Raw genomic sequence first — 60,948 nt, 5'->3', positions numbered from 1 at the left:
GCTTTAGCAGCAGCATCTTTTTCTAGTTCTTGAACAGCAACACACAGTGCTTTTCATTTGCACTTTTGTATCTCTGGAGAGCCCACCTAAAAACAGCCTCATCCTTTGATTTCAAAATTTATGGTGTAAATTCTCATTGGGTGATTTGTTAAAATGGCAACTTGCTACTAAGATAGCCTAATGTTTCCAACTGATTAGTAGACATTTCTGATATCTACTGGATGCACATGTCAGGATTTAAGGCTTCGTATATAGTAAATAAGAAAAGACATGGATGGAAGGAAAGGTAAAATACAGTTTAATTACAAAGATTGATTCCTATAAAATACATTTTCAGTTTTAGCGCTTCTTCCATGTGAACTTTCTGCGGGCTCCCTCTTGGCCAGGCTTCTTCCGTTCTCTCACACGGGGATCAGAAGTGAGGAGACCAGCTGCAGGGAGATCAGGAAGAAATTGATACAATTTGGCACAGAGAAGGGTGGAGGGACTTAGTCATAAGAACTGAGGGAAGTCAAAGGGAGATGAGAATTTATCTAACATTCAAACCTAGGTTTATAATATTAGAAAGTCCCAGGCATTTGCCTCATTTTAAACAGTTCATTAGAATGCTAAATAGCAAAAACTACAGTTTTTAGAAATAAATAATCAGAACAAGATATTGAATTTTATTATTTAGGACAATTTGATACATTTTTCTCTATGCAATTCTTATTACCTTGCCTCATGAATTCTACTTCATCTTCAGTAATAAAACTACATAAAGCTCTTGCTATGGCTAAGCGAATTGCTCCTGCTTGTCCGCTTCTTCCTCCTCCAGATACAGAGCAGACCACGTCATACTTCTCTAAGTGATCAAGAAATTGGAATGGGAACATCAGCTGTTCTCTGAAAAGTATTATATATGAATAAAAATGTGAAACAATTAAAATCAGTTAAAAGTAATCTAGTAAACCATGATTTTTTTTCTTAGTGACCTCTCCATGGAAATACTTAATTAAGCTAAATCACATGCAGGTAGTCCTCGACTTACGACCACAATTGAATCCAAAATTTCGTATTTTAAGTGAATTTTGGCCCATTTTACAACTTTTCTTGCCAGAGTTGTTAAGTGAATCACTACAGTTGTGTGAATCACTAACAAGACTGTTAAGTGAATCTGGCTTCCCCATTGCTTTGCTTGTCAGAAGGTTGCAAAAGTTGACCTTGGGAAACAGCAATGGTCATAAGAACGAACCAGTTGCGAAGCATCTGAATTTTGATCACATGTTCATGGGACTGCTACAAAGCTTGTAAGTATGAAAAATGGTCATAAATCAGTTTTTTTAGTGCCGTTGTAACTTTGAACCGTCACTAAATGAACTGTTGTAAGTTGAGGACTACCTGTACTCAAGTGCTGCTCAAGAGTTGGTATGCATGTTTCAGAAATGCTCTGAATTTTGAGCGTGCAAAATTTCTAGAATGAACAAAACAGCCACTCTGAACAGAAATCAACTGTTTCAATTACAAGGATCTGAATTCAAAATGTCTCCCACAGTCCTATTTCTTATTTACTGCACAGCATATTTTCTTTATTTAAATATATCCACATCAAAAATGCCCACAACAGTGATAGTCAGTGCACTAGCAAGGGAGATTATATTGTTAATGTTTAAGGTCAAATAAAGCTTCTAAAATAATACTTAAGCAAACTCATTTGCAAGAGAAGCAATGAAAAATAAAGAAAAACACGACTAAAACATAGACAGACTCCCTAAGCCAGATGGGTATTCATTACACTTTTCCCAAGCCAAACAGACTTTACTAGTCTCAAATAATAGTTTACAAATATCCTTTTTCTCTTTGTTTACAATTTCATAGGCTACAATTATGGGCATTTAATAAGCTTCTAATGGCTGACTGTGGCTTAGAATGATACAATGTATCTACACCTGCAATGGAAAATGCACTTGTGCATAGAACTAAAGCATACAGTAAAACTCACCTTTTCAGAGTAATACGCAAATGGATATTGTTGGCTCAATTTGGTACATTTTTTTATGTGAACCTTCAAGAAATCTATTCTCACTATAAATCTATACTCAAGTTTAATTAAATTAGGATCTAATAGTTCATGGAATAATTCATATTCACAGAATTTTGAAGATAGTCAAGGGTGGCAAAATTTTGGGGCCAGATGTTTTATGCAAATTTTCAAGTTCATTCTTCTCCAACTGCCCCCAATAAAGTTCACAGTTCTAAGAATTTAATATTTTTAAGTAGGATTTTTCCAGATTTGCAGATTACAACTCTTGTGATCTTCAGATTGTACTAATATATTGACTGAAGACAATGGGAATTTCAGTCCAAGATATATTGAGATACCAATATTCAGAAGCATTTGAAATTGTTGTTTTACTAACATTTTCACCTGTATATTCAAATTTTCAAATATGAATGTACAGCAGGAAAATACGATACCTTGAAGATTTTTTTAAAACTTAAAAATACATGAAAACATTTTTTTAGAAAAACACCATTAAAAATTGTTTTAGCAAAAAAGTTTCTCTTTTTTTAACACTCACCTGTCCTGCAACACTGGGAAGTAAAGTAAATAATTATCTCCATTTATAGTGAATTTTCCACTTCCATTTGCATGAAGTGTAGCGGTTGCTATTGCTGACTTTCTTCTACCTTAAAAAGGGAAAAAAAAAAAAACACCTCTGTACATTTATTTCATGTTTAGCATTTCAAAATGTTTAGCATTTTTAGCACTAACACATATAGCATTCTAAAATGCTAAACAAAAAAGAAACTATCTTTTGAAAGGGAACATTTAGCAAAAGTGAAAAAATAAGCATTCTTTCAAAAGATTAATTACGAAGAAGTTGTGTGGCATCTTTCCTAACCAGATGCAATACAAGGAGAACTAAGCTTAAATGTCTGTTTTGGGGTGGAACAGTGGTCTAATATATCCAAAATTAATCTAGATTCTAAACTTATGAAGGGTTGGAGAACACTCCAGGGGTACTACCTGATAGCATACAGAAATATTAACGTATTTCCACAATTAAAGGTTTATGCATATCTCTGAAAGCAGTATTGGCAATATTCATTATCAAAAAGACCTCTGTAAAAAGAAGAGAGACTTATGTCACATTGTATACCATGAACGCAACGGACATAGTTTCACAAAACTGCCACTTTTAGATTTCCTTTCTTCTCCCAGCAGAGGGAGGCATACCCTGATAATTCAAAAGGGCAACCGGTATCTAAAAGATATAATTATTTTAATATATAGTTTCTGTTTGATTTAGAGTATACAGTATTTGAACAGAAATGCAAAGTAAATTATTTTTGATCTATGCTACAAATTAGGTGTGTGAGCCAACACACACACATAACAAAAAATACTTTCGAGTCAATTTTTGACTCTTCGCTACTCCTTGAACTAGTCACTGAAGGATTTTTTTCGGAAATGGTTTGCCACTGCCTGTTTCCTCCTAGGGCTGACATTGTAAAACCATACTGTTTGTCAAAAAAGTCTGAATAAAGTAAGCAAGTGAACTAATTTAAGTTGCCTGTTGCCAGACTGGAAAATCTGTATGAAAAGCAATTTATAATAGACAACCTCATGGTGTACGGTAGATGCAATATTATATACCATCTTAAATACATGTGTCAAATAAGTTGGAAACAGAGGATATATTTTTAACTAACTGTTTTTAATTTAATGAAACAAGTATGACCACATAGAACACAGTGCAATATCACTGGACATCTTGGACAGCATCAATTTTTTTTCTTTATACAATAGACATGTACCGGTAGCTAATGTTGAGAAATGTTGCCAAGGACTAAATTTTGATATTTAGGAAAAAGCATACCTTCTGCAGTGCTAAAGGCCACTCCTTGCTCATCGTTTTTCAGGGGTTCAAATGATTGTTTTTTGGATTGTATAGGCAATTGCTTGCGAAATTTAAGTAGATAATCTTCTTCTACATCACAGTATGATAGTGCTACTAATCTTTCCAGCAGCTTAATACACCTTAAATACTATAGACAATAAAAATTCATTAAGGGATGATGGTGTAAGTGTAATTGCATTTGTCAACAACTTCTATTTTTACCTGCTTGATCATTTTAGTTCTGTTCTTACTGATAACTTTTGACAGGATGACACTTCTGCATTTGCATGCTGCTTTCAAAACAACATGCAGATGTATCATTTCCTATGTGAATAAAGATACCTAATTTTTTCCCTGCCCCCAACAAATGAATCCACTGCTCCAAACTTTAAGCAAACTCTTTGTCAAACTAACTTCATCATCATTCATGATTTTCAAAAAAAGATTTAGTGAGCCTCAAAGGAGAACTTTTTGATAGAAAAGTGGTAACAGACAACAGTCCCAATTCATTTAAGGAAACTTGTTTTTTAAACTCTACTTCTTGGATTATTTTATTCAAGTTTATTACTGTAATAAAGATTTGATTTGAGATTATTTTATTTCCTAATGTGTACAGGAAATGTGCATTTTTGCCATTGGTCGTTCAAAAAGGATTTACCTTAGTCTTGATTTTAAAAACAAACAATCAAGGTTTTTAAAAATTCAAGAGATGCTTGACTCAAAGGGCAACCTCTTGAAATAATTATCCTTTGCTACTGTAAGTTTCATTGCTTTCATCTGAGCATGTGATTAAAGTGTCTCACTAGTAGTACAGCGCTTCCCGACCACAGGAAGCTAAGAAGCAGATTCAGGTTTAACACCATTTTATACAGCTTAGGCTAGGAAAAGGAAGGAAATAAAGGAACATTTCCTGAATGGCTCAAAAAGGATAACTTTCTGTATGCTTATTTTTTGCTTGCAGAGAAGCTAAGATAGAAGTTAAAAAAGAAAAGAAAGAAATCCTAAATAGATACAATAGAGATAAAATAATGAAATTACCTTTTCAGTACAAGTAACCCCAGTGGCAGAATCAAGATGTGTTCAATATGATCACTTCCCTTGAGTGAACTGATCATGTGACTAACCAAACCTGCTAGTTCTGATATCTCATTTCCCACCAGCTACTTTATATGGGGTAACATCCAACAACAGAAGTCTGCTGAACACGTGCGGACCTTCTTTACAATTTGACTAAGAACATGAGACAGTTTCCAAACGTGATTGTTCCTGGTCACAATAAAGGAATCAGAAGTATCCAAAGGGACATTAAGGTGATGGCCACAAAGTTAGTATCAAAAGGCCTCCCCCTTTTATGTGCATTGCATCACATAAAGAGGGCAGGGCTTTGATCACGCTACACTGGTCACCACTTTGACTTTCTAAGCCCCCATCAGACCCTGCTGAAAGGAAGGTTGAACAGAAGAGAACATAGTCCTCTTGCTGATGTAACTAGTTATTTAACTGATTGTACATGGGAGTGACAAATTATGTAATAATAATTACATGTTAAAATGGAGTGGCAAATTACATGTTTGAATGTTCTCCCTTGAGATAAATCCCTCACTGGACACTGCAAAGAGAAAGGTCAGAGACAAGGCTTTAGTTATCTTGTCCCCTAAGATACTGTGAGCATTTGAGAGTGGGATGTGGGTTGCTGTTGTATTTTTTGGTGTGTTTACATAGGCATGTTAATATCCATCCAAGTAGAACTACCATCCTGAACAATATGAAGTGGAACAATTCTGCTGAATATATAAGTTACCTCATTATTCGGGGAAACATTCCTGAAATAACATGCATAAAACTACTTTATCTCATAACTATTTAGGGATGTGATTGGTGTACTTATGTGATTTAAACTAAAAACATGAATAATTCCCATGTCCCAGGCAATTTTTCCCCAGAATCCTTACAACCACTAACTGTTCCATTAGGATACAGGGTTCATTAAATAAAAGAGATTAATTACTCACATCTTGATCTGACAGTTTTTCCACTAACATTTCTTCCAATTCCTCTTTAATCAGCCATCTGCTGCCAATCAGGTTCCTGTTTAAAATATCACATATATTCTCTTTTAACTAATCATGCAATTAAAGATAAGATCGCAGCTAGACTATACACTTAATTTGGAAATATACTTTCCTTATGCTTGAGGAAATGCAAGCTAGAGTTGCAAACTAAGCAAGCATATTAATTTGTTAAAAAGTTAATAATTAAAAATCTAGACATCATTTTCAGCAGGATTTTAATACATATATACATACATACTGTATTACGATTCCTACTCCCTAAGAAAGGATGTGAACATTTTTAAGAGGTTTCAATACCATTTCTAAATCTAATCTAGTCTGATGCAGACCAGCCTCTTAGTTCCTCAAATATAGAAAATAATATATATTGAGTACAGTGTAAGATGAGCCTTGACACATTTCTTTTATTTTTTTAAAAAAAGAATAAATATGAAGTTGCAATAGTACAAAGTTATAACAACCAACCTATAGATCCCCCAGGCATTTTTAGAAAATACAAATAGGGCAGTGCAAATCAGTATATAAGTGTTTTTATTTTCTTGAAAATATATCAATTTACTTATAAACACAAATATAGAAACTGAAAAAATTATAATTAGAAGCCAGGGAAAGAGAAGAGGAAAGAACAGGTAGGATGGACTATATCAGTTTGTCAGTAAATGACATTTTGTAGCAGAAAATATGCTCATTGTTACTTTCTGTTAGCACCAATTATATGCTTCCAAAAATACAACTATATCTTCATTCCCAGAATACTTATTTTACTATTATTCCTTTTTGTGTTTTCTTTTCCTCACTCGGTTTATCTCTATTTTGTCCAACTTACTTCAATGTTTTTCCTAACTTCCTAAAGATTCTTCCATCTTCAGAGTTAATAATTTCTTTCCCCTGGAATCACATATATTATTACGGATCTTTTTGAATTAATTATTCATATTATAATCTGGGCCTAACTATTGTCATAGAATTTTTAACTTGAATCACTTTGCTCATGATTGTATTTGGGCTCATTCGATTTCAATTTCTTTCTTCATTTGTAATCCATTATCAATTGTTCATCTGGCTTATCACTTAATAGTAACTTCCCTCCTCAACCAATACTACTTACATTTCTTTTTCAACAACAGGCACAATACTGAAGCCAGAGACTATTAATCCTTCTGAAAATGCCCAATTCTAATTCCATGTGCCAAGAATGTATTTGCCCTAAAACCCTTATATTTTCACAAATGCTGCAAACAAAGATGGTATCACAGCTATCCTTTGAGATAAACACTTTTGTTTAAATTAAGGCGCATGTGTGGGTAGCCCATGAAGACATAACTTTCATAAGTTATTTCTGTTATGAATACAGTATATACTGTGGCTCTTAGTATATTTAAAACTTGAAAAGAGGTTAAGCCAACTAAGTGCTTGATCCATTAGATCAGACATGTCAAACTCGCAACGTCACATGACATCACGCAACATATCGGGATGGTATTGCCATCTCCGGCAATGGGATGGGCGCAGCTTCTGGATGAAGTGTCCTACCCATGGGCCAGCAGTTTGACACCCCTGCATTAGATGATCTCCTTTCCAAGCAAGTATACTCTTTACTACTGAATCTATTACTCACTATCTTTGCTTTTACATTTGAATCTCTCCTAAAATTGTTTCTTCTTTCTTACATTACTTCTATAACTTTATGTAAGCTGTTCAATGGTCTTACAAATAGGGTGAGGTATAAATGTTAATAAATCAGTAAATTCGTAAAGATATGATGAAACATCATAGAAATGTAGGTGTATCAAAACTAATCTGATCTTCCTCAATTAAAGCTGTTAAAAGACATAACTAAAGTATTTATGTAATTTACTTAATTAATTAAATTTAGGCACCGCTCAGCTCTAAGATGTCTCTGAGTGGCTCATAACATCAAACAAATAACAAAACAGAAATAGCATCTGACCATTCAATATATAATATGTACAAAGATTCATCCAACAAAGGGGTCCAACAATCAACCTAGGCAGAAGCTATGAGAGACAGATAATCTCTCAAATAACTTGGTTCTATGGCATATAGAGTTTATAGGTGATAACCAGTACCTTGAACTGTATCCAGTCATATTGTGGCAACCAGTGCAGCTTGCAAAGCTGCAACATGTGGGCATACCAAGGAATGCCCATCGCTGCCTGTACCCTGCATTCTGTACAAACTAAAGACTCTGAGTGATCCTCAAGGGCTCTTAAAGAGCGTATTAACCATTTAGACCAGTGGTTCTTAACCTGGGCGATATTGCCCCCCAGGGGGCGATTTCATTTTTCAGGGGGGCGATGGAACGAAAAGGGGGGACACGGGAGCAAAGGAACGAAAAGGGAGCGATATGGGGGCGATGGATCGAGAAGTTTTGGGGACACTTTTGAGACTTTTTCGTACAGTGAATGGCTGTATATCTGTCATACAAAAACATCAGATCGCTCGCTATTAGTGGATTGAATTGTGTTTTCAAATGTTCCTCCAGCTAGCTTCAGTACAGAACGCTGTACATACAGTATGTGAATACGCATCTTCATGCACGTTGCACAGCAGCCTCTACCCATACAGTGGTGCGCTATTGGCCAGAATATGGGAGATATGGGGAAAAGACTGGAAATAAATTATTTGCATCGATATGCCCTGATGACAATTTTAAAGAAAACAACAAAAGTGTTTGCATAAATTGAAGAATTATTTCCTATGTTGTGATTGAGAGGTTACATTGGGGGAGGGGGCGATGATAACTTCCTCATTGGCTCAAGGGGGCGATTCGTTCAAAAAGGTTAAGAACCACTGATTTAGACCATACTGCAATAGTCAAGCCACAAGGTGACTAAGAAATGAGTGAGTGCCTGAAAGGTCTTTCAACTCAGGAAGGAGCAAAATTTGTGCAAAAGCTGAAGCTGTACAAATGTCTTCTTGGCCGCAGCTACCATGTTTTGTTTTGTTTTTTTATCAGGATCTAGGAGCCTAAGAAAATCATCAGATTGTGTATCACTCTTGAATAGGGAAGTGCAGCCCGGCTTAAAAGAAAAAGTAAAACATCTTCAGATATGAGCCCCTAATATCCACAACGACTCAGTCTTGCTAGGATAAGTCAAAATTGGTTTTTATACCTCCAGATTTGTATAGTCTTGAGATATTGGGACTGAATCCCAACATCATCACTTGTTGAAAGATATAATTGGATATTATCAGCATACTGTAACGTTAAACCTGAACTTTCAGAGGGCCTCATCCACCAGTTTCATATAGGTATTACATGAAAGGAAGGACTGAAGAGACATTTTTTTCCCCTGTCAACACTGACTGGAAGAAGGAAGGAAGGAAGATCACTTTAAAATTATGCTCCCAATATCCAACACCTAGAGCTCACCCCCCCCCCAGCATACCATGATTGATGGTATACAAAGCTGCTGTCAGATCAAAGAGCACAAGGACAGATGCATCACTTCCATTCACCACCCAAAAATCATCAACAAACACAACAATGGTATCTTTATACTAAATCCTTGCCTGAATCCTGACTAAAACAGATCCAGATAATCCACTTTCTTAGAACTCTGCTAATGCAACCTAACCACCTTCTCTGAAAAGGGAAGGTTGAAGACAGGAAAATTGTCCAGGATATAAGAATGACGCTTGAGGAGAAAATGCACTATTGTCTCCTCCAAGGTCAAAAGCACCATCCCCTTTGTAAAAGAAGCCAACACCATGACACAGACTCAATTGTTGAATCTAATTAAATTGTTGAATCTAATAGATAGTCAGACTGACTGCTTGGAGAATCTTTTCCACTTCCTTCAAGAACCCCAATTCACATTCAACCCAGATCATACTACAAGATGAAGCCTCAGGCATTTCAACATAATCTGCCTAGTCAGCTCCAAGCTGATCTGAGGGACTGCTTACCAAATAGTTAGGACACTATGTTTTTCACAGCAGCTCCACAGATGGTCCTGGGATCCATCCTTTTGAAGCAGAAACCAGGTCACTCTAAACAAGGCCAACTGATAATCATCAGTAGATGCAATAAGGATGAATAAATATTTTCATTTTGTCACCCTTATCACTAGAAGGTAACCTCAAATATGGGTTCCCACCCATAGTTAATCAGGCTCTCTCCAACACTTTCTCCAATGTTGTTCTAGGTCTCTTTTCTTAATTTCATTTCCCAAAGATCAAATATGTGAAAAGGGACACACCACACAAGGATGATATGATCCAAAATCTCAGCCAAACCACATATCAACTTTTGGATCCATCAGAAGGATAATCAAATATTATCATTACAGAATGATAGAAATTTTACATAGAAATTAATATATAGAAATGCATCTAGACCTATCTTCCATGTTCATTATAAACTCAGAGACAACTTACATAGATGCTTTATTCTCAGAAAGCAATTCTTGAGCATACAGTTGATCTTGGTAATTTTGAATGTGTAGTAACTTACTGTACATCTCCTAAAATACAGAAAATATATATAAATGAGTTCAAGTTGAAAAATTTCCACAGAAAGATTAATTTGGTAAGATATAAGATGAAAGCTAAACTTCAAGAAAATATAATATTTTTCCCACTTGCAGACATATCAGGCAATGACTTTTCTATATTTCCATACAGTGTAAGTGTATTAATCAGGTTTCCATAAATATTAACTAATGAAAAACACAAATAGATGAGTATTACTGCACTCAAGACCCAATAGTGAATTTAAATGGTTGAGGAATTTGCAAACAGAATGCTGAAGTAGTTTTGTTCTAATCCAGAATATTTCTTATTTAAAGCAAACTCTTATTTTTATAAGTTCTAAATATAGTTTGGTATCCTTGCTAAATTGTCTCTTAATTTTCATATTTATTTACTGCATTCATATCCAATCTTTTCACCAAAAACTCTGGATAATATACAGGCTAGGTAACATCTTCAGTGGAGTTTAGGGAATGTCAGTGTCAGTGTTCTTTTGTTTATAAAGGCTTCAGGTGAGGGTCTTGTGATGGGTCAGGTGTGAGTGATCAGTGAGAGGCTTGTGATGGGAAGGTTACATCAGATCAGGGTCATTGGGAGGTGAACTTCTGGTGAGGGGGCTTGCATGGGTTGGTTGAGGGTCGGTGATGCCTCTGGTTGGCTGTGTGGTTGATTTGGATTCTGAGGGGTTCGTAGGCTGGTTGTAGATCAATATGTCTGTTGATGGAATTGTGGAGCGCCAGGCATCGATGAACTCACAAGTGTGGCGGGAAGTAGCGTGGCTGATTTTTTTGTTGCTCCAATTGAACTGGTACTATTTGGAGTCGGTATGTAGAGATTAAAGATTTGGGATCATGGCATTTGACTGCAAGCCGGCATTCATGGATCCTGGTTTTTAATTGACATGATGTTTGTCCCACATAGAATTTGTTGCAATAGTTAGTTGATTTTGTAGATTACATTGTTTCTTTCATCCTTTTATATCTTGTCTTTGGTTCTGGATAATTCCTGGTGGAGTGTGGTTGGGGGTTTGTGGGCTATTGCTATTTCTAAGGGTTGGAGAATTCCGGTTGTCATTTCCAACACCCCCTTTTTTGAGGATTAGTTTTTGCGTGGTGGTTGGCTGTATGATATGTTACAGTTTGGGTGGTGTGTGTTGGAATACAAAATTTTTTGGATAGCTGTTTCGGAGAAAGACATCAAGCAGCCGTTTCTCTTCTGCTTTTCTTATTGTTGTGGTGCTGCAGCGTGTCCTGTCCTTTCTGAAGAGGGTCTAGACACAACTTATTTTGTGTGTGGTGGAGTAGTTTCTTGTGAAACTGAGGATCTGTTCTGTGTGGGGGGGTTTGTGGTAGATGCGGGTTTCCAATTCTCCATTGCCTAGTTTCCTTATGTCGATGTCAAGGAATTGGAATCTGTTGTCTGTTTCCTCTTCGCATGTGAATTTGACCTCTGGTAATATGTTATTAGGTATGTGTTGAGGCATAGATCCAGAGGTTTCATGATGGTTTCTATCGACATGGAGTGTTCTGTAGTGGCATCCTACACCCTCATCCTACACATGAGCTACAGATATTTGCCACTATTGCAAACTTACATGGGCATGCAATGCTTAAACTTGCCTGCTACTGGGTGACTTTTGCTGTAAGACAATCATCAACCTGCAAACAGCTACATTTCCTCCATGAATGCCTCCACAAATAAACAACCCCCAAAAGGTTGGGGTAACATACTCTGCCAACCACTGATTAAACCCTGCAAGCATGGAAACTGGCCTTCCAAAATGGGCACAAAATGCTTCGATTTATGATCACTGATACCCACAACTACCTGGAAAAATACCAACACATCATTAACAAACAAAAAACCAAATGCCTCAACTCCATCATGACAGACACTTTAGAATGCACAAAATACTAACCCAAAAACACAAGTCACTACAAGAGAAACTCAATACCATCATCCCAAAATTACAAGATGAGGGGCGTTGTCTTACCTGAACGCCTTTTCTCAGCATGGTTGGATGGAGAATCCACTAGTGGGTTATCTTAATCTTCCTGCTCCAATAAGACTAAGTCTGGAAAGTTGCCACGCTTCTGCTGTGCCAGAGCATCCCAGTTTATCACTTAGTCTCTTGCTCAGCAATGCATGAATTGTGCTCCTTTCCAGGATTAACAGCAGGTTGTATCATCCCTAGTGGATTTTCCTTTCTTTAGACCTTCCACAATGCTAGCTTTGAATCAGGACTCTTCTCAAAGTTCTTAAAATTGGATAGTTCGAATTTAGCCACTTACAGGAGGCTGCATAACTTGGGGCTGAGGGTGGTTCCCTCCCCAGTTTCAAAGATCTCTGTAGGCTCAGCCTGCCAACGATCAGGGACTATGGATCAGAAATCTAACCAGTAAACCTCTCTCTGACAACACACGGCCTCAATTTCAACCACAAAGACACTGAGCCCATTGAATTCCTTGCCAATCTCAAATTCATTCTAAAAATGTACCAACTGGACCAAGAAACATAAGAAGACATCAGACAAAGAATCATCCCCATTGTGTAACGTAACAAACAAAATGAAACACTTAGTCAAAAGGAGAAGAGAGCATTAAAGACATTGAAACAAGACAAAAAAGCATTGTTATTCTACCGGCAGACAAAGGCAGACTGACGGTAGTAATGGACAAAACTTACTACATCAGCAAAGCCAAAAACCTCAATGACATCAATACCTACCAAATAATCCACAATGATCTAAAAAAACAGCTAACACCACTAGAGAGAAAGCACATGCAACCAGAAGACCCCTCCACACCCAGTTTCTACAGACTCCTCAAAATATACAAGAATGGGATCCTCTTATGCCCAATTGTGTCTCTACCTGGAACACCAATGTACAAAGTAGCAAAAACCCTGTAGAGGAAACTGTACACTTGATCCACTCAATATACCACCCAGAACATTTTCTCCAATGTATCAAACACACCAGGATCAACAAGGAAGAAATTATGGTCTCCTTCAACGTCACCACTCTCTTCACCTCGATTGACATCAACCTGGCTAAACACCTACACACTAAACACCATACCCACAAAAATGATGCCACTACAGAACACTCCATGTCCACAAAAACTATCATAAAACTCCTGGATCTATGCTTCAACACATACTTCAAGTTCAATAGGAAAATCTACAAGCAAGTGCAAGGTACCCCGATGGGATCACCTATATCAGGTCTAACAGCAGAAGTAGTCATGCAACAACTTGAATCCATAGCATTACCCACCATCCAACTAAATTTCTGAACACACTACGTCAATGACACCTTTGTCATCATCAAACATTCCCAAATTGAAGAAACACACATAAACCTAAACTACAGATATTCGCCACTATTGCAAATAAAATGTTTTATTGTTTAAAACTGCTGTAAACATCTTGAAAAACAATAAATAAACCAAGCTACTCAACATGTATTTCCGAACATCCATGGTAATGAATTCCCCAGGCTGTATTATACTATTATGTGCATTTGGCTATGAAATAAAGGTATTCAAACTGTAGGTTAAAAACAGTCCTTGGCATCTAGGAGAGAGTTCATAGTATCACTTTCATGATGTACAGTACCTTATTGTTAAATAAACAATGAACAAAAATTACAGATAAAGATTTTTTTATATCTTAAGAAAGTACATTTGAATACAGAAAATGTTACTTGTGTTGTAATTTTATATCTGATTTCCAAGTTTTCTAAAAAAAGAATTGTTCCTAATATATTAATAAGCATCACTGTAAAAAAGGCAAGTTAATATCATTCACAAGCAAATAGAACAGGCAACATAATGATACATGTTATCTGAAAAAGTTTAACAAAATATACAAATCTGAGAAAAATTAACATGTGGGAAACATTCACATCTGAAACAGATGAAGAATGTATCTTAACTTCTTCAAAATGGATATGCAAAGATTTTACTAACAGATATTCCTATCTCTTTAAAAATATGTTGTAAACTAGCACTTGGTAAGTAGTATGAGGGCCTTGGAAAATATATTCAAATGCAATATTTCTATATCCACAAAGATGAGAATTGTGCAAGCCATGCTGTTTCTTCTGACACTTTATGGAAACTAAAGCTGGACTTTGAAGAAGCAGGAGATGAAGAGTATTGACAGTTTTGACCTTAGGCGTTGGAGAAGACGCCTGAGAATACAGAGGACTGTCAAAAAACAAACAAATGGATCATCAAGCAAATCAACCTGTAGTTCTCACTAGAGGCACAAATGGATAGACTCAAATAACCTATTTTCCACACATTATGCAAAGACCTAACTCACTGGAAAAGGATCTAATACTGGAAAAGGTGAAAAGAGAAGACGACAACCAGCAGCAAGGTGAATGGATTCAGTTAAAGCAGTGATGAGTGCACCCCTGGAATACCTGAAAGACTAGCCTATCATGGAGAATATCTATGTGGTGACCAGGAGTCAAAAATGACTTGATGGTACACAATCAACCAATCAGTCAATGCCTCTATGACATACACAACAAACATTTTGTAATATATTTTATGAAAGATTTATGTGCCATATATGTATCTTTTCATGACACAGGAGAATAGCATTTCTAAGCTTGTTACTTAATAAAATGGGTAGTATAAACAATGTTGTATTTTTGAAAAATAAACATAATATGATAGTTGAGGTAAGTGTTTATTCCATCTAATGATCCACCAATCCATTTTCTTCCTGGAGGGAGGGAAGGGAGTAGGACTTTAGATATCCCACTCTTTCCCAAAGAAGACATCAAGAACATATTCTTTACTTCAGATGACAAGAGTTGCAATATCATGAGATGGAAATGAGGACAGAAGAAATTGGGATATAGTTTAATGGATTATAGTTGATGTAAAAAAACCAAAACCTTCCACTGCTTGTAATAGACACTACTTGATTACAATTCAGGGAACAAAGGAACAGCAACTGCTTTTTCTTAACCAGATTAAAAGGTTCCAAATTCTTCAATGCTACAAGTCTACTTCACTGAAATAATTGTTCTGTATAGAAAGTTAGAAAAAAGATCTGTTAACTTCATACATAGCAGATATTGCATTATGTCTGGATTAGTATTTAAGTAAAACATGACTGTACAGTATTTGAAAGTTAATATGAGTCTTTTAAATTTTTGGTATATGCAAAATGATTAAAGAATTTCTATATAACTGAATCATATAAAAAGTGTTCTGTATAAGTAAACAAGTATTTGTGGCCTGCTGTAACCAGTGTTCAACAAGCAGAAGCTTGTTGAAAGTATGCAGACGTTATGAGCTCAAACATATAAGTTACATAAGAGATAGAACAAAGATGGTGGATGGTGTAGGCCAACTTCTTCCACCTAATGCATCCTAGACCTACACAGACTATACGCCAAATGTTGGGTCAAAGTTCTCCAGATTGTATTTCATAACAATTTAAATGAGGACTAAGTTGATAAAGGTTAATACTGATTTTCCCAAAAAAGTCTAGTATTATTATCTTACAAATTTTTCTGCATAAATACCTAAAACATTCATTTGGAGGTATTATTATGCTCATATGCTATATTTAGGAAAATTACCATATGTCAGAAATTATAATCAATATGTTATACATGATAAAAGATTGTCTAAACAACACACAGCAAATTAAAAATTATCTTTTATTTTAAAGTGAAAGTTTTGAACTTAAATATGCTTCTGGTATCTCTTAGCTTAAGATTGATATGTACTTCATACTTTGTGTAAGGATGCATGACAAATCATGCTTAATAAAAGTATGGATCCTTTTCTTACAGGAAATATTTCTAAACGCACTGATACTATTTAAGCAACTACATAAATATCCTACCATAATTACACTTTGTTTGTTGAAAGAATTTCAAATGAAGAAACATTTAATCAAATGGGGAGCCTGGCCACTTGAAAAGACTGTGCATCTGGAAAATCACCAACACTATTTTTTCAAAGGCAAGAGCTACGAATGTTAAGAAGTTGTACTCCCTGTAATTTTTCTATAATTTCTTCATTATGATGGAATGCAACAAAACATCTTGCCCTTGGCTTGCTCTGTTTCAGCCAAAACAAATGCAAATGGCCTGTCAGATGACAGCTGCTTGATAAGGCCCTTCTACAAGACCTGCATGCTTTACTTTTTTCCGTGAAACTTGGGATGAAAGGCAGAAGGCAGGAAGAGAATTAATGTAGCATACAGTCTAAAGGCAATGCTACAACCGTGATTAAGTAGAAAAGCTAAAAGGCACAGATTTTCCACAGCCTCTCTGCGTGCAACCCATCCGTGTAACAAGTTGACAGGCATAGTGCGTCAGCTCCATCATCCTCTCCGACAGCTAAAACGCAGCGCTGCATCCCTTTTCAGAGAAAATTTGCGTCTGCACCATGAAGCGTTGTACATTATTTCTTAGCACTGCAGGGGGGCTCAAGTCCATATGGAACCTTCACAAATATTACCACAGATCAAACCAGCAGCGTTTCAAGGCAGATTTGACATACCTATTTAAATGAACAGTAGGGGTCCTCAGGCTGCCTCAGGCTGTGCAGGAGAAAACTCTCTGGAAAGCCTAGGCTGCAGCTCCATTACTCAGCAAAGACACCCTCTACATTTATCATTCATTTCATTTCCGCCAGGGCAAGAAGCTCATTTGCCCAAGGTCAACCAAAAGAAAAAATAATTCCTCTCTTCTCTTTCTAAAGAAATAAATGTACCTGACAAGTGGGGATTTTGTCCTTTGGGTGCAAAGAGTACAAACGAAGATAATTCTAAAAAACACAGGAAAACAATCCTCTTCATAGAGAAAGTCCTCTAAATGCTATTGCACCTTTAGTGTTACCGTACTCAATAACAAGAGAAACAGACTTTGACAGCAGCACTGTGCTGAAAAGTATTACTTTATTTTTCAGAAAAATGGGCATTTCATTTTCTGTAACTATCAATACTGATTCAGTTTTCCCAAAGTCAACGGAGTAAGGTTTACAAATGATGCATATATTGTGCAGTTGCAATAAATACTGTACCTTGAGATAAGTAAGTTCAGGAAGCACACTGGAAATCCAGCTAGTAATTGTTCAGTAGTGAGAACAGTGGGGGAAGAGACAGTATAATCCTGAACGTTTTAGATTTAAAAGGAAATTACAACTGAATACAATCAAATGAAATATCGGACTTAAAAAATCAGATTTTAATAAAGTGAGAGCAATGTTAAAAGATTCAAAGGGAAGAAGATGATAGTGGGAACAGAAACCCTGGATGGATGCCACGTATTTTTTTAAGGATATAATAAAAGCAGAACCCTAAGTAATGTCAATGAAGACTTAACAGAAAACAGCAGAAGGAGCTTGTCTTTCTCTATTCTTCGATACTTCTATTAATTAACTGGATCAAGTAATGGAAGGAATGTTCATCACATTTCCAAAGAACAGTTGCAGTAACTGGGCTTGTTTAGCCTTTAGGAAAGATGACTGTGTAGAATAGCATTCTCTAAGAATCTGAAAAGATGTCTCTCTCTCTCTCTTTCTCTCTCTCTCTCTCTCTCTCTCTCACACACACACACACACAAAAACTGGTTCTCTCTCATTCCAAGGCTAAAGACACAGAATTAATTTAATTTACAGGAAAGCAAATTCTAATTGAATGTTTGCTTGTTTCTTTAAAAAGAGGCAATTCTTTCATTTGTTTCCTTATCTTACAGATGAGAAATTTTTGGGAAAAGCTGCAGAAATAATTCTGGTTCTCTCCATACTGAAGGAGCATATCCAGATTTTTTTTTTAATAATTTTCCAAGCCAATAAAAAAAAAATCTCAAATGGAAAATAAAGCCATATGCTAGCTAATAACCTATTAAATGAAAACATATAAAGGAAACAACTGAAATGCAAAATAGAATAAATAGGGATTAATGACCAATCATTGGATTAGAAGATTTCTATCAGTATTTTTGATGGCAGAGCCAGTAGTATATTATCTCTTCAACCAAACAGCCGTAAAGACAGTGCCAGAATGGCGAACTGAAAGGGTGGCATCTGCAAGGTTTTAAAGATAATTCCCCTGCAATTGAAATTTGGGGTGGAATTTTTTTTATCTATTTGCAAGTGCTATATAGTAAGCTTTTAAAGCAACTCCTGGCCATTAGGACTTTGTTTCAGAAGGCTCTAAGAAAAGTAAAGAGCACCATATTGCATGTTCTTCGTTTTCTAAGAGCTCCCTGTCATGTAAGAATGTCTACAGGTAGTCCTCAACTTACAGTGGCAAAATTTCCATTGTTATCCAATGCAGTTGTAAAGCATTGTACCCACTTAAAGCATGATTACTTTAGTAATGGCAAACTCTGCACTCCCATTAGCAATGGTTAACTGAATCCCAGGGTTAGGGTTAGGGTAAGGGTGAAGCATGAGAGATGCTGTGTGGGTTGAGAAGGCTGCAAGGGGGTGCAAGAAGGCATCACACAGATCAGGGAGGATGCACAATGGCTGACATGGTGCAAGCGTAGAGTGGCTGGGGAAGATACACAGGTGTGGGAAACCTACCTGGGAACTTGGGATTTTCTCTGCTAGCCTCTCAATTGACTTTCTGGGAAAGTCAACAGGAAATGTTGCAAATGGAAATCATCTGATTGCAGGGTGCTTAGTAATTGGCCATAAATGAGAATAGGTTGCAGCGCATACAGATTGTGATCATGTGATAGGTGGGATGGCCTGAACTAAAAGATTGATTGTAACCACCATTTTATTCAGCACTGTTGTAACTTACAACAATCACTAACTAAAAGGTTGTAGATTGAGAACAATGAGTAGCACTTTTGCTGTCTTACTTCTTGTTTCCTGATAACTCCTTCAACTTTCTTTCAACCCACTTCTCATATTTTTAGTTTTCACCATGTCATTCTTTGCTAGACATCTTACTTTAAACAGAGCAATCTCAACTATGGTGGAGTCCATACCACTTTTTCTTTATATAGCAGACTGACTGCAAGCCACTACAGAAGTAATAAGCAGATCTGCTGTGTGCCTAAATATCAAGCTGGTACACTAGTATCTGAATTTATGTTTAAATATTCAGTCATTAAAAGAATTTCATAAATATATTTTTATAATGCTTTTAGTTGAAAAATATTATGTATTTTAAATAGAATTATAACCACTGAAGGCTGGCCTATGGCTGGAAATGTATGGCATATTGATGAACAAAGTAAATAAATTATAAAAGGTATAGTTTCATTTATCATATCCTTATATTTTTTTCAATAGCAAGATCTATTTAATACGGATGGAACCAAACCAAAGCTTAACTGAAGGATAAGCTATTAACTCCTTATTTGGTAATTAATTTCTCAAAAGAATATTGCAATTTAAATGTGTACATTATATATATTCAGGAAGGAAAATTAAACCACTTACATGCATTAAAGAATAGTATGACTGCTTGCCAGTATAAAAAAGAAAATTAAATGGACGACCATCTTCATCCCATTGAATAACTGAAGAAATATAAACATAAACAGTAGTAACTATACAACTCTAATAAATATTCCATCCCCCACCCCAAAGAGAATTACACGTAAAACAGAACACTGTTTAGTGTCCTTTGTATCTGAAAAGATTGTTTTCCTTATACAGTACTCTTATCTCAAATAAAACATAACTAGAGACTTTCCAAAGCATCTGATTATGTACTTTGTCAACAGAACAAGAAAAACCAAGAATTTAAGTTGACAGACCAGATATATATTAGTGCTTGGGAACCCACCTTATATACAAAGCACGTGCAAATCTCCACTTACCACTTGTCTTTGGAAACACTTCCTCAGGGTGCTGTTTAAAGCAGAGAAAAAAATAGTTAATTAATATATTTATTACTATACTGAAATAATTCTGTTCTGATTCTGGTAGCACTGAATAATGTTCTTACCTTCATGAAAGGCCTGGCTCTTTTTTCAAATAGACCGGAAGGAAATAAATAGGCAATTGCTTTCTGTAAACAAAGTGAAGTCACACTTTTTAAAGACATGATAATCCTAAATTTCTATTAGAATATTAGCTTTGAATATCATATAATTATTTTTTCAATTAGTAGATAATGGGAATGAAATCCTCCAAGTGATGGTAGATGCAAAAAAAGAAAAAAGGGGTTTGGGATACTGATGCAACTTCAAAATGAAGGATTGAGACCTTTAAAGCAGATATTCTAATGCATATTCACTTCATTCACATTCCAAAATCAAAAGCTAATTTAAGAGTGTTGAAAGAAAAATCATCAGGTCCAGTTCCAAACAGGGAGTAAACAAAATACAGTAGAGGCTAAGATGCTGGAAATAAAATGGAGGCTGCTTGGGAAAAAAGGTTCTTGTTTATTTGATTGCCAGCATGTTTCTGGGCTGGCTGACAAAATGGAATTGGAAGTAGGTGGGTTTTTATACATTCTCGGGCTTTGTATTTGAGGTTGTTCCTATGCAATGTATTTTGACCTGAGCTTGAGTGTGCCCTTTGGGTATTCTAATGTTGGTGGGTTACTCCTATTATGTCCTAAAGGTTATGTTCCTGTCCTTGGAGTCTTTGGTTTTCTAATTTCATCAGCTATGGAGACTGAAGGTGTTTTGCCTAAGAATAGTGTGACCCAAATCTACATTTCTAAAAGCTGGCCTGCTCAGTTTCTGCCTGGGGAAACTTGGGTTGGTTTCTGCCTCCCCTAAGATTTTTTTCTCCATTCTTCCTTCGGGGAAATATAATATTCTGTCTTTTTAATATTCCCCAAAATATTTCCTTGTCTAGGAGGGTGGGTCCTGACTTCCAACAAGTGGAAAAATCGTCGTTCAAGATTAAGAAATCTAACCAATCTAGCATTAACTGCACAATTATCTATCATTGGATGAAATCCAGAATTCTATTTTCAAGTTCTTACATAATTTGCTTGTTAGTTCTAGCTGGTAATACTAAATATCAGACTTAAATCATGTACTGTCCTTCTAATAAAAGAACATATATAATTGAGTCTCCCAGGATGTTCTGGAATGAAGAGAAGCAAATAAACACCCATTTGAAAACCCAGAGGAAATTTGCAGGCTAGCTTATTTTGTTTTGATTGTGCTTTCAGGGAAAATAAACATAGTCATTACCACTGTTAAAGATTTCTGTGAAGTTTCAGGAGTTTCATACAATTTCCATACAACTAAATATATGTAAACTATTCTGATTTTTGCAATCATTCTCTAGATAAGCATACATTCTAGCTCCACTTTTTCTCTGCTAAAATAGTGGCATTATTGATAAAGCTTGATTTTAAAAAATGAAGTTAATGTTAATGCAAGAAAAGAAAGAAAACTGAATCCATTCAAGATAATTTCAAAATCTTTTGACTGATAGCCTCCATTTGTCTATAAAATAGAAGCACTTTAAAATTCTTTGGATTCTGGTCATTTTTCTTTTCTTTTTTTAAAGACAATTTTATTGATTTTCTAGTTTTACATTTAAATATTTGAAAAGCAACGTGGTGGCTGAGCTAATCAATAATTTAATAACATACAAGTATCTTTAGTACAGATCTCAAACTATTACATTAAATATTTCCTCTCTTTTCCCCTTAGTATTTACTGTCTCATATTTAAACTAATACAATTCTTATTATATCGATTAAATAAAAAAATAACTTTCTTACATTTATCAATAATTTTTAATTTATACATATCCTAGTTATTTTAACATTCAATCTTTATAGACAATCAATGTCCTAATTAGTTTTTTCCAATTTTTAGTTTCCCATTAATATTTAAATTTAACATTTAATAATTATAATTTCCAAGTTTTAAATAACCCCCGTTACCTTTATCACAATTCATCCCAAGATCTAATGTTCAGGACAAACGTCTTATCTATTTGAATATATTCGATTTTTCACCATCTTACATTAACTAATTAATAATACAATATAATATTCTTGTTTTCTATTAATTTCCAAATATCTTAAATTTAGTAACCAAAATTTCTTATTTCAACATTTAATACTTCCTTTTTTTCTTGGTATCTACTATCTCATATTTAAGGTATTGTTTTTATTATAACAGCTAAGTAAAAACATATTTATATTCATCAATAGATTTTTAGCTTATATACTGTATATCTTAATTACTTTTACATTTAATCTTTATAAACAAATCAATATTCTAATTTAACTGTTAGTATTTATACTTCCAAGTTTTAAATGACCCAAGTTTTATCTCAGCTCATAACAAAATCTAGTATTCAAAATACACATCTTATCTATTTGAGTATGTTCTATTTTAATTCTTACTAATAAGTCAAAGCCCAAATTTTCTTCAGTCTTATTCTAGCTTTCTTTCTTTGCCAATTCGTCTTCCATGTCCGTGCTTTTAAGTCATCAAATAAATCTCCCTGTGTTGTTATGTATGTTGTTTGAAGTAGAAAAAGCCATCCGGTCGCCATTTTTTTGAAAGGATTAACAAATCGTCTCTATTTTTCCATCTCGACAGTTTTCCTGAACTGTTTATCTTCTCTTCAGTCTGTTCTTCTTCCTGATCCTCAGGTTTCTTCTGGTTTATATAGAAAGTCTTTTCCCTTTTCCATGTTGTCAGTCCCATTAACTGTGTTTGTTGATCAGTTGAATCTTCTGTCATAGTATTTAATTGTTCCACTTCTATTATATTCTGTGTAGTTGATTTTTTAGTTGTGATCAAAGTTTGGGTTCATATATCTAGGCTGACATCTTGTTCTTTTCTGTAACTTCTTATTTTATCAGTAGCTGTAAGAATAGTTTCATAAATTGCTTTCAACATAAAGAGAATCTGTTCCTGATCTTAATCCATGTTCTCTTAGTAGTGTGCTAAATTAAAAGCTTTACACTGCCAGCAGCTTCGACACAGGTGCAAGGAGACTCACCCCGGGATGCCTCCCCACTCAGTGGAAGGCTTCATTCCTGCCCTCAAATCAAGGCCGGCACACATGAGAGTACAGCATACCCGGGCCACAGACGGCATTGGTTCCTGTGCCCGGCCGACTCCAATTCCACTTTGCCCCATAGGCATGCAAATGAAGCAAACATTCCTTCCCCCCTCAGAATGGAAGCTTCCGGGGGGCATGATCTCTTTTGCAGAGAATTTGTGTTTGAACTCATGCAATATTACAGCACCCAGGAGTTTCTATTGTCGGCACGAAAAGCATTTCCAAGCCGACTCTGCTCTCCCTCAAAGGGAAAGAAACTGCAGCAGAGACAGATTTTGCAAGATAAATGAGTCTGGCATGGCAGGAACGGAAGGGGAAGCAGTTGTGGGGAGGGGAGAAATAGCGTGAATGTTGCAGAACCTCTGCGATTGATTGTAAAGGCTAATGACTGCCGTGGTGCTGCAATATTTGTAATTTTGGGATTTGCTCGTAAACACTAGGGGGTGTTAGTCATGGAACTTTGAATGAACGTTAAGTGAATGCTCGTAACTCAGGGATTACCTGTATAGGCAGAAAAATTTAACCCTTCAACAATTATCTGAAGGGATTATAAAGAAATTACTTAAATTGTTTACTCAGGGAGAAAAACTATTTTAAACAGGAATATATAAATTGCTCTGTCTCAATAGGCAATTGAATTGTGATTTTAAAAAAGTTGAAAAGTCTTAGTTTTTCCTAAGATAAAAGAATTTACTCGCCTGAGTTATAAGAAGGCTGATTTAATTTTACTTCAACATTGTACAGTTAATAAAATCTGTTGCTTTGAAAATTCTAATTAGAGGATTCTGATTGTGTAAACTTGTTACCCAAAGTTATTATGTCAGCAGAGATGGGTAACAGGTATGGTGATAAGTAATGGAACCAAATAAGGAAATGGTTCTGAGGCACAACTTTGGGGGGGGGGGCGGAGAGACTTCTTTGGAAAGCACAAAATTTATTAACCAGTTTATCCCACAAATGTTTCAATAACAGACAAATGTTTAGTTGCTCCCAATGATATAATAAATGGCATGGCTACATGCTGTTTGTGAGCATAGTACATGAAAGGCTATGAGGAAGGCTATGTATTTTTAGGATTTTGTATTAAGGAGGAACTAGCATTATGTGCTTGAATGATCATTTGTTATACCTGTTAATTATTTTGAAATGTTTTTATTGCAGTGCCGTGATAACCACATAGTACAGTCATATACAATCATGTATAATTCATTATGAGAATGAATGTTAAACTATTGTGTCACAAAATAGTAATGCAAAAGAAAATTATCCATATGATAAAAAATAGACTCAAGCAAGCAGTTAATATTTTCTTTTCTGAAGAACTGTGTTGCATTGTAATTATATTAACTCAAGGATATTTCTTATTAATAGTATTTTCTATGGACACAGACTGGTTTGTCAGCACTGTCAACCTATTTAATATGTGTAGAGTGTATAAAGATCTCACCTATTACTTTATTAATATCTTATTGGCATTCCACACAGGGATTCTGAGAACTCAGCAGCAAACAAAAAGGATTAGCTTGATTTTATAGAAGGGTATTTTGATTCTCTTAGTGGCTTGATGAATTCCCATTTGTTAGTCAATGGGGATATTGTACATACACAAAATAGGTGAACATCCATTTGTGAACAAATGGGGATTAATTATAATGACAATAGAAAAACCCATAGTGAACCAACGGATATTAAACACCACATAAAGCAACATGTCAAAAGAATATATTATAGAATATTTGGACCAACTGTGTATATATAACTAGTCTCCTCTATATTTGCTTTTGTTTGATGATTCAAATAATCTCAGCTATGAGAGCAAAAAATCCTGACTGCAACATTGCTATAATTAAAGCAGAATAGCTCAATATCTGCATATATGCTAAAGACATAGAAAACAAGCCTAAGGCAATGACCAGTTCAGCATTAATTAAGATTTTTGCAGGTCATGTCACTTTTTACTATAATGTCCATATCAGGGAATGATCACTTTGCTCATCTCCTGAAAATTAAGTTCAATGATTAAAATGGATCTATACTAAGCAAATATCACTTGGCTAAGAGCTTTCAAACATCTGTTAGACTCACAATAGGAAAGTTGGTTGGCAAGCTCTCAATTTAAATCATACTTTTGAGATATTTATTTATTTATAAAATTTATAAGCCACCCCACTCCCGAAGGACTCTGGGCGGCTAACAATAAAAAACACATAAAACATAACAAACAAACAGTACAAAGACAGTCATCCAGGGGTCAGGTTTTATAAACCCCAGGCCTGCCAGAAAAGCCAGGTCTTAAGTAGCTTACGGAAGACCAACAGGGTGGGAGCGGTCCTAATCTCCGGGTGGAGCTGGTTCCAAAGCGTGGGCGCCATCACAGAGAAAGCCCTCTGCGGCCCCGCCAAATGGCACTGTTTGGCCGACGGGGCCTGAAGGAGGCCCAGCCTGTGGGATCTAACCGGACGTAGGGAACTATGAGGTAGTAGGCGGTCTCGCAAATAGCCTGACCCTGAGCCATATAGGGCTTTAAAGGTAATGACCAACACCTTGAATTGGACCCGGAGACCAATAGGCAACCAGTGCAGTTCACGGAGGATAGGTATAACGTGGGTGTATCGAGGAGCACCCACTATCACTCGCGCGGCTGCATTCTGGACCAACTGTAGTCTCCGAATACTTTTCAAGGGTAGCCCCATGTAGAGCATGTTGCAGTAGTCCAGACGTGAGGTGACAAGGGCGTGAGTGACTGTAAGGAGAGCCTTCCGGTCCAGGTAGGGTCGCAACTGGTGCAACAGGCTTACTTGTGCAAAGGTCCTCCCCGCCACAGCCGTCAATTGATGATCCAAATTCAGCTGTGGATCAAGGAGGACACCCAAGTTGTGAACCCGCTCCGAAGGGGGTATATTTTCCCCCGCAAGAGTCAACACTGGACAGTCGACATGATCCTTGGGAGGCAACATTCAAAGCCACTCGGTCTTGTCAGGATTGAGCCTGAGTCTGTTAACCCCCATCCAGACCCTCACGGCTTCGAGGCAACGGCCCATCACATCGGCCACTTCACTGAGAGAGCTCGGGGAGGAGATATATAACTGGGTATCATCAGCATACTTATGAAACCTTACCCCGTGCTGTCTGATATCTCACCCAGCGGCTTCATATAGATGTTAAATAGGAGGGGAGAGAGGACCAACCCGTGGCACGCCGCATTCAAGGGGCCTCAGGGTTGACCTCTGCCCTCCCACCAATACCGATTGTGACCGGCCAGAGAGGTAAGAGAACCACCGTAAAACGGTGCCTCCCACTCCCACCCCTTCGAGTCGTCGCAAAAGGATACCATGATCGATGGTATCAAAAGCCGCTGAGAGGTCGAGTAGCACCAAGACAGAGGAATAACCCCTGTCTCGGGCCCGCCAGAGATCATCCATCAGCGCGACCAAAGCGGTTTCTGTGCTGAAGCCGGGTCTGAAGCCAGATTGAAAAGGGTCTAGATAATCTGCTTCATCCAGAGACCATCAGAGCTGGAGCGCCACCACTCTCTCTACAACCTTCCCCACAAAGGGGAGATTGGAGACTGGACGGAAGTTATTTAAATCAGCCGGGTCCAGGGTAGGCTTCTTGAGCAGGGGCCTCACAACCGCCTCCTTCAGGGATTGCGAGAAAGACCCCTCCCTCAATGAAGCACCTGGAGCCAGCCTCGTGTCACCTCCTTGGCAGCCGAGACCAACCAAGAAGGACACGAGTCCAATAAACAAGTGGAGGCACTCATTGCTCCCACCGCTCTGTCAACATCCTCAGCGGTCACAGACTCAAATTCATCCCATAAAACTGAGCTAAGACCTGCCCCAGTCATCTCAGAAGGCCCTGCCCAATCGGAGTCTAGGTCTGTCCAAATCCAAGCGATTTTGTCTGATAGGAATTGCACAAATTCCTATATTGCATAACAAATGCAAAAGGCTCTTTTTCATATGATCTAATAGCAGTTGAGATCGTTGTATAGAAAATTTACCTGCAGAAAAATGTCTGATTCTGCCAGTCAATTGACCATAAGTGAAGAAATAGTACAATGGCAGTTTAAGAAATCTTATTACAGCCCAGCCAACTTTATCATTGTGCTACTATTATAAGAAAAGTACATTTTGTAATGAAAATTTCTGCTACTTCCTATGCACATATTTAAAATCTTTTAATTTTACTTTACTTGCCATGGAGCGCAAATCATAATTTCTTAAGTAATTCCAATGTTGTCCATTCCCACAGTACTTCATCAACCTTATTACATTAGCTGCCTTCAAACCAATATTCAAACAAAAACTTGAAAAATTAATACTATAACATTCTTAATCCAAATAAAGCGATGGATGCATAGTGGACTTAAAACTACGGAGAGAAAAGGGGATGATCAATTAAGAGTTTATATATACAAAACCAATACTGTATTATATATATCAGTAATGAAATATTTATTCTGACCCACCTATTAAGAAAAATATACACTGAGACCTTAACAGTGTTTTTAAAATAAATTATGCTATAATTTGACCAAAAGGAAAATTAGCATAAGCAGGATCTGTAAGTAATAGCTTCATAGGAGAAGAGTTAAGGTGGGAACTAATGTTGTAGTAATATATTAATCAATATTTAACTAGAGGGGATAATATGTGTATAATGTGTTGTTGTTTTGATGCACCTTTTAAATGTTCTGATTGCTTTGGGTCTTGTATTTTTTCTTTTATCTTCTTGGATTTTTATTTGGTTTTGTATTTTTATTTTAACTTTGTTCTGAATAAAATAACAAATATAGGAAAGTAATAGCTTCATAGGAGGAAAACAGATACTTTATTTCAAAATAATTATACATAATTCCTGTTCAAACTATTCTATATCAGACAATATAGTTTAGATGAGCTTTATAATTTTTATTTTATCAATCATGGTATTTTGATGCCAAAAACCAAATTACCAATCAGTTTTTATTAGAACATTTAAGCATTTGAAATATTATGTTTGTGTTGTCCCAGGAATTATTAAATGCATTATTTTACTTACTATCATAAACAGTCTTGTGAAAATAAAATTCATATTTTCAAAAGATAACAATAAAAATGTTTTTAAAACAACATTTTATATATTTTGAAATCTAGGTATTAAAATTAAGCCACGTGGTATCTCCAATACTCTCAAAATTAACTACAGCAATAAAAATACTGCTTTATCACCATAATACAATGGTATATACTTTTTTAGGACAAGAAAAGACACTTTCAACATAAATGACAATTCCCAAGCTGTATTCCTTTCGGGAAAAAGTTCTCTTGCCATTAAAAAAGAGAAAAATCATACTTTTCTCTACTACTTGAAGAAAGCATTTGTGAATGAACTAGTTTCTTAAAACATTTCTTTTATACTGGTACACTAGACAATGGCTTATCTTTCTCTAACAATCAAGATGTCTGATCTTCCCCTAACCCACTAAGGTCCTTCATAATCTCACAGTAATTCAGTGTCCAAGTGGTGGCAGTATATAGCCAAGCTTGGTTGGTCTTGAAAAGCTACATAAAGTTGGGCCTAGTTAGTCTTTTGATGGGAGACCACCATCAAGAAAGCCCAGGGCCACCGATTAGACTACCAAGATGAAAAAAACATCCTATAATAAGATCACAAACCATTTTTATATTGTTGCCAAGAAAGCTACATGGGCACACCTACAATATCATCAAAAGCAATGCTCAATACTTATGAAATATTGTGAAAAATGATACATCAAATGGAATGGGCAAAGTGAATCAAAATAGTAAGTTGTATCAAATTATACATAGTTCTGCAATATTTAATCAAACATTATTTTCATTAGAACTTATGACTGTTTCAGCTTTCTTTTTATTTGCTTAATGTTAAAGGATTTGACTGTTCAAAAATAAGGCAGATTCTTTATTCCTTATGTTAAAAGTTAAATCACAAAATAAAAAGATTATGTTCTCAAGTCAGGAAAAAGCACTGGGTCAGGACTGCAATATCTATTAATTAGGTATCCCAGCTGGGCAGCAGGTATGCAGCTGTTAACTTGATCAATGACTTACCTAAATGTCATCTCTACTGATTCGCTTATAAATTACCAGCAAGTGAGACTAATGTACAGGTGCTAATTTATTTAAACTGTTCTCTAGATTTCTACATAGCTTTATAAACTGCATCTGGCACCTAATGTTAGCTGTCAGTTGTACTTAGACATGCCTGTCCTAACGACTCTGTTCATTAGAAATGAGCACAAATTATGAAATATTGTGAAAAATGATACATCAAATGGAATGGGCAAAGCGAATCAATTAGAGAAACTTCATACTGCATATTCACACATAGGAGAATAAAACATCCTGATTTCAGAGCACAGTCTATAAAACCAATTAAAAAGCAATTGGTAGGCTTCTGAAAAGTTATATATCAATTTACTGGGCTTTCCCCCCCTAAGACTCATGGTATAATTTATAGCTTAGCTATTTGATTTCTAAAAAATAAAGCCTCTAGTAAAGTACTGTTCTGAGCAAAAATAACCTTTGAAAGCAATGACAATGCTGTCAACATAATTCTTTGTAGGACTTGTTTCAAAACATGTATCCAAAATGCCAGAAAGAAAAGAACCATAGGATGTCTACTTTGGAAATGCACTACATGCACTGATTAACAGTAGACAACAGGAGATGCATAAGTGCTAATCAGAAGGAATTATTGCCATTCCAAGCGTAAACCCTGATAATTCTGCCCACAGTGTTAAGAGGCTTTTATATTTTGTAACAGAAATTTAATTATGTATAGCAGGCACTGTTACACAATCTAAGTATTTACAACACCTGATATTAACCTGAAAACTGAACATTCATTATATACACTATGCTTTGCTAAGTAACAGCACTGTGCAAAAAACAGAAACTATGTTTTGTTCCAGACTTGAAACATACTCTCTTTGGAAGTTTTTGCAAATATTTCTCAGAGTGATATGATTTTGCAGACCCTAATAGGAAAATTTGAGTTCTTTCAGGTTTTGAATAAACAAAATCCAGGAAGGTTATACAGAGAGGGCAAGCCCAGTACAACTCTTCCAATATCAATCTGACCATTAATTTTCCCAGAATCTTCATTTCCCTACATCCCACTGGTTACCAATGCCATTACTGGTGTGCTTAGTTTTTGCTCACTGTCCTCACAGAACATGGATGCTTTGATCTGTCTCCATACATGTTTCAGTCTGGATATGGACTACAAGCTTCTGTTAATGAGCACAAACTGGTGTGCAGTGGTGGCGCAGTGGTTAAAATGCAGTACTGCAGGCTACTTCTGCTGACTGCTGGCTGCCAGCAGTTCGGCAGTTCGATTTTCATTGGCTCAGGGTTGACTCAGCCTTTCATCCTTCTGAGAACGGTAAAATGAGGACCCAGATTGTTGGGGGCAATATGCTGACTTTGTAAACTGCTTAGAGAGGGCTGTAAAGCACTATGAAGCAGTATATAAGTCTAAGTGCTATTGCTAAATAATATCTTATTCTTTCCTGACATCATTTTAAAAGAAAAAAATATATGAGTTCATTTCAAATAAGATGAATAAGATTTTTAGAATATACACCTATTTTCTTGAGGAAACAATAATATCCTAGAACAGCTGAGGTAAATTATACTATGACTAGATTTTACTCCGTCTCCCCAATTCTGGGAGCCATTGGCTTTAGTCTAGATTTGAAATGCTTTTTGATGCTCAAGATGCTGCTTTCTTATCTGTTAAAAATTGTCATATTTTCCTTCATTTCTGCTAAGTCCTAAGAAAAACAGGATACAGATTGTTTGGGAGCAAGCTATGCTATCATATGAGTACTAGTAAGCCAATGTATAAAAAAAGCAGTTGGATGGGAAGGCACTACTTGCAAAGAAAATGTGGGTAATCAAACACGCTTCGTGTTTCCCATACTTCCCCTTCCATTAGATTTTTCTTCATTGACCACATTGAAGACTTTAATTAATCAAGTATGAAAAAAACAGCTGGGAGATGGGTATATATTATCATTGTACTACATAAACAAACATTAACTGTTTTGTTTTTGTTTTGCTTTTAATTTTTTTCTCTCCTTATCAGGTCCCTAAGTTGTGGGCCAAATCGATATTCTTTAACAAAATAGATTAAGAAACTGGTCAAGGTGCCAGACATTTCTTTTCAGCATCTCTACTCAAATGCTATATAAAAAATAAAGATATTAAGGAGATGGACTCAGGTGACATAGAAGCAGAAGTGTTTCTGCAAGACAAACATAAGAATTGGAGGATGGATACTTAAATTCCAATGAACATGATAGATGAGCCAGAAAAACATTTTTAAATTTCATTTTCTCAATATTTTCATTTTATGTTTGATAAAACATTTCAGTCCTTTTGATATTTCTAATTCCAGCAGTCAATTCATTATTTGCAATCACTAGATTATGCTAACAAAACTCCTAAGAATTTTCTTCACACACCGAATAAAGCTTGATTTTTGACTTTTCCCCACTTTCCACAAATCTTGAAATAAATCTGAACAATTGTTCGTGCCTAATGAAGGTCCAGGCTTGTTTTATCCTTCTTCTGAGTAATCACACCTTCCAACTTATTATTCCTTTCTTCTTTGGAAGAATTGTGAAGCTGGAAGCGTAAACTTTTGTGAAAAATAAATAATAAAAATAGGGAATATATTATGTATTTCTGACTGCTATGGTAAATATTGCTTTGATTCAAGAGGAAATTAGAGCTCCTGAAACATTCTAAACATGCCCAAAAAATGATTTTTACCCTTGTAAATTAAACAACATGTATATATTTAAGACTAAATAATTGGCAACTCATTCTGAGGATTTAAATGCTGGAATGGCCCTATAAGCATATGTCTCAGTACAGTCACCTCGAGAACAATGGAATCCTATATAAATATGGCTTTTTTCTGATGTACTTAGCAGAAAGGTCAAAACTTGAACCACACTGCTAACAAACTGTAAAATGATCCTGAGTAAAAAATCCTTTTGTTCAAGTCCTATAAGAGAATTTAGTTTCAGATATTAGAATTGTACACCTTATGTCATTTAAAGAAAGAAAATACGCTAACAGGAGAATTAAAAGACATAATTTTAAAAAATGAAAGTGAAATATAAGAACTGCCTTGCTAAAAAAAAAAAAGAATACCAGCATAGTATTCAGTCTTCAATAGTAATCAGCTAGATCAGTGGTGCAAACCTATGGCACGGGTGCCAGAGGCGGCACTCAGAGCCCTCTCTATGGGCACGCGCACCGTCACCCCAGTCCTAGGCCTTCAGCTGAGTTTTATAAAACCTTTTCGCTTTAGGTCTCTGCCGCCGTGTGCAAAAAAAAAAAAGGTTCAATCAGTCAATTTCAACTTCCCGTGGGGAAAAAAAAAGATCTTGCAAACTTGGAATTGATTGATTGAACTTTTTAGTCCCACCCAGTCTGCTGTTACCACCGCAGCCACGCCCACCCAATAAGCCATGCCCACCCAATGGGCCACACCTACCCGGCACTCGACGATACATAAGTGGGTTTTGGGTTGCAGTTTGGGCACTCAGTCTCTAAAAGGTTTGCCATCACTGAGCTAGATGTTTTCCAGTGCTAAGAAACAAGGTACAATGATAATATTTCTTCCTTGTCCCATCATTTCATCTTTAGAAGTATGTGGAATTTAAATTATCATCAAACCAATCGACCTCTGCCATCGTCTGATACTCAACTATAAAAATCATTTAAAAAGGAATGAGGGAGAATTAGGTTAGAAGATAGGTAGTATTAAATTTGGTAGTTTTATTTAAAATGTCCATAAAATGTTGTAAAACAGATAATCTAGCACAAGTAATACTAAAAATATATTTACAGGCTTTTGGCTCATTAACCAATACTTACTGAAATAAGAAATTAAAGTGAAACAAAAGTCTAGTTTTAGACATGTTTGCTCAGAAATAAATTCCCATGGATCAACCTCTAAAACAGGGTGCAATAGCTGCTGCCCAAAACATTGGTCTTAGGAAAAGGTCACTTGAGTTGCCAGTTGTTATAGTATCATATGTGAACCCCTCAGCATAAATATACCTAGCAGGTCAAATTATAGATAAATGCTTCAAAATGCTATATAAACCCCAATAGTGGTTCTTAACGAACTCAGATCAAGGGGATTATCCATTAGTAGTTTTTAAAAGAACATGCTGTGCTTTAGCAAGATGGAGTATAGAGTTCTACCCTGTGAAGCCTGACCTTGCACAGTAGTAGGGGTAGAATCTCTATTCAAAGCCATCGCTGTAATGTTTTCTATGTACAATAGTATTCTCTGGTATGCTGACAGTTCGATTAAAATTCACAGAGAGCTGAGAGACTCATGCTGAAGCAAAGAGCTTTCAATTCTGAAGCTCTGCAGTAAATTACTTCTCCAACTGCGCAACCATACTTACATCAATATCCTCTTGGGTAAAACTTTCTGGATCTTCTCCCATCATGTTAGCTAAATGTCTCTTTCCTAAGTTGAACTCTTCAATCTGTTTTTTAATAAAAGATTCTGTGTATTGTTTAGGTCCTGGAGGAACATTACTTTTCTTCTGAGATGCTGAAGTGGTAATGCAGATTAGCCTTACCATCTAGAAGAAAAAGCACAACAAAGCTTTTAAAAACAGTAACATTCATTAATATTTGAAGATACATGATACAACAATTCTGCTGAAGTTAAACAAGCCTTGGCTTCATTAGTACCTGCATGAGACTTTATCTGAGTTTTTATATATCACTTTGATTTGATGATGAAACAAAGAATATAATAAATACATTGTGCACACACACATGCATACCGATGCACCTCACATACAGATAAGGGAAACCACAGGCAGACACTGTGGAGATAAAGAATCACAAGTAACATTTTTGGAGGGTTGAGGGACTTTTTTTAAAAAGCTTCATGTCTTTTTTTAAAAAGCTTCATGTCTTTTTTAAACTACATGTTTTGTCTTTTATCTTCTTTTATCTCAAAATCAAATAACTTAGTATTACCATATCTAGATTGCAAAAATATAGTCTACATGGCCTAAAACAACTGTTGCTAATTGCTGCCATTTAATAGTTATTTGGATTTTTGCTACCAAAACAGGGTTATCTTTTTTGTCTCCTGTCATTGTGGACACAGGAATTCCCAACATCCATAAAATAGGGGTTGGAAGCTCTAAGTTGTCCACTCGAGGTCTAGACCAAAGAAATTTTACTTTGAGTTGAGAAGCTTATAAATCAAATAAATAAATACTAAAATCCACAAGTGAGCAATGTTTTTACTATATTAATAACAATCAAAATATCACAAAGTATATGTGGGGCAAAATTCATCTAACCACTGGTTGCTTAACAATGGAAATTTTGTGGTCAATGGTGGTCATAAGTCAAAGTCATGCCAGTTGCAAAGTGCCTGAATTTTGAGTACGTGGCCAGGGGTGGGGAGAAATCACTGTAATGGTCCAGCGGTTTCAATTCACTTTTAGTGTTGAAATCTCAATCACTAAACAAATAGTTGTAAGTCAAGAAATACCCATGTCTCTTATCTTCCCTCACTATCAAACCTCATAAAACAATCTATTCAGAAGAGAATCTATTTGCACCTCCCCCTATAAATGTGTAGATGAGAATGCTAGGTTGGGTGAAAAGTTTTTTTGTTAATAAAAATCAATTACATTGAGTATTGCAAAACCAGCACGCAAATTTAAAAGACATTCCAGTACTAGCTTATTTGGTTTTGCCCATGACAAAAATGATAAACATTTTTTGTCTTCTCCATGCTTGGTTATTCCATATAATAAAGACAAATTAAATCAATACTATTTTGAAATTAATTTAACATCATTCAGAGTCCACTGAAGTTGGGTAGCCAATAAAATTAAACAAACAAATAAGCAAATAAAGGCTTGGGAAGCACATAGGCAAATATATCTGGAAGACTTTAATATATGAGGAAGATCAACATGAACAGCTACTTTGAAAAAAAAATCCTAAAACACACTATGCTGTATAACATGTAGAAGTAAAAATTAGCTTTGTGAAAAGTTCCTTTGCTTGTTATCAGCTTGAAACACTTACTAATAGAGTGTGTCCTATAGGAAATCCTCATTAAGAAATTCATCTGAAGTTTTTTCTGAAGCTAAATTGCACCAATCCGTGTATGATTCAAATCTTCATATAAAATAATCCAATTCATATTGTTCATATGAAAATATGTATTTCAATATTAAATATTAAGTATTTATGAACTTGAAATTATAGGAACCTAGTAGCAGTACTAGTACTACTAGTAGTAAATTTTACTACTAAGGCAAGCATACCACAAATAAGTGTGATAGCAAGATTAATGATTGCTTGAAAAATACCTGGCATCTGTCTTTTAAATGAATTCTCATTAAGGGCTATACTTTCCTAATAAACTTTGTGTTTGGAACAGATGTCACAGTGAAACAAGTCACCATTTATTTTTGCAAACTGCCTGCCTCAAACACTAAGGCATGACTCATTTATGGGGTCCTACTGAAAATAACTAATAATCAGGCAAAGTGTACCTGTGAGAGTTTGATAAGTATGTGCAGAGAAAGGAAGACTGTTGTGTGTATTGCTTATAATCTAGAACACAAAAGCCTATGAGAGGATAATAAGGGATTTACTCAAGATTTTATTGCTGCTAAAAATCAAGATACTCAGGGTGCCAAATGTCACCTCAACAGCTCAATCTATCACATACCGTATTTACTTTAGTGAGCAGCTATAAAAACAATGGACAGTTCTTGCATTGATTCTGCATTTCTTCTGAATTCTGGTATTATTTATTCTGAAAGAAGTTTAAAGGCAAACAATTTGTAAAATACAATCTCAGTAATAAATACTTGATGCAAGAATTATTTGTATCACTTTTCTTTAACTTGTTGTCCTCCAGATATTTTGGAATACAACATTTTTAGCATGTTGGGCATCAGTTACTGCAGCTATACTAAAGCACCTAGAGCAGGGGTGTCAAACTGCCGGCCCGTAGGCTGGTTGCATCATGCTGAGGTTGTGCCCACTCCATCTCCGGCAATGCAAAAGAGGTCACGATACATCACGACACATCACGTGATCCGGAGAGTTTGACACCAATGACCTAGAGGGTCTAAGTCAAGGAAAGACGAAGAGTAGAACTGGTGTCAGAAATTGTTAACTGCTTTTTTACAACTTCAGATGAGAAATTTTGAGCATCTTTTTCTACCATTTACCATACAGACTTAGGCAGGCCATTTAAAAATCCTGATTCAGAAGCTGAACAATTTATTTTTTCCGTCTTAAAACCCTAGTGCATCATAGCAAGTACATTTCCTGCTCAAAACAATGATTCTCAAAGGCAGTTATCTTCCAGCTTTTGTGGAAGATGGCAAGATATGGCTAGACAGATTTGTTTTTCTTTTACCAAGATAATCAGCGGGTAAGACAACTGTAATTTCAATCAAGCACTCTGCCAAAAGAACAGAAGAAGCACTGGCAAAGCAGTAATGGCTCAAGCTTGGCAAAGAGCCATCTTCATGCACTTCTTTATTTGTCCTGTGTTCATATTAACAAAGCTTCTCAGCAGTCTAATTATTCTATAAACAGATTATTGAAGTTGTCTCCACGGAAAGACACAAGTGAAGAAAGCCCGCAGAACTTGGAAGGTGCAATTTGGCTGCTATATCCAATAGATTAAGCTAAACAATTTAGAAAATATGCCCATTCGGCTCATACTTTTTAGATAGTACTGGACACATATCCATTTTATTTCTCTGCTCTGCAGAATTTTAAATATATCTTTTCCAATATAAATTAAATTGATTTTAATTAAGCAAATATAAAAGTAAAGTTGCCGTTATTTGCTAAGTATCACTTTAGGGAAACAGAAGAGAGAAATTGATTTTAATTCCAGAAGGGTTGAGATTAGGCTTCATCCTAAAATTACATTAGGTGACATCAAACTTTACATTTGTATTGCTTAGTGGTAGAAATGTTGGTCCCACTTACCATTATTGAGAATTACTTGTACTATATGACATTTCTTACTAGTCAATATAGAGGCCATGTACACATAAAAAAGGTAAAGGTAAAGGTTTCCCTTGTTGTTTTTAACAAGCTCTTATCTAGAATTTTTTTTGTTGTTTTGTTGTTTTAACAAGTTCTTATCTAGAATTTTTTTGTTAAAAATCAGTGGAACTTGTAAATTTATCTTGGAATTTGGCATAAGGAATTTCAACTTCAGCAATACAACTATATTACTTAATGGTAGAAATATTGGTCCCACTTACCATTATTGAAAATTACTTGTACTATATGACATTTCTTGCAAATCAATACTGTGTTTCCCTGAAAGTAAGTCCTACCCCCAAAATAAGACCTAGCTTGATTTTTTGGGGGTGTGGGCCTAATATAAGCCCTACCCCAAAAATAAGCCTTACTTTTGGGTAAGGCACAGACCTAAAAATAAAGCTAGGGCTGCCTCACACGCCCCATTTACCTGGCATTTACCTGGCAGCCAGGCCTCTCACTGGCTCACTTCTTCTGTGGAGTCTTTTGCAGCCAGGCCTGTATTTCTTAGTCAAGGCTTTTCTAGAAGGCCATTGCATACCAATCCATAGCTCAGTACTCAGCTGCATAGGCCTTCCAGAAAGGCCTGACTGTGAAAATGCAGGCCAGAATGTAGCTGCAGAATGTAGCTGCTCCTTCAGCCGCAGAAGTAGACCAGCTGGGCTGGGCTGTCAGTGCCGGAGGTGAGTATAAAAGACATCCCCTGAAAATAAGACATGGTGCCTCTTTTGGAGGCAAAAAAAAAAAAGTCCCGGTCTTATTTTCAGGGAAACACAGTATAGAGGCCATGTACACATAAAAAAAGGTAAAAGTGAAGATTTCCTTCTTGTTTTTAACAAACTCTTACCTAGATTTTCTTGTCCAGTCGTGTCTGACTCTAGGGGACACTGCTATCTTAGTTTCCTAGCCCAGGAAACCAGTGTTGTCCAAAGACACTTCTGTGGTCATGTGGCTGGCATGACTATGACCAACGCACATGGAATGCTGCTACCTTCCCACCAAAGTCGTACCTATTTATCTACTTGCATTTGTATGCTGTCAAACTGCTAGGTTGGCAGGAGTTGGGGTAAATAATGGGAGCTCATTTTGTCACCCAGCGCTCGGTTCTCAAATTGCCAACCTCCCAGTCAACAAATTCAGCATCTTAACCACAGCTACATCACTTTCCAAGGATATATCTTCAAACTGTCACCTCTATTTTACCATAAGCCCATGGCTAAGGCAGTGCAAAGAGTGCTTTAAGTGTTCCATCATGGAAGAGTTATTTCTCATGATATGTCAGCATAGGACTTTCCATGTTAATATGCTAAAATACATGGAGGGGAGGACATGGTTGGGGGCAACTATCAGTTCAGATCCTATTGGTTCTGCAGGTCTCCTGTGAGATGATCCCCTTGATCAGCTCTACTGATGTTTTGCAGCAGTTTTAGTTGTGAAGGAGACCAGGATCCCAGTTGCTGCAGAAACTTTCTTTGTACATTGTGTGCATTTTCCATAAAGATAACTTAACTGATTGATATAAAAGTGTTTGTTACCTTAACCAACGAATGGTGCAACTTAAAACAACTGACAGACAGACATTGCACTTCATGACTTTTGCTCTAGAATAAGATTTCCATTAGAGACATGAATATAAGGTAGTAGTCCAGGGAGCCTTCTTTATGTGTTAGGGGTAGAAGGTGGGAAGCAGGCTGGGAAAGTACAGGGAGCCCCTTTGCTCTGGCAGCAAAGGAGACCAGAATCATGGCTTGCACAGCTACTTAATGCACTTTATTTTGAAGAGAAGGATGAATTATCCATCTACACACATCTACAGCAAAACCATCTTCTTAACTTCCAGCATTTTAACAACACTCATCTAGTGCCTGCACTCAACTTTACAAATCCAAATGACTGCTAGATGGCAAGCAAGACATAAAGGCATTCTAAGTCTTTGCTGTTGATGAGTCCTGGATAGACCAATAAGCATTTTGGAAAAATTGTGTGGATGCAACTGACAACACAGCAGCCTACAGCTCAATCCTATTTCCCAAATGTCTGAAGACCATATACAACACGTAAGTAGCAGCTATATCTGAGTAACAAAAATCAGGTTGACCACAAAATTGCCATCATGAGAAATAAACCTTTGCTGCCATCTAGTGGTCAGAGGGCTAAAGGCAACAGAATGCTGAGGATTGCCTTGATGCATATTCAGGGCAACAATTGGTGGCAGTTTTTCCCATGTTTGGCATTTGTGACTCAGGCTTTCTGTGGGTTGACAGAATTTGACAGAAAACTTGGTGCAAAATTCCTCTTCAGACTTTTATTTAAACAGCAGCATCTAGTTTTATTTTCATACAAATTCTTTTGCAAGATTATTTATAACTATATATGCTAACCTTGGGTTCTCCAGCCTTCTCTTGGCCATTTTTAGTGATAAGAAGCAGAGAAGGGATTGCAGACTCAACCTGAGACATAAAATGCAATGACTGTTTTTCCTTGTTTTGAATTGTACAGACTAAAGCTTTTCTAAGCAAGTATATGTTTGCAAGACATACTCTTAGCTTTTTACAAGCATATCCATGCAGTTTTCTAAATAGTCTAATTCTATTATTTAGAATTAAGAAATGGATCGAAGATACTGGTTGATATTTTACTGGTTGCCAGTTACGCTGGCAGCTAGCTTCCTCTGACTGATGAATCCTATTACCATCTAGAAAGGGTAGATTTTCTCCCAAAATGCCTTTCTCTATTTTTGAGGTACTTCTCTGGATTGGCCCTATTCTGCTTCTGATGTCTTCCACCATCTCAAGAAGAAAAAAAAGGATCCAGTAATGTAACACTGCCTAATTCATTTTAGATTACCAGCCATGCATTGCTTCCTCAGACCAACAGTTGGTCTAGATCAGGGGTCGGCAACCCGTGGCTCTGGAGCCACATGCATTTTTTTTTATCCCTCTACTGCGGCTCCCAGTCCTCCTCCACCATTTGCAGTCCCACAAAAAAAAAAGTATGACTAAAAAAGTTCAATCAATCAAGTCCAACTTCTCTCAAAAAAAAAAAAAAATCTCACAAAGTTGGGATTGATTGATTGAACCTTTTTAGTCCCACTTCTTTTGTTTGTGGGATTGCCCACAAACTTCTTTTGGTTTTGGGACTGCACACAGCGGCGGCGGAAGAGACGGAGGACTGTGGTGGAGCTGGAAAGGTGCCGCGTGGGTCTGATTGGGGGTACGAGGGGGATTTTCTGCCAAGCATCTTATATACGGAACTGGGGAAACAAGCTGGCTGGGGGAGCTGCCAATGCCACTACCATGAGGTTTTGCAGAACCCCCCAAGCGGCCACGATCCCCCCTCCCGAGCCAGCCAGCCACCATCGCCGACCTACTCCTCACCTGACCTGCTGGCCTCATGCTCTTCTCCTCCTCCTCCTCAATCGACTGCTAGCAGCTTGGGTAGCTCTGCTCTGTTTGAATTGAAGAAAGCTGCTTTTCGTTACACCTCCGCTTTCTTCAGCTCAGATGGAGAAGAGCCCCCAAGCCGCTAGCAGCCGATTGAGTGTGGAGGAGGAGGAGGAGGAGGAAAGAGGTGTGAGGCCAGCTGGCCAGATGAGGAGTAGGTCGGCTATGGTGGCTGGCTGGCTAGGGAGGGGGATCATGGTTGATGAAAGCGGAGGCACAGCAGCGAGATTGCTCGCCTTATTGAGAGCAAAAAAAAAAACTGCATGAGAAGTGATAAATGAAGGATTATTGGATTTACAAAATATTTTCTTTTAAATTTTGAAAGATTTTTGTTTTGAAACAGATGAACAGCAAGCTAGTGGGTTTTTTTTTTTTTTTTGAAGCAGTTAATCACTATCTTTAAAATTCAGGGAAAACTTATAAATGTGGCTTGTTTTATCAGAGCTAAATGATATATTGAAGAGAGAGAGAGAGAGAGAGAGAGAGAGAGAGAGAGAGAGACGGAAGGAGAACACTTAATGAAATATTTTGATGATTTTTTAATTAAGAGATGAGGTATGGGGATAATTATGCTGTGTTTAAAGATGGTGATAAGCTACTAAAATTGTTTTTACTTGTTGGAATGAAGGAGAAAGGTTTTTTCCCCTCCCTTTCTCCTGTCCTTTTCTTTTTTTTTCCCTGCAATTTTTTTCTTTTCTATTTTTCTATTTGTAGTTTTTACAGTTTGCACTGGCTTTTACTTTTTTCATTTATAATCCTTAATAAAAATATTTGAAAAACAGAGAACATTGTAATGAGAGAGAGACAGAGACAGAGAGATGGAGACAAAGAGAGATAAGAGAACCTGCTATAATCATGCTGGAATGAAAGGTTATGACCACTCAGATTAGACTGCAGGATCCTCTCTATGAGTTTGGATCGTTGTGAGTCCTCTGGCTTTCAGAAAGTGATGAAGTGGGTAAGAGATGCAAAGAGAGTAACTAGAGGAAAATGAGTGAACCTGTTCAAGCACAGTTAAAGTTCTTAAACTTTTCTTTGTAATATTGATAAAGGTGATGAAACATTTTTATGTCCATGTTAAATTTATGAAGAGCTAGCTGGCTGGCTGGGAAGGGGGGATCATGGTTGAATAAAGCATAGGCACAGCTCTCAAATAATAAGAGGCGGATGCGCTGCTCGCTCATGTTCGCCCACCTTATTGAGAGAAATCCTGCTGCTACATCTTATTGAGAGAAATCCTGCTGCTACACCTTGAGTGGGGAGGACAAGCTTTGCTGCTGGGCCATGCCTGGGCTATGCCCTGCCACTGCCTCCCAAACTCCACCTTTGCTGCTTGGGAAAGCCGCGGGGAAGGTAGGAGAGAAAAGCGGCAGCAGGGCGTTCCGCACGGTGTAGGTAGGAGGGGAAAGCGGCAGCAGGGCATTCCACCCGGGGGAGGTAGGAGGAAAAGCGGTGGCAGGGTAAGGGGGGTAGGAGGGAAAAGGAGTGGCAGGGTGGGGGAGGTAGGGGGAGAAAGCAGCAGCAGCAGGGTGCTCTGCACAGGGGGCTAAGCAGCAGCAGCGATGGAGTGGTGGAGTGGTGGGGGAGGGAAGCAGTAGGGTTTTGTGACTCCCGATGTTTTCTTTTCTGTGGGAAATGGATCCAAATGGCTCTTTGAGTGTTTAAGGTTGCTGACCCCTGGTATAGATCTACATTAGGTGCCCGCCACGACATATCAAGTCCTCTTCCAGTTCTTCTTCTCTGAGGTTCTCTGAATTTAAGATAGTATCTCTGATGCCAAAATGTTCTAATGGGAACATTTTCTTATAAAGAATTAAACACACTCCTTATTTCAGTTTCTCTTTATCAGCATACTAGCACAAAACATTTCTCTGGATGGATGCCCTGATAACCAGTAGGAAAGTATGGCAAGTGAGGTACATCATAGTGAAGTATGAATTTCAGCCATAGGAACCCATCAATTATTGGTCCATTTAGCACTTTGTAGTACAGCTGTTCTAATGTGTGGAAAGTATACATTGTGGGGAACAGCAAGATTTAGGGAAACAGGAGCCTTTCCAGTTCTGGAACGGGAAGAAAACAAAGCAAGAATGGCCATGTGGATGACCCCAAAATGTATAGCTTTCCCACAATTTATCAATAATCCTCCCACCTCAAATCCAGATTAGGACTATTCTGGCAAAATTTATTTTTGATAACTTCAGGTGGATTTTAAAATTATTTCCACTAGAATTTTTCCAGTTATCAATGCCTGACTGACTGATCTGTAATTGTCAGGCTTTCCACATTAACATGGACTGCAAAGCAATAAACAGAGGTTCAAGGATCAAAGCTTTGTATAGATTTACTATAGATAAGCTGTTATGAAAAAAACTCTGGGCTATGTATCAAATGCAAACTATATTTACAATAAGATCAAGATTCCAATTCCTCTTTCTTCTATTCACAAGGTGTTAATGGACTAGAAATCATCTTCTTTTAAGTGAGAGAGACAGTTCTAATTGTCTCTTGATCTGGCAACAGACAACTGATTTGATTTTTTGTGAAAACTGTCTCTTACATTAGTTTGTGCAATTTTTCCTCTTTTTGAAAATAATTATATTAAATATATTTATAAATATATACTGAAGCTTAAGTTACACCACTTCGTCTTGTTCTTCAGAATATCCCGATGGTATACTTTTTGTCAGTTTGTCTGGAACCTGTTCTGTGTGTTTTGTTTTCATTTTCTTTATGTGTCCTTATTTTCAGATATTTGTGAAAGCTTATCTGAAGGCATACTGGCTTCATTTAATGTCCTTTTTTTCTTTTATAGAAACTACTTGCAGAAGTATCATCTTCTTTATAAACTCTCACTCACCCTGAGCTCCTTTATTCATTATCTTTTCCTACCATTGGTTCCTACTTGTTATAATTCTGAATGTATTATCTATTTTTTAAACTCAATACACATTTGATTATATTCAACTTTTCCCTAACATCAAGACCTCTAGCAAGGTCACTTTTCTCCAATATGCCTGCTACTTCCACTTTCTCAACTTAATCTTCTTTACTGATTACTACTGTAAAGACCTATTTGTGCCTTCCTCCATTTCTTAAATCCAGAATAAGTCTTGGAAGAACATATTTGGTATGATTTTTCTCCCTATAATTTTCATTACTACATTTTCATGCATCCTTGGAAGATCTAAAATTTGTTTTTGGAAGTTTCTCTCCCATCTTTTCTTTAGTTGAGCAGGCAATGGTAGACACCACTATAGTATTACTTTTATTTGTTCCTTCACTTATTTTAACTCTGATAGTCTCTACAACATTGCCAAGTTCATGTATTTGGATTTCTGAGCAGGAATGAATTATTTTTAACATATTTGCAAAAGTTCACCCTTTGTACTGCTACTGTTCCTTTTGAACGAAGTGCTGTACTGTACTGTATATACCTGAACTGCTACAGGTACTCCTTGATTTACTACAGTTCATTTAGTGACCGTTCAAAGTTACAAAGGCACTGAAAAAAATGACTTATGACCATTTTTCACACTTATGACCTTTGCAGCATCTCCATGTTCATGTGATAAAAATGCTTGGCAACTGGCTCAAATTTATGACCATTGCTGTGCCTCAAGGTCATATGATCACCTTTTGCAACCTTCTGACAAGCAAAGTCAATGGGAAAGCCAGATTCACTTAACAACAAGGTTACTAACTTATCAATTACAGTCATTCACTTAACAACTGTGGCAAGAAAAGTCATAAAATGGGGCAAAACTCACTTAACAAATATTTCACTTCACAACAGAAATTTTGGGCTCAATTGTGGTCATAAATCGAGAACTACCTGTATATTCCAGTCATGAGAGTCATCTCAGATTTCCACTTTGATTTGTTAAACCACATTTACTCTGTGTATTAAGATCTCAAGCTCAAGTTGATTATCATAATTTGATTGTTACTGTATAATGCTGAATATAAATTGTATAACTTTACAAGCCAGTGAGGTTTTTTTTTTTAATTTTATTTTTCACAGAATAGTTTTCAAAGGCCGATTTTACCAATTGTACAATTCTTTGTGAAATTCTTAATTCACACATTTCATTTCTGGCCCCATTCACTTTTTAAGTTCAGTTTAAAACTTAGTAATTAGTCTGGCCATATTTGCCCAAACACATTCTTTCTTGCCAGCCCTTCTGAAGTGTACTGTTTTTATTCATTCATTCATTCATATAGTTGCCCATTTCACTTAACATGACTCTAGACAGCTTACAACACACACACAAATATAAAAAACAATAAAAATAGAAATACATAACAACAGGCGTAAACTAAACTATTATCCACACAACCAGGAGACAGGCTGTAACTCATGCGTAGGGTCACAGATTCAGGCATAAAGTCAATTTTCAAGGCCTTACAGAAGGCCAGCAGGGATGGAATAATCTAATCTCAGAGGAGAATGATGTTCCAAAGGTAGAAAAGGGCTCTCCTTCTGGGCCTACCGGCCAACAATACCCGGAACATCGTTTCTGCCAGATCAGGTTGAATGGGTAGAGATGGTCCTCTAAGTAATCTGGTCCTATGTACTACACAATGGACTTTAAGATAACAACCAGCCCTTTGAATTGCACACTGAAGCGCACTAGAAGCCAATGCAGGTTGTGTAGCAGTGATGCCACAAGTGACAAGTAACTGGCAGCCATAACTTCTTGTGACTTAGGAATCATCCAATTGTTTCAGTCACCTGCCATGAATTAAGATTCTGCTTTTCTGCTTCCAAGCAAAGATCTTCAATAGTCATAGATTTCAAACTCTACCGATTTTTTAAAAAAACATAGACATGATAGAGCAGCACAGAAATCTTGCAAGTATGCATCAGACGCATTTATCTTCTGTAAAGTACATCATAATCTCTATTATTCCTTCGAACACTAATCTGTTTTTAACTGATATTGCAGGTAGAAATCTGGGATCGCCTGTAACGTTTCTGCCTACAATGATGGTCCTAAAACCAACAATGCCTGAGACAAATGATTCCGATACTTCAGAAATGCTCCCTCGCGCGCATGCGGATAGCCATATTCACCTCGGTTTGCCCCAGGAAGGTATTAAAGCGGGGCGGCGGCGGCTTGCAGTTAGGTCCTGGCTCACTCTGCTGCACCGCCGCCCCGACGTCAGACTTTTGGGGAACTGAAGTCAAACAGCCCAGAGCGCAGGCATTGCGGCTACATTGGAAAACGCCGCTACGACGCCTTCGGTTCTATGCGCGCGACGGTTTAGCCCCGCCCCCGGACCTTACCTTCGACCCCATCGTCAGCTTTCTGGTTTTGACCGCTGTGCTCCAGCCGCGGCCCCCCGCCAGCACGCGCCCAACCGCCGCGGTTGCCATGCTAGAGAAAACGTGGGGGGGGGGAGGGAAGAGGAAGAAGAAAACACCTCCTTACTTTCCTTGCTGTAGCCTTCAAAGCGCGCGCACGCGCAGCTCAAAAGACGCTTGATTAGTGGGCGGGGCGAGGAAGATAGGAAGGACAGAGCGCACAAGTCAATCACGTGACACGCCTGCTACGTCATGCCTGGCTGGGTCTTCGCGCGCTCTTTAAAAGAAGAGCATTTGCGGTTCTAGCTTTGTGTGTGCACGTTTTTGTGTCATGGGCGCATTCCGAGAGAAGTTACAGACGCTGCACACCCAAAACAAAACTGATCAAAATGCCCCTCTTCCTTTTAGGCTCCTTTTCCTTATGTTTCGCTCTTTTTTTTTTTAAGTGATTAGGGGTTGTGTTTCAACGAAGCTGCAGTGTTTTGTTTTCTGACCTTCGACGTCAGACAGACAAAAATAGTTACCTGAGCATACCTCTCCCATGGAGGTCCATTGAGGATTAGAATAATTTTGCAACTTCTATTTTTTTTTACTCAAGCTTTTATTTATGTGTTTTATTAAACTTTGAAAACAATACATATCTAATGATGATCTTCCTTGCATTTTCTCACAGGTGCAGGGTCTGCTTTTCAGATTAACAAATGCTATTTCACATGGTTGACTGCAGCATCTGGATTCAATTGGGAAATCTTCAAATCTGTATCAATTGTGTCCTGCCACCTTTGCTTTAGTTTTCCATGCAGGTGTTTTCCTTTGGTGTTAAAGTGGTAGGCAGTGCAGGTAACTGTGGGTGTTGCTAATAAAATCTGGCCACATCACTATAAGTGTTTTTTCTGGATTTCCTCTTATTGGTGCAACATTCATCTGCTAATGGACTGTATTGTTGGGTGATCAAAAAGGCCTAATGACCAACACAGCACTCATGGGATATAGAAGTATTCACTATTTTGGTGATTAGCCAGCATTCAGCACCGTACAGTGCTACTGAGCAAACCATCATTCTATATTCTTTGTTTTATGCGATTTAGCATGCACTTAACACAGAACACTCCAGTAATCTTTGATCGCAGCCAGGTTTCATTCACTCATGCACACACTCCTCCATCATTGCCACCATCACTTTGCAGTTGGAAACCCTACATAATGGAAGGAGTTTGTCTTCACTAGATCTTCACTGCTGATCTAGATAGCGAAGGTGCTTGGCTAGTCTCCAAATATTTGGGGGTCTTGATATTGAGGTGCAAACTGAAGTGGCTAAGATAATTATTCAATGTCTGGACACTGTTACAGTGAGGGCTAAAAGCAAGACGTTTTTTGGTGTAGAGCAAGACCCTGGGAACACTATGATGCAGATCTCATATGATAGATTCTATGGTGAGAATGACAACAATGGCATTAGTACTAAGATTTCATGAGAAAGCTCTCAGAAAGGCCAGCACATCTCACTCAGCTCCAGATATTAACATAGAGGATCTGGACCCATTTTATGAGTAGCTTGTGCACATCATGGCCATGTAGTATGTACCATCAGCTGATGTGGAACACATTCAAAAGCTCTTTTTAGGTCAAGGAAATCCAGGTGTAATTACTTTTCTCAATGCTTTTCTATGAGCATGTGGGTCATAAAAATGGTGGTCAAACTTTTGTCAAAACTGCACTGGTTTATATTGATTTTAGTGATATCACAGAGAAGCTGATTAAGCATCCGCTCAAAAATTTTCATTATGTGAGGCAACAGGGATTAGTCAATAATTACAGCAATCACTTGTATTTTTGAAGAGGGAAATTCATGGTCCAGTCAGCAGGCATGTGGCCACAAACCATAAAGCTAGTCAGCCACTCAATTGCTCTGTGGTGAAATTCTTTCAGCTTCCAGACATCTACTGGTAGATTGCCCATGCTAGGTATTTTCAAATTCTTCATAGCTTTAGTAACCTCTTCAAATATAATGCACAGGGCTGGGCCAGCCTCAGCTAAGCCATCAGGCATTGGTGGTTGTGGAAATTTGATATTAGAGATTTTGTCAAAGTGCTGCTGCTAGGATTTTAGAATTTTAAGCTTGTCCTGCATTTTCATCCATGTGGTGTCCACATGTATTATGTAATATTTTTAATTGGCTTGGTGTGCACTTTTCACTAGTTTGATTTTTTGGGTCCAGTTGTTCATATAAATACCAGTAGTGATTGACTTTGGCCTCTGCAATAAGAGTGGCCAGGTTTCTTTGCTACTCTTCTTGCAGTGATGTCCTTTTGTATGTTTTTGTTGGTCTTCCGCACATACCAGTTCTTGTGGGCCATCTTCTTTTCTGCTGGACTTGTTTCATCCAGAGCTATACCAGCTTGTTGATTCGAGGATGAGTTGTCTATTTCTCAAAAATGGTATGATGTAATATATAAACTAGTTTATGATATTTAGTAGTTTATAACATATAAGCTAAATGACAGTGCATCAATTTAATACTATTATATGAAAATTGAAACAGTTTAAAAAAGAAAGTTCACCTGTTGTATAAAGAAAAACTATATGTTGAAAATAAAGAAACAAACTTAAGCTCTCTAGAGAAAAAAAAAACAACAAAGTCTTTTAATCAGGTTTATCGGCTGAGTCAGTCATGAAAACACTCTGAGCAACTGTTCTTGACATGCTGATGGGAGCATTGTGGTAATGCCGGCAGGAAAGACATTCCATTGAAAAATACATGCCAATTGTATTTTGATAATGTTGATTGTGTGCCATGAAGTCAGTGTCTATTTGTAGCAACCATCCAGATAAATTTTCTTCAGGATGCGTTATTCCCAATCTGGTTCTTCATGTCTTTCAGTGGTATAATCAACATCCCTAAAACTGAATAAACCACTTTGTGGCTGATCTTTTCTCTTCCCTTTCACATTTGCTAATAAAACCATTGCCTTCACAACTCTGATCTTTGTAGGCACGTTCCAACATCTCTTTTTTTTCAAAGGCCTTTCTGGCTGCTCCACCATGTGCCAGTCTGTGACATTTTTCTTGACCACTTATTCTATTATTCATGATTGATCCTAAAAGGCTGAAGCTATCAACCACTTCAGTACTTATTTTCAATGTCAGTTCTAAGTCTGGTTGCTGTACCTGTTATTATCATGAGTTTGGTCTTTATCTTGGTCCCTTTTTATTACTATAGTCCTTGACTTTCAATCCTAGATCTTGTGGGTCATTTACATTTATCAATAGGCATTAATCACAGCTTAACAGGCTTTGGGTTGCTAAGTTCCAAAAGAAATGCTCTTATGAGAAGATATTGCACATCTATTTGGTTGTTTATTGCTTCATGTGTGGAGAGGGCAGGAGCACAACAGAAAATAACATTGGATCTGACTTACTGTACATTCTTGAATAAGATAAGATTAATTTGCAAGAAAGTCACTTTTTTCAGTACTGTTGTAACTTTGAACGGTCACTAAATGAATCATTGTAAGTCAAGCACTATGTTCATACACTTTCCACTCAAACAACCCTTTGTAGATCTCATGTTGGCATATATTTATATATATATATTTGTATATATTTATAACTTTGGGCTATTTGTACCTCAGGAGTGACTTTTCTAAGTTGAGCATTCAGGAGAGATTCAAACCTTTTTTCTTTCTGACCTTAATTAACTCTTAAGATTTTTTTTGGGGGGGGAAAAAAGAGTAACATTCACTTAAAGGTGGTATAATGTTCAACTCTGATTTTCTGAGTTACTGATTGGTAAACAGTAACTGGGGAGTGACAAATGAAAATCAAGTCTGCTTTTGAGAACAGAGTTGTTTGGTGAAATTACAAATATATCAACTATCCAATTTAACTGCTGGGCTCACAATAGCTTTTGATGTAAGTTAAAACATAAAAAGGCATTTTAGGAAGATATGACTAGACACAAAAAGGTTAAAATGAAAAAAATGGATATCTTTGCTGACTAGATACACTTTTGATGGGTCCTTGATGTTTTCTGAGCTTGATTGTTTTCTTGCAGACATTTCATTACCCAAACTAGGTAATAGCATCAGTGCTAGAAAGGAGTGGGGTTTGCTCTCAGTTTCTGTTCTAGTAGCTTGTCCTGTCAGTGTTGGTGGAAGTGGTCTTGGAGATTCCTTGGTTGGGCTGTTTATTGTTAGCTTAATTGACAGTTCCTTGATTGGGGCATTGTTTATTTCTTGATGGTTGATCTGATGTTAAACATCTGCAAAAAAAACCAAGCTCAGAGAACACCAAAGGACCCCTCATTTCAACCCTCAGCTATAAATATTTCTCCTTTATTTCTAGCAAGTTATTTTTATGGTTCAAGGCAAATATGACAAAACTAATCTCCAAGATTAGATGGGCAAAAAAATTCGGATATAATATAGAATTGGAGAAATGGGAAAAAATATGGGAAATAAATATAAAATTGACTATGTCGGCGGCATTCAAGGAAAACCAGTTGAAAATGTTTTACAGATGGCATCTTCCACCTGCAAAGCTTGCCAAGATGTTCCAGAATAATTCGCCAACATGTTAGAAATGTAAAAAAGTACATGGAACATATTATCATCTATGGTGGACATGCCCAGTTGCAAAAAAATATTGGTCTACAATAAGAAAATGGATCCAAGAAATAATAGACCAACCTGTAGACTGGAAACCAGAGATTTTTTTGTTGGGTATTTTAAATAGAAAATATAGTAAAGAAATATGGTACTTAATTTTACATATAATAACGGCGGCAAGAATAGCATATGCACAGTTCTGGAAAAATGAGAATATACCATCAGAGGAAGAAGTAATAAGAAAAATCCTGGACTGTGCTGAGATGGACAAATTAACAAAAGAGATAAAAGAAAAGGAAGACACAGAGTATTATATAGTATGGAACAAGGTGTATGTCTGGTTGGAGACTAGAAATAATAGAGGAAAATAAATATGGAAAGGTCAAAACTGAAAATATGTGTACAATAATGTATAATAATAATAATATGAATTATTCTTAGTAAGAAGTAGAACATGAAGGAAGAAAAATGTAAATAAGAAATAATGGGGCTATAAGGACAAATATTTAAAGAAGAATAAGGGGGAAATGTAAATATTAGATTACCGTTACATAATTGCTGTAAAAAAAAAGGAGGAGATATATTGTGTGCGTATGTGTGTTATGTTTTGCTTTGTTCTGTTTTGTCTTGTTGGTTAAAAAAAAAAGAAAAAAAAAAGAAACTAATCTCCAAATGATACACAAAGAAATACTCCTGGAAACTAAGATTAATTGCATAATAAAATATAACATTACTATAATCTGCAACAATTAGTTTGTTCAAAAAAACAACCTCAAACAGAGGTAACAGTAACACAATAGACATAATTAATTTGTAACTAGTATGATTTCTGCTTATATTTCAATAGGTTCAGAGTTTAGTCCTCAGAACATGTGTTTTCTGAGGGCTCTTTAGAGCTTAGAAAAACTCGAATCTTTCTACATTTGTAAGTTTGAGCTACTGCAGTTATAAACTTTCTATTTCATAAATGTTGACATTTTTGATCTTTTGTGTAGTTTAACATTATGCTTATGGAACTAAAGAAAATCCTGTTTGAAGTTCTGAACCTTCAACAGAGGAGACACATATAACCTTGAATTTGTCTTAGAAGTTATCAAATTTTATTTATGAGCACAATACAGATACATTTGCAATTTATTTTGTCCACATGTTAAGTATTTGATAGCTTGAATATTTCTGATTATCAAATATAGTACTGCATTTATTCATCAGCTCTCTTTATTGGATTTTGGTGTAGTCAAATATTGGTTTTATAAAGTACATCAATTCAATTAAGCTTTTTATAGAGCAAACATTTCATATAACTGTTTTTCAAAATCCTTTTCCACTAAAATGGTAAATCTGAAGAAATTTAGAAATAAAAAATGATTATCAATGATTTATTCCTCTGCATCAGAGAGAACCAGATCAGTAACTCCTTTTGTATCATGCTGAAAAAAGGTAGGGAAGTCCAGGATAACCTAGGCAGAATTTTAGTCCTTGGGTGTTAAAAGGAAAGAAAAAAAATATAACATAGTTCCCAATAAATTCATTTAGGCCCTTCTCCTTTTTCTTCTTCTTCAGAATTGTATGCTCCTTGTTGTTATATCATCCTTTTGCTCAGATAATCCATATGTTTGCTTCTCTGACTCAATAGCAATTGAAGATTTTAATGCTGCCATTTTCTCATGTTTCTCTCAACATGAACCTGAAAAGATTGAATCATGGTACTAGTGTAGCTATTATCTCCTCACTGTCCTTCATCCACCACTTTTCTTGATAGTCCAATTACTTCTGACTTGATGTAAGTGTTTCTAATCCTATCTTGGCAGGCCCTTTTTCATCTTTACCTGATAACGATATCTCTATGTCTATGAAAAATACCTATAGTATTTTTCTTTAAGAAATGCAGACATGTATTTAACTTCCAAATAAGAAATTAGCTGATAGTAATGTTTACTCCTGATGTCATTTCCTCACTGGACTAAACCAGACATTTTCTATAATAGTGCAGTTGAGACCATGTTCAGTTTCACTCTTTTGCTATGATTTTTTGTCTATTTGCATCCACAAGCAAGGAGAAAAGGGAATATGAAAAATAACACTGGTGCTTGAGAAGAAAAGTTCCTAAGAATATTTAGCTTTATGTATACAATTTGGGGAGGGGAGTTGGTGGGATTTAAACCACATTCCAAGCAAAATCTAAGAACCAATGTGCACAGAACTGAGAGGTCCTTAATTAGATTTCTTTTTTATTATTAGGTAGGAACATGTTTCATCTATATAGATGAACATACATAAAATAAACTTTCTATTTCACAAATGTAGGTAATGTTTTTTTTAATCTTTTATATAGTTTAACATTATGCTTATAAAACTAAAGAAAATCCTGTTTGGAAAACAGCCAATTCCGTCAGGTAGTAGAGGGAACAATTTAACATTTCCTTGTTGTCAACTTCCATTTTAAATCATTAACTGCCATTACTACCAGGAGGGTAAAACCTAATTCTAGGTGGCTTCTTCTGCTTTGGAACCCTTCACACCTCCTCTAAGGCTTTTATTAATCTTAACTAAAGCATGTCTTCAATTAATGCTAGTAACAGCTTTACCTGCTGAAGTTCATGGTGTTTTCATTAATTTATTTTAGCACTGTAAAAATTGAAGACGTTGTAATCTAAAGTCCTTGGAATTTATTCCCATTCCTGAGCAATGCAACAGGGAGATGAACAACCCCAGATAGATGAGATTACAATCACATGAAAGAAGATCATTTGAAATTTGGAAAACTGAATGAGAAGAGGCAAGATAATTGTTAATCTTTTATAGGGACTATCAGAACATAGTGCTAAACTACAGTCATAAAATGTAAACTTTCTATTGGGCAACAAAACAGAGTCCATTTTAAATTATATGGTTATACAATACACAACCCCTTTATGGATTACTGCCTTGTCGTGGCGAAGGGGCTTGCGTAACTCAATGAAGCTATAAGCTATGCCGTGCAGGGCCACCCAAGACGGACAGGTTATAGCAGAGAGTTCTGACAAAATGTGATCCACTGGAGAAGGAAATGGCAAACCACTCCAGTATCTTTGCCATGAAAACCCCATGGACAGTACTAAAAGGCAAAAAGATATGACGCTGTAAGATGAGCCCCTCAGGTCAGAAGGTGTCCAATATGCTACTGGGGAAGAGCAGAGGGCTAGTACTAGTAGCGCCAGAAAGAATGAAGCGACTGGGCCAAAGCCGAAAGGACGCTCAGCTGTGGATATATCTGGTGGTGAAAGGAAAGTCCGATGCTGTAAAGATTTTTTCTCCATAGGAACCTGGAATGTAAGATCCATGAATCAAGGCAAGCTAGACGTAGTCAAAAAAGAGATGACAAGACTGAACATCGACATCTTAGGAATCAGCGAACTAAAATGGACAGGAATGGGTGAATTTAACTCAGATGACCATCAGGTATACTACTGTGGGCAAGAATCCCTCAGAAGAAATGGAGTAGCCTTCATAGTCAATAAAAGAATAGGAAAAGCAATACTGGGATACAATCCCCAAAATGACAGAATGATCTCAATTCGAATCCAAGGCAAACCATTCAATATCACAGTAGTCCAAATCTATGCCCCAACCACTGGTGCTGAAGAGGATGAAATTGACCGGTTCTATGAAGCCCTACAGCACCTTATAGAATTAACACCAAAAAATGATGTCCTTATCATCATGGGGGATTGGAATGCTAAGGTAGGAAGCCAAAAGATAACCGGAATAACAGGCAAGTTTGGCCTTGGAGTACAAAATGAAGCAGGGCACAGGCTAATAGAATTTTGTCAAGAGAATACGATGGTCATAACAAACACTCTTTTCCAACAACCCAAGAGACGGCTCTACACATGGACATCACCAGACGGTCAACATAGAAATCAGATTGACTATGTGCTCTGCAGCCAAAGATGGAGAAGCTCTATACAGTCAGTAAAAACAAGACCAGGAGCTGACTGTGGCTCAGATCATGAGCTTCTCGTTGCAAAATTTAGGCTTAAATTGAAAAAAGTAGGGAAAAGCACTAGGCCACTCAGGTATGAACTAAATCATATTCCTGATGAATATACAGTAGAGGTGACAAATAGATTTAAGGAATTAGATCTGATAGACAGAGTGCCTGAAGAACTATGGATGGAAGTTCGCAACATTGTACAAGAGGTAGCAACTAAAACCATCCCAAAGAAAAAGAAATGCAAGAAAGCAAAATGGCTGTCTGAGGAAGCTTTGCAAATAGCTGAGGAAAGAAGGGAAGCGAAAGGCAAAGGAGAAAGAGAAAGATACACCCAATTGAATGCAGAATTCCAGAGAGTAGCTAGAAGAGATAAGAATGCCTTCTTAAATGAACAGTGCAAAGAAATAGAAGAAAACAACAGAATAGGGAGGACCAGAGATCTCTTCAAGAAAATTGGAGATATGAAGGGAACGTTTCATGCAAAGATGGGCATGATAAAGGACCAAAATGGCAGAAGAGGCAGAAGAGATTAAGAAGAGATGGCAAAACTACACAGAAGAACTATACAAGAATGAGCTTAACATCCCAGATAACCACAATGAGATGGTCATTGACCTCGAACCAGACATCCTAGAATGTGAAGTGAAATGGGCCTTAGAAAATCTGAGCAACAACAAAGCTAGTGGAGGTGACAGTATTCCAGCTGAGCTATTCAAAATCTTAAAAGACGATGCAGTAAAAGTGCTACACTCAATTTGCCAGCAAATTTGGAAAACTCAACAGTGGCCACAGGATTGGAAAAGGTCAGTTTACATTCCAATTCCAAAGAAAGGCAATGCCAAAGAATGTTCAAACTATCGCACCATTGCACTCATTTCACATGCTAGTAAAGTTATGCTTAAAATCCTACAAGCTAGACTCCAGCAGTATGTGGATCGAGAACTACCAGAAGTACAGGCAGGATTTTGAAGAGGCAGAGGAACTAGAGATCAAATTGCCAACATACGCTGGATCATGGAGAAAGCTAGGGAGTTCCAGAAAAACATCTACTTCTGCTTCATTGACTATGCAAAAGCCTTTGATTGTGTGGATCACAACAAATTGTGGCAAGTTCTTAAAGAGATGGGAGTACCAGACCATCTCATTTGTCTCTTGAGAAACCTATATGCGGGTCAAGAAGCAACAGTGAGAACCGAACACGGAACCACTGATTGGTTCAAAATTGGAAAAGGAGTCCGGCAAGGCTGTATACTGTCGCCCTGCCTATTTAACTTATATGCAGAGCACATCATGAGAAAGGCAGGGCTAGATGAATCAAAAGTTGGAATTAAGATTGCCGGGAGAAATATCAACAACCTAAGATATGCAGATGATACCACTCTAATGGCAGAAAGTGAAGAGGAACTAAAGAGCCTCTTGATGCGGGTGAAGAAGGAGAGTGCAAAAGTTGGCTTGAAACTCAACATTAAGAAAACCAAAATCATGGCATCCGGCCCTCTCAATTCCTGGCAAATAGATGGGGAAGAAATGGAGGTAGTGACAGATTTTATTTTTCTGGGCTCAAAGATCACCTCAGATGGGGACTGCAGCCAAGAAATTAAAAGACGCTTGCTCCTGGGGAGGAAAGCTATGGCAAATCTAGACAGCATACTAAAAAGCAGAGACATCACCCTGCCAACAAAAGTGCGTATAGTCCAGGCCATGGTTTTCCCAGTTGCAATGTATGGCTGTGAAAGTTGGACCATAAGAAAGGCTGAGCGCAAAAGAATTGAGGCCTTTGAACTATGGTGCTGGAGAAGACTCCTGCGAGTCCCTTGGACTGCAAGGCGTTCAAACCGGTCAGTCCTAGAAGAGATCAACCCCGACTGCTCTTTAGAAGGCCAGATCCTGAAGTTGAAACTCAAGTACTTTGGCCACCTAATGAGAAGGAAGGATTCACTGGAGAAGAGCCTAATGCTGGGAAAGATTGAGGGCAATAGAAGAAGGGGACGACAGAGAATGAGATGGCTGGATGGAGTCACTGAAGCAGTAGGTGTGAATTTAAATGGACTCCAGAAGATGGTAGAGGACAGGAAGACCTGGAGGAACGTTGTCCATGGGGTCGCAATGGGTCGGACACGACTTCGCAGTTAACAACAACAACAACACAATACACAATAATATATATTTTCAATACTTCTTCAGTGGTTCTCAACAATCCTCCATTGCTGAAAATGTGTTTTCTTTTAATATTTATATATTTCAAAAAGACATATAATTCAGTTTTCAAAGATGCTTTCTATATTGTTAGTCTGAAATGTATCCATCTAATTGACTGGTGACATGGTTATTCTATTGAAATATCTTCTTCATGGAATTTTAAGCAGCTGATAGTTTTCTGAAACAATTTTTTGGGGGGTAAGAATCGTCTTAGTGAAATATCTTTAAGGGAATGTTTTCAAATAGAGAAGGCTATTTTATAGTCTCTGTAAGTACAAAGCTGGACATTTATGTCCTATTAATTTTTGGAATGTAAAATGACATTTTACAAGTACTTAAAATAGATGTATTGTGTTTATTTTTTTCATTTGCAGAAATGTTTGAAATATACTGGTAATGTCCTTTCAGATTATATAATTCTTTAATAATAAATTTTAAATATTAAGGACTTTGACTTTTTGTTAACCTTAGTTTGAAAAGAATCTCATGTACATACAACAGTACACCAGTATGAATAGTCATAGTGTTTTCTCACAGAGAAATCACAGAGAATTTCTCACATATGAGAAAGCAGCAACCTGTTTTAAAAATGGATAGCTAACTTAAATGGTTGCGGGTCCTGCAAACTCAGAATAATTATGTGGAAGAATCTGAGCTCACTGGATGACATTCCCTCACAAGAAAGTTAGGACATCTCCATGCCATCATTGTGTTCATTCCCAAAACTCTCAAAAACAATTTGACTGGTAATGATCTTGAAATTAAATCAACAATGAATTATTGTTGATATAACTATAACTGTTTAAAGCCACAAAAACCTCTTTAGGTCTGTCTGCTTGCTTGCACAACATCCTGTGAAGAAAGGGGAGATACTGATACTGACAAAATTCATGTCACTTTCATATCTAGTTTTGTGTGGACTACTAACAGTGGATGAGCTGAAAGTTTTATTGATGTTTCCAATCTTTCAAACTAACACAGAATCAGTGTGGTGTACAGATTAAAGGAAAGTCACCAAGGTTCAGAAACATTGGGTTGAAATGAAAAATGTAAATTAATACAACTGAGACTGAAAGAGACTGTAAGGAAGATAGCTGTAAATATCATAGCAGTGTCCAAATGTGGGCTGAGACAGGAACCCAGAGCAATCTTGTGTTTTAAGCACTTCTTCGTCTATTATTGCTATACTGCTAAATTATACAATGAAGAAGGTCACAAGATATTCAGAAGCAGCTGTACAATTATGGGGCACTTTAGAAGAAAGGGTAGAAGAAGAAAAGCTCACCCATGTGTATATTCCTATTTCAGAGTTGCATTTTACAAAAATACTTCAATGGTAGACAGGTTACGCAGTCCATGGAGCAGTCTTTCTTAGGAGCTTTTAAACAGCCTTTTGCACAGAGCCCATTATTTTGTACAACACAATAGCATTTTTCAAATATATTGGATGATGTGAAGAACAACCAAAACCAATGATACAAATAACAATTCTCTCTAAATCCTATCTTTCCATGTTGCTTGTACAAGCCACTTTATTGTTTGAGTACAGAATGTACAAAGAGTGGAGCTCTGGTTAGTTCATGTGTGAAATGTGACTGCTACTCGTTGTAGAGATGATCACTGAAATGATGCTTTTTTTCTTGGACACACCAGAGTAGCTGTGATATGAATTACTTTCTGTTTTCTGCAATGTATACAGTGTACTGTGTGGATATCTGCCAGGGTACTGTGGTACAATGAGCTGTACCAAGAAGCATTAGTAACAATGTTGAAAGTTGATGTTATCCTCAAAGGGATTTAGCTAGGGAGGTGCTAAATGCCATATCTTTCATCTCTAATAAAATGTAATCCAAATTTCTTGGCCTTTATCTAAAGTTTTAACAAAGTTACCATACAAAATTACTAAATTAAATAAAAGTTTCTAAAGAATGCAACCAATGTAAAATCACTGAATAGAAATATAATCAATCAAACACTTGTTAGCATTCCAGTTTGGATCAGATGCATTGATGGCTTTGGAATTTCCTGTAGATAAGAATATACTTGGGGAAAAATGGAGGTTAGGCATAAAGCAGCAATTTAATTAAATTGACAATTGAAGAATTTTATTAAGATTAATGTTGTTAATTTACAGAGATAAAGGAATTGGACTATCCAATTTTAATAATTGAATCATCTCAGGTTTTAAAGAATTTTACATTTGTCTCATGATCTTAAGATAAAACTAATTTATCAAAACACCTTTTTAAAAAGTTTCTGGACATCTGAGAAAATATTCAGAAAGGATTGGTTGTGTTCTTTTATATATTTATATTCATTAAAGCTATTTCAGTCTCCAAATTTTCTTTGCCAAAGTTGGTTCACATGTACATGTCAAAATGTTAAATCATTCTCATTGGATTAAATATATAAGACTTTCCTAATCTATCAGTCGGTTCTCCAGAAGTGCTTATAAGCTGATATACCAAATCTACCTTTCTGCTCTTATTCTTTAGCTGCTGAAACATGTTGCCTCTAATAAAATGTGGATAATATCACAATTAGTAATTGATCTCATTCTCTATAATTGTACATTATTGTCATCTAAATATGTTCAATATTGTTGGTTGAAAAGCATTGCTTTATGGAATGGTTTGGAAATTTTGTTTGTAATACTAGTTTCCCAATTACAAACAGTGCCCATGATGTGTGACTTAATTCATTGAAAGAAATATAAAATTCCATATAATAAGACTGCATTTAGAAATAAAAATAAAACCAAAATTTAAAAATATAAATAAAGTTTATGAAACATTTAATTACATGGAAAGAATAACATAAAGCACAATAAAATGGTATAAAATAAACCTGAAAAAGTAGAGATAGAGCCCAAATATATGAATTCTTTCTATGTCTCAGATATGTAAAAGTAGTGGAGCACATACCTAAATCAAATTATAACAGAGAATAAGAATAAAGTACATATGCATCCCTTGAATATATAATAGTTAATAGTAGTTTGCATATGATCCCCTACTTGAGAAAATAACATCCCAACATGTGTTAGCATTTTTTCAAGGTGCTTTTTCTTCCTGTATAGAACCATAACTTGCTTTTCTACAAGTTCACACTTAGAAAATAATGTACATCTTGATCTTGGGAACAGTGATTTTAACCATAATGTTCCCTGGATAATATTCAATAATGTACTAAACTTATATAGCCAATGTGATAGAAGAACATCTGGCAGAGTTATTCCTACTTCTTGATGGAATAAGAATTCCTACTTTTTCTCTGACATTGGTGGCCAGATGGTACATGATTTGGTTGTACCAGGGGAGAATATTCCCTCTCTTTTCTTGCCATTGTCATAAACACTGTACTGAGAAAGAACCACAGCTGCCCTAGGAATCTCAAGCTATCATTTTTTCTTGTCCTTTCTGGTAACCTTGTACTTAGTGAATCATGATTTATTAAATGATAATGTATCTTGTTGTCCTTAGGTTGTTTTGCTGGTGAACAGCTTCTGTCTTTGAAATGATTAGATTAAATGTTCATTTTGTGGAAAATATTTTCAATAGTGGGATTTCTTTTTTTAAAAAATGAAGTTATACAGTTCAACAAAATAATTCATGAACCAGGAGTTAACTGAAGTTTATTGCACTGCTTCTCTACTTACAATACTCTGGAGAAATGTTGAACTACTATAGTGCTCAGTCGTGCTATCAGATCTATGAGATCTGCTTTTCAAATTTCCTTCTGTGTTAAGCTATATGATGTCACAGATCGGAGGGAGAATGGATCTAGAGTTCTTACACCCATCTTACTCTAAGTTAAGGGTAATCTGGTACAGATATTTTTGTATTTTATT

The 60,948-nt window shown here is 36.6% G+C and overlaps 1 protein-coding gene across 5 annotated transcripts; it reads right to left on the bottom strand.

The window, feature by feature from the left end:
* Positions 1 to 275: 275 nt before the first annotated feature.
* Positions 276 to 46,502, bottom strand: MRPS9 (mitochondrial ribosomal protein S9). 5 transcript variants are annotated; one of them, XM_039327711.1, is made up of 12 exons: positions 46,299 to 46,437; positions 36,223 to 36,309; positions 33,911 to 34,093; positions 20,405 to 20,467; positions 20,277 to 20,307; positions 19,894 to 19,973; positions 10,361 to 10,446; positions 5,897 to 5,972; positions 3,864 to 4,032; positions 2,562 to 2,670; positions 716 to 885; positions 276 to 431 (listed from the first exon to the last, which is right to left on the bottom strand). In XM_039327711.1, the coding sequence occupies exons 3-12, from the start codon at positions 34,091 to 34,093 to the stop codon at positions 340 to 342; spliced, it is 1,059 nt and encodes a 352-aa protein (XP_039183645.1). In that variant the 5' UTR covers positions 36,223 to 36,309; positions 46,299 to 46,437; the 3' UTR covers positions 276 to 339. The 5 variants fall into 5 exon arrangements, with proteins under 5 accessions (XP_039183645.1, XP_039183646.1, XP_039183648.1 ...); XM_039327712.1 differs by lacking the exon at positions 46,299 to 46,437 and adding an exon at positions 46,086 to 46,273; XM_039327714.1 differs by lacking the exons at positions 36,223 to 36,309; positions 46,299 to 46,437 and adding an exon at positions 46,444 to 46,502.
* Positions 46,503 to 60,948: the final 14,446 nt, after the last annotated feature.

Source organism: Crotalus tigris, unplaced genomic scaffold (assembly GCF_016545835.1).
Source record: "Crotalus tigris isolate CLP2741 ecotype Arizona unplaced genomic scaffold, ASM1654583v1 scf7180000024366.1712601, whole genome shotgun sequence".
NCBI classification, from domain to species: domain Eukaryota; kingdom Metazoa; phylum Chordata; class Lepidosauria; order Squamata; family Viperidae; genus Crotalus; species Crotalus tigris.
Note: the sequence above shows the minus strand (reverse complement) of the source record. Positions and strands in the feature narration are given on the sequence as shown.

Coding starts and splice junctions, on each gene's coding strand:
- MRPS9 (XM_039327710.1), bottom strand. CDS start 46,388: ATGGCAACCGCGGCGGTTGGGCGCGTGCTGGCGGGGGGCCGCGGCTGG. Junction 5,973..10,360: donor TCTGAGAATAAAGCATCTAT/GTAAGTTGTCTC, acceptor TATTTTAAACAG/GAACCTGATTGGCAGCAGAT. Junction 2,671..3,863: donor GGCCTTTAGCACTGCAGAAG/GTATGCTTTTTC, acceptor TCCCTTTTTAAG/GTAGAAGAAAGTCAGCAATA.